Source organism: Hibiscus syriacus, unplaced genomic scaffold (assembly GCF_006381635.1).
Source record: "Hibiscus syriacus cultivar Baekdansim isolate YM2019G1 unplaced genomic scaffold, ASM638163v2 tig00110896_pilon, whole genome shotgun sequence".
Taxonomy (NCBI): domain Eukaryota; kingdom Viridiplantae; phylum Streptophyta; class Magnoliopsida; order Malvales; family Malvaceae; genus Hibiscus; species Hibiscus syriacus.
The window spans coordinates 304,238-376,326 of record NW_024062904.1 but is presented as its reverse complement, the minus strand read 5'-3'; the positions used below and the strand labels follow the sequence as shown (position 1 = coordinate 376,326).

The 72,089-nt window shown below is 32.7% G+C and overlaps 2 protein-coding genes, 2 long non-coding RNA genes, 1 other non-coding gene and 2 pseudogenes across 5 annotated transcripts in view; 4 read left to right on the top strand and 3 right to left on the bottom strand.

The window, feature by feature from the left end:
- Positions 1–22,315: 22,315 nt before the first annotated feature.
- LOC120146163 lies at positions 22,316–33,719 on the bottom strand. Its single transcript, XR_005518189.1, has 4 exons — positions 33,469–33,719; positions 33,339–33,348; positions 23,999–24,013; positions 22,316–22,325 (listed from the first exon to the last, which is right to left on the bottom strand). It is a non-coding gene; the product is annotated as an uncharacterized LOC120146163 (long non-coding RNA).
- On the top strand, positions 23,819–33,567 carry LOC120146164. The gene is made up of 3 exons (XR_005518190.1): positions 23,819–23,829; positions 24,220–24,227; positions 33,458–33,567. It is a non-coding gene; the product is annotated as an uncharacterized LOC120146164 (long non-coding RNA).
- LOC120146181 lies at positions 33,479–33,672 on the bottom strand. The gene has a single exon (XR_005518191.1). It is a non-coding gene; the product is annotated as a U2 spliceosomal RNA (small nuclear RNA).
- Positions 33,720–38,716: 4,997 nt separating the features above from the next.
- LOC120146177 (NAC domain-containing protein 90-like) lies at positions 38,717–69,633 on the top strand. Its single transcript, XM_039159819.1, has 6 exons — positions 38,717–38,727; positions 39,312–39,318; positions 40,860–40,871; positions 67,578–67,770; positions 67,955–68,250; positions 69,334–69,633. The coding sequence occupies exons 4-6, from the start codon at positions 67,605–67,607 to the stop codon at positions 69,553–69,555; spliced, it is 684 nt and encodes a 227-aa protein (XP_039015750.1). The 5' UTR covers positions 38,717–38,727; positions 39,312–39,318; positions 40,860–40,871; positions 67,578–67,604; the 3' UTR covers positions 69,556–69,633.
- Positions 40,296–43,705, top strand: LOC120146176 (annotated as a pseudogene).
- On the top strand, positions 45,272–46,619 carry LOC120146178 (annotated as a pseudogene).
- Positions 69,634–71,588: 1,955 nt separating the features above from the next.
- Positions 71,589–72,089, bottom strand: part of LOC120146165 (protein trichome birefringence-like 8) — a 6,594-nt gene continuing 6,093 nt past the window's right edge. The window contains exons 4-5 of the mRNA XM_039159810.1: positions 71,964–72,089; positions 71,589–71,892 (exon numbers count right to left, since the gene is read on the bottom strand). The exon at positions 71,964–72,089 is cut by the window's right edge and continues 33 nt beyond it. Of these exons, the coding sequence (XP_039015741.1) occupies positions 71,589–71,892; positions 71,964–72,089 (430 nt within the window). The remainder of the gene's footprint in view (positions 71,893–71,963) is intronic.

Here is a 72,089-nt window from a genome sequence, read left to right as displayed (position 1 = left end):
CAACAACATCTTCCTTGGCAACGGCTGTTTCATCATCAAAATTCGGGTATTGACCAATATCAAAATCATTACACGCAGGGTCTGTTTCTTCTTCTGGAAAATCATCAAAATCAGAGTATTGACCAAGATCAAAGTCCGGGTATTGACCAAGATCAAATTTCGAATACTGACTAGTACTCACAATTTTTTCTGTTGGCTCATCATCGTCTAACTGGTAATACGAAAACCGAAATTTGGTGCTGAAAGTTGATTGGGATTTGGATTAGGGAAAGGTTGTGGGTTTTGAGATTGTGTTTGGTATTGGAAATGTGGTGAAACAATATTTGCTTGGTGATGAAATTGTGGTAGAACCATTAAATTTTGAGCACCATAAACTGGGGTTGAAAAACTTAGTTGATTACAACCCGCTACTGACCCAACTTCACTACTTCTAGGTTCAACAACATACAATGTAACATCATCACTTGAAACACTAATGTAAGCAATGAATCGTTCAACATCTTCATTGTCGGTTAACAAATAAACTTTACCATTTCTCTGATAAGATAGCCTAAATCCACTTAGGGGCTCTAAATTCAATTTATTTGCAACACGTAACATTAGAGTTTCATAAGTTAACTTTTTTAATGACAGTTTTAGTTGAAGATTCATGGGTAAAGGCATATATTTTAAAACACCATGAACATTCTCCCATGACCCTCCAAAACACAAATCTATCCAAACATGATCAACATTAGATGATTTCATTATTGTAAATTAATTTACTAAACAAACGAGCTGCGAAACTAAAACCTGTTGCCGGATGGGGAATGATGTCGTTGGATATAGGAACGGATGTCGCCGGAGAGAGTGATAGATGGAGATGGAATGAGTTACGATTTAGGGATTTAGGTTATGAGTTGCTGCTGCTGCGTAGTTATATACCCAAAACATTTGTGATGCAAAACTAAAACCTGTTGCGAATTCAGAAATCGAGTTGCGAATTTGAAATTCAGTATTGCGATAGTCAGAATCGCGTTGCGATAGTTAGAATCTCGTTGCGATAGTCATAATCTCGTTGCGATAGTCATAATCGCGTTGCGATAGTCAGATTCGCGTTGCGATTTACATATTCGCATTGCGATTTACGTATTCGCATTGCGATTTACGTATTCGCATTGCGAATTAGGAAAATTGCAATGCGATAGTCAGAATCGCGTTGCGAATCTGGAAACTGATTTGCGATACCGGAGATCGCGTTACGAATTATCAATCGTATTGCGATTTAGTTGGTCATTTTGGCAAATCCAAAAAAAGTTGGTTAAAATCGTATATTATAAGGTATTTTTGGTCACTGAGGTTATTTTCTCTAAAAAATATTAAATGTGATAAAATCTTAAACTATAATATGGTATAATTATTGAATGGTTCATATCAATTATTATTAAGTTATTCATTTAGGAGTTTACCTTATTCAAATATTGTATAAAAATATTACTACTTTTTATTGGTCACACATGATTATTGAGATTTGAATTATCAATTTTAGAATTTATTATTATTATTATTATTATTATTTTTATTATTTTTACTTATTGAAAATACTATTGTATTGAGTGTTATTTATACTGTCAATTGAGTCTTAGTTTGGTTGATCATTCAAGAGGTCAACATGATTACAAAATAATATTTATCTAGAAATGTTTTAGTCAATTGATAATAAACGCACACATACATTTTAAAAATAATTGTTCAAACTCGAAACCTTTAAGGAAAACAACACATCTTTTAAATTCACATGGTGGGTTTAAGAACTTGTTGAAAATATTTTCATATTTCAATATAACAAATAAATGTGTTAATGAATTTTAAGATTTTATATTCGATTTCAAATATAATATTCGATTTAGTTATTCAAATATTACAAATATTACTCCAAGTTTTAAGATGTCATATTTTAGTCCTTACTTAAATGAAAAATTGAGTTTAACTCTAAAGTATTTTTGAAATAATTTTTACAAAGTATTTCGAACCATAATCGAGTTAAAATTGAGATTTCAATAGGGTAGTATCGATACTGCCTTAACAGTATCGATACCCCTAAACATCGAATGCAAAATGCGTACCGATACCCTTACATATAGTAGTACCGATACCATGATTATGGGTACCGATATTACTCCTTTGGTTTTAACTCCGAGACAAACATCGAATGCAAAACGGGTATCGATACCATGACCGGTATCAATACTACTTTACATATTAGTATCGATACTCCTTGAGAGGTATCGATACTGTGGAGTTGCAACGGTCGAAATATTTGAATTTTATACATGTATTATCAATACCCCTTAGTGGAGTACCGATACCTAGACGCTCCCAACAATATTTTGAAGTGGAAAACATACAACAACGGCTCTATTTGACTCAATGATCATCCCCAACATTCAGAATTCATTCAAGGGGTATTTAAACAAGTCTTGAAGACATTGATGAATAACAAGAAACAATTATTGAGAAAGATTTCAAATAAAGAAAGCCTTAAACTTATTGTTTGAGCAAATCAAGCCAACATCCATTCAATGTTCATTTTGCTTTCAAGAACACCATTTGTGCTCAATTGTTTTTATTCTTGAGTGTTCTTACTTTGTTCTAGAATTGTGCAAACAATCTTACCTTGTGAGGTCTTTCTTCTAAGTTTGTGAAATTTGTAATTTTCTCTTTGAGAGAGAGTGTCTCAAGAATTTGGGGTATAATTCTTGAGGGAGTTGTAAGGTTACTCTTTGTCCTTAAAAGAAAGATAAATTAGTGAATTTGTGGAAAATCCTTAGTGTGGATAGCTAAGATAGTGGACGTAGACTTTGGTTGAGAAAGTCGAACCACTCTAAATCGTTGTGCAAATATTTTTATTTTCTGTCAAGCTTGCACCAAAATTTTAATTGTCAATTCACCCCCTCTTGGCTATTTCATCCGATCGATTGACTCAACATAATTGATAAATGTAATAACCCACTTTTAAATAAAATAAAACAATTTAAAAGTTTAAATTAATTTAAGTAAATTTAAGGGACTAAATTGCAAGTTTTAGAAACTTACAGCTTGGTTTTGAAACTCTGGGAAGTTTAGGGATTTAACCCTAAATTTTCCCATTTTTCCTTAAAAGTGAAAAATAAATAAATCTACAAGTTGTGGCTGAAGGGTCTCAAGCCCCTGACCACTCGAGTAACTACCTATACCCTAGCCATTTAGGCTACGGTACTGTTGATAATATTTATATAAATATAAATATAAATATATATAATTGGTTAAAAATCGATAAACCCAAAAAATCCAATAACCCCAAATCCCTAACTTACTCATTGACCCCTCACCGGCCTCCCCAAATCGACGTCGTCCGTCCACCTTTGAAGCGCGCCGCCACCCCACCGTTATTGCCATCTCGTCCTAATCAAAACCCCTCAAACTTCTCGCTGTGAAACGATGCCTAACGCCGTAAATTTCGACACAAAGTTTCATCGGTTCCAACCCCACCGCCACAAATTTTCTTTATTTCCAACTGATCCAGCGACCAACGTACCTCACTGCTCTTACCATTGCGTTCATAGGTGTCGTGCGACCAAAACCCGATTAGATTAGTCCCTCTTCATTACGCCGTCGTCAACCACCGTTGGGGGTGTAAATTTTGAATATTTTCGATTGATTTGAGATGTTTTGGGTTGGTTAAATGGATGATTTTAAATGTGTAGTTGCTCAAGGGAGAATCGGTCATTCAAAACGAGCCTCGTCGCCGTCGCACACGCAAAAAGTGCACATGGGGCTCCTCTGTCGGTCTAGGAGGTTTATGGAACCGGTCTAGTCAAACCGGTCTGAACCGAGTCAACTCGCCTGAGTCAAACTGGACCAAGCCAACTCGTCTGAATCAAATCGTTCGAGTCAACCCATTGACTTTGACCCGTTGACTTTGATTAAGAAGTCAATTTTTTCGAAAAGTCATATTTTATGTTTTTCGACATCCTGAGTTTGAATCCGAAATTCACACTTGGTAAGCTGTTTTTTAGTGTTTTATCTTCAGGTTCAATTTGGTTTTTCGATTAAGTTCAGTTTTTGACGTAAATTCGTTTGCTATGTATCCGAGACATTATAGGATGTGAAATTAAAGTTTGAGGGAGATTGAATGGAGTTTAAGGGTCCTTTTGTTTCACGTAAAATATTTTCCGGAAAACATTTTCCTCACTTTTCAGTGTTTGGTTGGAGGAAAATATATTGGTCAATGTAAAACATTTTCTTGATCAACAGAATTTCCTTTGCATTTTCGAAAATGACTTACAGTTTAATTTTCTGTAAGTTATTTTCCAAACTTTTAACTTCAAAACATAAATACTCAAAATAATATTATTTTATAAATTTAATATTAATATAATATTTTAGTATCATTTTAATAAAAATATATTAATTATTAAAATATTTATTAATATTTTTAATAATATAATATAATAATATTATTATTACAATAATATACTCAATTATATGATAATAATATATGATACTATTATATTTTTATTTTAATAATATATAATAAATTATTAATAAAAGTTATATTATTTATTAATTTCTTAAAAATATTATTATTGAATTATTAATAGTAAATACTTTTATTTATATATTTAATATTAATATAATAATCTAATAATATTATAAAAATTCCTTAAACTATATTTATTAATAATTTTAAAATATAATATATTATTTTTATTTTTATAGATATTCAATATAATCTATCATTTTTTTATTTTAATAGAATATACTAGAGTTAATATTAAAATAATAATATTAAGTTTTTATAATAAATAATATTATTTATTATATTTTATATTTGCAATAAATAATTTTCAAAAAATTTATCAACTAATGAAAAATGGTTTACACATCTTCCAAATAGCATAAAACATTTTCCAAAAGATATAATTCATTTTACGGAAAAAATTTTATCGAAAATGTTTTCAGTGAAACAAACAGACCCTAAATAGTCGACCGATATGGCTCATAAATTGAGGTAATACATTACTTCCTTGTGTATGCTTTATGGAGCACGTTGGCAATAGTTAATGCATAGACAAATATGTTTGAATACTTGTGTGTAATTAATATATTTCTAAACTCGATCCAAATGCGATGAAAAGTAATCAAACTGAATATGACTTAGATTTCACGTAGAAGACACTAAAAGACTGATAAGAAATAATTTTAGGTTCAATGATTACCCAATAAAGCAATCAACCTCAGAATCTTTAAATTCTAATTATTTTTATTAAAAGTTTTAATACCAGAATCACCTAGTTAAGAAATTACAAAATCACCCCTATGAGGTAAAAATGGTCCAGACTGAACCTGCCAGTGGAAGTACCCTAAGAATTCGTATTTAATCCAACAAACTAATGTTTCATCTGTTAAATTCCCGATATACTCGGATAGTCACTGATAATCGGATCCTAACATTCGAGAAGGTACAAAACCATAATTGTTGATTATCACCAAGCACCTAAAGACTAAAATATTGGAAATACTATGCATGTTTGAATTATTTAGAAAATTTTAATTAAATGGAAAGACTGGGCAGAAGAAAAGGATATAATTGACCAATTATCAGAAAAAATGCATATGTTTGGATTTAAAGGAATTACTAAAATGTCATTGAACTGCGGAATAACTAAAATAACCTCTTATATTCAAATGACTGAAATACCCCTGAACCTAAAAGGATTAAAATACCTTAAACATCTAGATGACTGAAGTAACCTCGAGTGTTGAAGTGACCTAAATATCCTAACTACTTGGAATAAGTGAGTGTCTTTGGATAAATTCTAGAAACACCATTAAACTTATATTGTATCATCCCTAAAGATTATGGAGCATAACTCAAGTGACCGCCTCCTTTAGTTTCGCTCAGCGGTGATTCTGGAAGTGACCAGTTAAACCAGTGTAATCAATATTAAAAAGTGATCATTTGTGAATAATACCAGTCCAGTTTATTGACAAATTTTACATGGAGGAGATTGATTAGTACGATTTGACTCGAAGTCATGATAATGCGATATAAATTCAGAATAATGCAAACTATTATTTTACCCTTATTAGGTTAAGTTATTAAGAAGCTGTCATAAATTAAAATGTTCAAAATACCCTTAATTGTCTGAATAATGGAAACACTTATGTTATCTCTAGGTCTTCAAAAAAATTCTGATGTAAAGGTTCCTGAGTAACTTTTTAATACACTCGAATCTTAAATGATTTTTGAAACATCAATTTTAGAAGGTTGATTAGATCTGTTAATGAATGAAATTTTTTTATAGGGACATCGATTCTGATTTCCGCCCAATCTACAGAAGTTATGCGTTTTTCCTTCTTGATAACGATCAATTACCTTCGAAAAATATCTGAATAATATATGATCTTGATAAATCACTTCCCGAATGATTGATGAATCCATCAACTATCAAACCCATTTTTATAGTGATCTTGTTTCTGAATTTAATCAGTTTGTAGAAGTTTCGTATTTCCCCCACTTGATAATTGCTAAGTAGCTCCGGAAAATAATTGGATCCTCTAGTGTGTTCCCTATGTACAACATGACAGTTATATCTATTTTGAATTGTGATTTACTGAGATTTATGATTTACTGGCTTATTATCCATAGCTACATGGTATGCGATCTATGATTATCGTTTTCATTGGAAAATAATTTTGTTTCTGATTTATGGATCAAAAAATCTGCTGATTACTACTTGAATTGTTTTATTGGGACATTATCTGGGTAGGATACTGGAGTATGGAGGTTCAGCTCGGTCAAACTGGTAATTCCTTATATAGGTTCAGACCGATCGATCTGGTAACTCCTTACGGACCTAAGGTGACCCTTGGGTAGGATCCGAGGCCCCGATAAACTTTATTAGGTAGGCTCTCAAGCCCCAAGGTACTCCCTTGTGTAAATCATAGGACTGCATATGGTGTTAGGTGGAGGGCATTCAAGTGATTTAAATAACTACATGATCATTTTTACAATATACTATTGGATCATGATTTTAATATGATTTATACTTGGTACTGTATGGGTAGGCTGGAGTATGCAGGTTCAACTAGGTCAAACTTGTACTTCCTTATATAGGTTCAGACCGATTGAGCTGGTAATTCCTTACGGACTTAAGAAGACCCTTGGGTAGACCCATAGGCCCCAAGGTACTCCTTTAAGTGGTTCCTTTGCTGTGTGCTTAGGGTAAGTCCTTATGGATGTAGTTCTGGGGAAATGCATAATGGTGGTTCGGTTGGAGGGCATTACTGTATTTTTAAAATATGTTTTAAACTACAAATGTTTTTAAAGAATTTATATATGTTACACTGTTTTGTTGGAACACACTAGATATCTTATTCTAATCTCCTAAACTTGGTCCTTTATATGTTTCTTCTGAACTCAAATCTTCATGTCATTTACTCGAAGAAATCATTTAGAGTACGATACAAGAATAATTAGGGGGCATGTAGGTCACATTTGATTTTTATACTGAGTCTGGAACTTGTATTTATTTATAAATTGTTTTATGATTTTACGCGTTTTAATAAAAATTTTAATTTTTCCCAAATTTTTATTGTGGATCGCTCTGAAGACCCTAATATGACACCTTGGATCGGATCGGGGCACCCGAATCGGTCTAAGGGTGTTACAATAAATTTGGCGCTTAATATAAAAAAATTGCCCAAACTATATCTCTTTTATCCATTTAGGTGCTTAAACGTTTTTTTTCAATTTAGGTGCCTTGACCGTAACAAACGCTAAAACAAAATTCGTTAATTACTCAAAATGTGACACATGACGCCTTTATAATTTTTTTTAAAATTTAAAATTATTATTACTTTTAAAAAATTCCCATTCTTCTAAAATCTTAAAAAAAAACTCTCAAAATCCATAATCCCAAAACATCCACCCCACCCACTCGTTGGTCGCCCCCACCGGTAGCCTACCCACCGGTCGCTTCCTATCTACCCACCGACTATCGTCATTCATGACTTTAAACCCCCAAAAACCCTAAACCCAAATTGTTAAATCTAAACCCTAAATTCCAACACCTATCATCCCAATCGATAGATGGGTGGTCGACATGTTGGTGGTCGATGGGTGAATCGATGGTCATCGACAGTGGTGGTGGTCGACACCAGAATTGAAAGTTTTGGGGGTATTTTATGAAAAAATAGGAAAAGTTTGGGTTATTTTGAAAATTTATGAATTTTTTGGAAAAAATTAAAGAAAATAAAAAATAAGCCACATGTCAAATACGGATTGATTGACTTATTTTTAACAATTTTTTTACAGTTGTTATGTGTAGGCACATAAATGATAACGTTAGAAACGTCATAAGACTATTATTTGAGTGGGAATTAAATGTTTGGGATGAGTTTATGAGCACAATCAATAGGATTGTCCTTGGTATAGGGGAGGGGGGATACCAGGGTTTCATATAGCGTACCGAAAACGCGATAGCGACCATGATTTTGTTGTAGCGCCGCTGTCCGAAATCGGTATTGATGATTTTTGTGGTGGGTAACTGATTCACACTGATAGCGGTATGTCACATCCGTAATTTAACGTTTAACGGTAAATATCGTTAATAACGGGACTTTATTCTCGTTATTCAACCGTGACTTCAAAAAAAAGAACGACATAAACAAGGGTGGAGACAGGGAGTCAACAACCGGAGAAAAATGAAACCCCTGTTTGAGAAGAGTAAAAATGGAAATGAGACAAGAATTGGGAGTTGAGAACGAAGAATATGAACTTGAGAAAGCGAAAAGAACCAGAAGCGAGGTAAAGAGAAAAGAAGTAGAGATAACCATAAATGATTTAATTTTTTTCTCTTTCTCGTTATAAATGAAGAGCTCTTACTCTTCTCAAGGGTTTCTTTTTAGAGAAAATAACCTCAGTGACCAAAAATGCCTTATAATATACGATTTTAACCAACTAAATCGCAATGTGATCGATAATTTGCAACGCGATCTCCGGTATCGCAAATCAGTTTCCAGATTCGCAACGCGATTCTGACTATCACATTGCGATTTTCCAAATTCACATTGCGATTTTCCTAATTTGCAATGCGAATACGTAAATCGCAATGCGAATACGTAAATCACAATGCGAATACGTAAATCGCAATGCGAATACGTAAATCGCAATACGAATACGTAAATCGCAATGCGAATATGTAAATCGCAACGCGAATCTGACTATCGCAACGAGATTCTGACTATCGCAACGCGATTCTGACTATCACAATACTGAATTTCAAATTCGCAACTCGATTTCTGAATTCGCAACAGGTTTTTGTTTCGCAACACAAATGTTTTGGGTATATAACTACGCAGCAGCAGCAACTCATAACCTAAATCCCTAAATCGCAACTCATTCCATCTCCATCTATCACTCTTTCCGGTGACATCCGTTCCTATATCCAACGACATCCTTCCCCATCCGACAACAGGTTTTAGTTTCGCAGCTCGTTTGTTTAGTAAATTAATTTACAATAATGAAATCATCTAATGTTGATCATGTTTGGATAGGTTTGTGTTTTGGAGGGTCATGGGAGAATGTTCATGGTGTTTTACAATATATGCCTTTACCCATGAATCTTCAACTAAAACTGTCATTAAAAAAGTTAACTTATGAAACTCTAATGTTATGTGTTGCAAATAAATTGAATTTAAAGCCTCTAAGTGGATTTAGGCTATCTTATCAGAGAAATGGTAAAGTTTATTTGTTAACCGACAATGAAGATGTTGAACGATTCATTGCTTACATTAGTGTTTCAAGTGATGATGTTACATTGTATGTTGTTGAACCTAGAAGTAGTGAAGTTGGGTCAGTAGCGGGTAGTAATCAACTAAGCTTTTCAACCCCAGTTTATGGTGCTCAAAATTTAATGGTTCTGCCACAATTTCATCACCAAGAAAATATTGTTTCACCACATTTCCAATACCAAACACAATCTCAAAACCCACAACCTTTCCCTAATCCAAATCCTAATAAACTTTCAGCACCAAATTTCGGTTTTCGTATTGACCAGTTAGACGATGATGAGCCAACAGAAAAAATTGTAAGTACTAGTCAGTATTCGAAATTTGATCTTAGTCAATACCCGGACTTTGATCTTGGTCAATACTTAGATTTTGATGATTTTTCAGAAAAAGAAACAGACCCTGCGTGTAATGATTTTGATATTGGTCAATACCCGAATTTTGATGATGAAACAGCCGTTGCCGAGGAAGATGTTGTTGATGATAATGAGGAGGAAGTTACGACTGTAAATGAACATGTTGAAACATCCATTCTGTAATTCATGCCGTTGCCGAGGAAGATGTTGTTGATGATAATGAGGAGGAAGTTACGACTGTAAATGAACATGTTGAACATCCATTCTGTAATTCATATAACCCTGAAGAAGAAAAAAAAATGAAAAAATCCCCAAAGAAAAGTCCCCGAAGAAAATGCCACGGGAGTATAACTGGAATATGCCAGAATTACTTCAGATACCGGAAGAAGAGTTGGTAAAGATAGCAGTTGATTGTTACACAAAAATTATTCGTATCAAGAAAGATGATTGTTTTGATAAAAAGGAAGACTTGAAGATAGCTTTGTATACAAAATGTGTGGAATATGGCTATCAACTAAAAGTTAACAAATCAAGCAAAGATTATTTCGAAACAAGGTGTATGATTGACAAAAACTGTATGTGGCGTATGATTGCAAAGAGGATAAAAGATTGTGAAATGTTTCAAGTTAGGACTTTTTTTTGATAAACATACATGTTCAAGAACCCAAATTTTTCCTCACCATAGACATGTAAACAAAAAGGTGTTGGGTGGTTTTCTGGCTGAGTTAATGTTTTTGAATGACAGGGTATATCGGGGACATGAAATTATGACTGACATGAATGCTCGGTTCAAGATTAGTATCTCATATTCTCAAGCTTGGAGAGCCAAATGTTATGCCTTGGAATTGTTGAGGGGGTCACCAGAAGCATCGTTTACCCAACTGTCAGCTTATTGTCACAATTTAAAGCTGAAAAATCCTGGGTCAGTAACTTATATCAAAACAGATAGAGATGGACGCTTTGAGTTGCTGTTTATCTCCATTGGTGCTGCGGTTAGTAAATCAATATAATTTTGTTGACTCATTTTTGTTAGTTACATGCATTTCACATTTAAATGATTATATTTCTTGTGTATTTTGTAGATTCGTTTCGTTTATTACTTGCATGTGCCCAATTATTATAGTTGACGGAGCACATTTAAAAGGTCGATACCTTGGAGTAAACTTATTAGCAGTAGCCATGGATGCTAACAATGTGATACTGCCAATAGCTTACGGGGTTGGCAAATCTGAAACCTCTGATTCATGGACATGGTTTATGGGGCATCTTAGGGATTACATAGCTCCTATTAGCAATCTGACAATCATATCCGATAGGGCAAACTCAATTGACAACGCTGTTAGAAGGTGTTTCCCAGATGCTTTTCATGGACTTTGTTGGTGTTCATTTGTATAGAAATCTAAAATCAAGGTCTGCTGGTATAAAAAATCACAAATGGACATACTGAAAGGCTGTAAAAGCTTATCGGGAAGTGGATTTTAATAAGCATATAAACTGTTTAAGACGTGTTTTGCCTCAGTGTGCTCAAATACTAGAAGATGTTGGGTTTGAAAGATGGTCAAGAGTACATCAACTTGGAGCAAGATATGGTTTCATGACGTCTAATAGTGCAGAATCAATCAACGCTCTAAGTCGTCATTCTCGGAAATTACCCATTACTATGTTAATGGAGTTTTTTCGAGCCTCTATTCAACAGTGGTATTACAAGAAAAGAAACCATGCAGGTATTATTTCTTTAAATTCGTAACTTATATTATTTATTTAAATTTACAGGAACATTGGAACATCATGTTACACCATGGACTGAAAAAAAGATAACGAAATGTGTTGTGAAGTCAACGTCATAGAGAGTTAAACCATGTTCAAACACTTTTTTTGAAGTACTGGATAATAACTTAAATGGGCTTGTCGATCTAAATGCAAAGACGTGTAGTTGTATGAAATGGCAAACATCTGGTTATCCGTGTGGTCATGTTATAAAAGTTACTCTTCATCTAAACCAAGATGATTCAAGCGCATACGCTATGGATTGCTACACTACAGAAGTATATCGACAGACTTATGTCGAGATTGTCTACCCTATTCCATATCCTTCTGAGTGGGACATATCAGATGACTTACAAACAGTTTTGCCACCATCCATGGACAGAAGGCTACCTGGCCGACCAAAAAGTCACGATCGTATACCGTCTAAGGGTGAAGAGAAGAAGAGATCGACATGTAGTCGGTGCAAGGAAAGTGGTCATACAAGGTTGATATGTGGATCACCAGTGCCATCACAATCATCTTTTCCTCTACCAAAATATGGATCCTCATCAAAATCCCAATCACAACCGGCTTCACCTTTTGGGACTGTTAACTTAGGTGATTTTTAAATGCAAACGTTGTATTATGTGTATATTATGTGTGAACTTTTAACATTTTCAGTTAGGCATGTATTAGTAACTTGAGTTTGAACATTGCTATGATATGTTCAGTTGTTATCACTTATTAGACATTCATTTGACTATCGCAACGCGAATATGACTATCGCAACACAGAAATGACTATCGCAACGCGGAAATGACTATCGCAACGCGGAAATGACTATCCCAATGAGAGAATCGCAATGCGAAATGAAAATCGCAACGAGCATTGCGATTCTCTCATTGCGATAGTCATTTCCGCGTTGCGATAGTCTGTTTTGCATTCAATATAATGCAGATTGAAATCAACAAATCAACTATTACATTTCAATCAATTAAACAAGCACAAATAATAATTATGTACACATCAATTAAACAAATCAACATTTACAAATCATCTTTTACAAATCAATTAAACAATCAAAAAATAATAATAAGAATTATTTCCTCATCAATTATTGAATCAACTTTTGCACCCATACATCCATTTCACTCAGCTCACTTCAGGATTAACCTGCAGAAACCAAACATTGAATCAACAACACTTTCTACACATCTAAACCTACAAACACAATTATTGAATTCTAGCTACTTAACCAAACATTTTCAAACCAAAAAGAGTATATATGTTTAACAACACTTGCATTTGACTTACAAATTGTTTATGGACACTTTCATAACGCGGTTACAGGTAGGCAGCGTCTTGCATATATCGCTCTAGCCATAAAATGCCGAAACCACAAGCCTACTGCACCTCTATCTCTATCGGTGGGAGGTAGAAACTATGTACTTCCTGTCGTCAAACGCTCCAAGCACATGCATACGAGAGGACCACAATCCCCTCTGGCTTCCTTCGTTTGTTGTGGCGCGGTCTCGTCTCTGATAACTGTAACATTGAACTTCTTTGGCTTCTTGTTTCCAGAATTAGTCCAATAATTAATTGCATCCAAGAATTTAGCCAAATGAGAGCTTTATCCCTTAATAATATCTCTCAAATCAGACAATGATATGTAATTTATCATGTTGTCATATACTATTATCTTTAGGGATGGGAGCTGAAGCTCGAAGAGAAGCCAATGAGTACGTTCCAAAACAGGGATAAACACCTGCATCAAAATGTAATAATTCAAATTGCGCACTTATTTATGAACACCTTTAAAATATTTAAACAAATAAATACTAACCTTATCGACCTCCCACCATGCAGGATAAAGTTTAACTTGTCCATTAGCCAACACATATGATTCATGTCGTTGATTCTTCAAGTGAACTACGTGAAAAGACGTCGGCATAATTGTATATCGCGTTTTTTTAATATTTTTCTTCAATTTCCTTACAATTAGAAGACGTGTCACCCATGCATCAATATGTTGTTTTACAAAAAAAAAGACATATATTAGTGAATTACATAAATTTTAAAAAAATTAATCAAACTGAAATATAAAAAGAAATATAAGTCTTACCTCCCATCGAAATAGTCGTTGTCTTCAACCCCTAATAATACACCCCACCAAGATCGTTCAATCAACAAATGCATATCATCGTTGAGTTTGTATAGGTCAGCGTAACACCCTTGGCTCCGCTCATGTAGATAAAAATCAACTGCGGTCTTAGCCCAAAGGGTATTATCCAGAATTGTTTCCGGTAGTTGTTTCCTCTCCACTTCATCTGCCGGAATGGTACTGGCCGGTAACTTATACGAAAGCCAACAGTTATCCATCATGTCTGGCACGTAAGGGGGCTTCTCAATAATTCGATATATTACGTCGTGTGAATCGGGCTCTAGAATGTTGGGATGGACCTCTTCAACGATGATAGTGGGCCTCTTGAACGGTGGGAGGGGACTCTTGAGGGATGATAGGAGCCTCTTGAACGATAGGGGAGGCCTCTTGAACGATGACAGGTGAGTCGGGCTTTTTCTTACGGATTCTTTGCACTATTGGGGTGAACGGAGACGTAATGACACGTGCACACCATCTGATGCGTGAACTCCATCTTGCAAGAAAAACCCAACGTAGAGCATCCACCTTAGCGGGCCGCTAAAAATAAATTAATACATAAATCAGTAAATAAACAGACATGATATTAAACAGTGAAAATAAAGACAAATATATTTCAAACTTGCACGGTATTCTCCCAAGTTATTATTATATCATTGTTCACAAAATGCATCAGATAACATTCCAGAAGTAAGCACTTATATAAACATTTAAAATGATAACATATATGTTTAGTGCATGTTTAATGACAACATAAAGAGTAGTAGTTTATTCTTGAAACTTAAATTTTCAACACTGTGAAGTTAGTATTTGTCTTTTGGTTGAAGTAATGCAATTCATTCAAGTTTTAATTTGCAGAAGAATAATAGAATCTGAAACTTAAAATCGCAACGCGAAAATGACTATCGCAACACGAAAATGGCTATCGCAACGCGAAAATGACTATCGCAACGCGGAAATGACTATCGCAATGCGAATTTGACTATCGCAACGCGAAAATGACTATCGCAACGCGAAAATGACTATCGTAACGAGAGAATCGCAATGCGATTTTCATTTTGCATTGCAATTCTTTCATTGCGATAGTCAAATTCGCATTGCGATAGTCATTTTCGCATTGCGATAGTTATTTTCGCGTTGTGATTTTGTTGTTGCGATTTTCTCGTTGCGATAGTCATTTTCGCATTGCGATAGTAAACTATTCTTCTTCTGCAAATTGAAACTTGAATAGATTGCATTACTTAACCAAAAGACAACCAAAAACAAATACTAACTTCACAGGGTTAAAGAATAAACAGTTAAACAGTATTGGCAGCAACCGAATGAATTTACTAAGCAATCTAAGTGAAATTATGAGTAAATTTATCATCAAGTTAAATATGAAAAATATTAAACTTACCTCGTTGCGTAGAGTATAAACCTCGTTCTGCAACGATACTACAATCTCACGTAGAGCTGCTACCTCACCACGTAAAGTAGACACCTCAACACGCCATGCACCATTGTCATCGCATAAAGTACCGACCTCCTCACGCAAGGCATTGACCTCATTACGTAACTCCCCTAACTCATCCCGTGGAGGTGGAGAACAGGGAGATAAACGTCGTGGCATCTTTGTCGGTCGCCTATCATGAGGTGATGGTGGAGAAGAGGCTAGATGATGTGACAGAATAGGTGATGACTCTCGTTGTAGGTGTATATCGGTCAATCAGGTGATGGCTCTGGGTGAGGTGATGGCTCTTGTGGTGGCTGCTCATCATCCGTGCCATAAAAAAATGCTTACTAGCTTGCCACCAATCAGTGGCAAGCTCAGCTTCCGTGGGTGTCAGCCTCTGTAATAGAGTGTTGGCCTTCTAACAATATAAAAGCTCAAACAAAGTTAAACGTGTACTAGTAATAACTTGTTTATAAACATATGGTAGTATTTGTGTTAACTTACATTTTTTATTGTAGTATACGGTAGTAAATCTTCCCATTGCTGCAAGGACCATTTCCTCTTCCAGGAAATAGCCCTAGGAATATCATTAGAAGTTTTTAATGCATATGTATGTATGGCGGGAAAGGCCTCAAATATCCAAATCTACAAACAATATAATAACAAACATTAGTAATTGTTAAAGAATTAATTATAATTTTGAAAACATTATATAAAAATTATTACCTTAAAGGCCCAAATAAAGCCTGACAAAGTGTATTTGGAACCATCGCCACTCAAACTTTTCCGATCATCAAAGGCAGACGACAACTTATTCCATGTAGCTTTCCATAGATAAGAACCCCACGGAAACAGGTTCCATGTATTTAGGTCCTCTACCAATTTAATTAGATCATTAGGAATAGGTTGTCGGGCCTCTCTGCCTAAAAAGTCGGCTTGCAAAAGTATTAGAATGCATACTCGGACAACATCGACATCATCCATCCGAGTAAAACAATCTGATTCAAGTCGTGGTACCAGTGTACCGATCTACATCATCGTGTCCGAAGCGTAGACCGGTGATTAAGCAAAACTCCTCCCGCCCAAAACACGTATACGCCGGTGGAAAATCAAACCATATCTCTTCATCACGACGTTGTATAGTCTCTGGTAGATCGCTAGTCATGGTTTGAAGAAACAGATGGGTCAACATAGCATCTCCACCCGGATGTTGTACTTTCAGCCATGGCCCGAAGCAAGTATCCTCAAATATTTTTCTTTGTGCAGGTGAAAGCTTCGATGCAATTGTTTTGGCCAGATTTACTTTATTTCTTAAGGTCAATTGAGCCGAATAAAAGTTCTGCAAAAACAATAAACATAAAGAGTAGTAGTTTATTCTTCAAACTTAAATTTGCAACACTGTGAATTTAGTATTTGTCTTTGTTTTTTGGTTGAAGTAATGTAATTCATTCAAGTTTCAATTTGCAGAAGAAGAATAGTTTCTGAAACTTAAAATCGCAACACGAAAATGAAAATCGCAACACGAAAATGACTATCGCAACGCGAATTTGACTATCACAACGCAAGAATCGCAACGCGAAATGAAAATCGCAACACGAAAATGATTATCGCAACGCGAATTTAACTATCGCAACGCAAGAATCGCAACGACAGAATCGCATTGCGATAGTCATTCTCGGTTTCAAATACTAAAATTGAAAGAAACTTGAATGGATTGCATTACTTCAACCAAAAGACAAAACAAAGACAAATACTAACTTCACAGGGTTAAAGACTAAACAGTTTAGCAGTATTGGCAGCAATCGAATGAATTTAATAAGCAATCTAAGTGAAATGGTTAATCTATTATTGAAAACACCAGTAAACTTATCATCAATTTCAATATGAAAAACCTAATAATAATGCAAAAATTTTAAAATAAAAATAATTAAAAAAAACTAACCCTCGGTGGTTGATTTGGTTGATTTTCCATTTCTGACCGTGAATGATTTCGCCGGAGATGGAGACTGTTATCGTCGGAGATGGGGGCTGATTTCGTCAGAGATGGGGACGGATGTCGCCTTAGAGAGTGAGAGATAGAGATGAGACTGAGTTGTGATTTAGGGTTTTAGGTTATGAGTTGCGATTATGGGATATACTGTGGACGGTTCAGTGTTCCGATATATTAATATATTCGTGTTTGGAATTTGAAAAAAAAAATACGCTTTGGATACGAATGGATATGTAAATCGCATTGCGATAGTCAGATTCGCATTGCGATTTACGTATTCGCATTGCGATTTAGGAAAATCGCAACGCGAATTTGAAAAATCGTAATGCGATAGTCAGAATCGCGTTGCGAATCTGGAAACTGATTTGCGATACCGGAGATCGCGTTGCGAATTATCGATCGCATTGCGATTTAGTTGGTCATTTTGGTAAATCCAAAAAAAGTTGGTTAAAATCGTATATTATAAGACATTTTTTGTCACTGAGGTTATTCTCTCTTCTTTTTAATTAGGGTAAACTACATAAATCATCACTTAACTTTTTATTATCTCCTATTTTACTCACTGAACTTTTAAATTTTTCAATTTACTCGTTAAACTTTCATATTGCTACTATTTTGGTCACTCCTTAACATTATAATTATAATTATTATGTTTTAGGGTAAATTATGCAAAATTTAAAAAAATTAACGACCGCGACACTCGTAATGACCGCGATAAACGCGACGTAACCGAGAACGCGACCGCGTACGCTATTTAAATCCCTGGGATACTGTGAGATGGACTGGCTGCACTAGTGGTATTTATTCCCCCAGCAGGTACTGCTTCAATGTTGCAAGCTCGGGGTTCGAAAAGGACAGATTTTGGAGCTTAGTTTGAGAGGTTTCAGCCCCGCTAAAGGTACAGGCGTTTGTTTGGAGGGCACTCACCAAAGGATTCCAGTCCTCGTCGAGTTAGCTAGGAGGGGTGTTTCGGGAATTGAGTCATGCCTCCGTGTTCTGTGTCAAGAAGAGTTGGAGACGACTTATCATCTCTTTTGCCATTGCAAGGAGACTTGGAGAATTTGGGCAAGGTGGTGCGCTTGCTGGAACCTTAACTTGGTAAGTCCAGGTAATGTTAGATCCTTTTTATTATCTTGAGATGCACAACCTGTTGTCTCTGCTTACAAACCTGCCTGGAATTTGGCTTTTTTCGGTATTTTATGGTCTTTATGGTTGTGCTGAAACGAATGTTGTTCAAAAGAAAAGTGTGGGGTGAGGACCAAATTTTCGACTCGACAGTGTTAAGAGTCGGATTCTGGTCGTTATGGTCTGCGTAATGCCCAGTAGTTAATGGATTTTTTCAATTCTCCAAGTAATTTTTTGTCCTTTCGTTCGCGTTTTGGTTAAGGTCTGAAGGTATTGGTTTTTCCTATGGTATATGAGTGTATGATGGAGGATGCTTTGATCAGTTGTGATGAGTTTGGGTGTTGGGTTTCTTGGTAAAGTTGAAGGGCTCTCGTTCTTGTTTTTCTTGTGAGTTTTGGCTCGTCTTTTGCTCAGGCAGATTGCCTTCTTTTTTTGCTGGTGTGATATGTTTGTTGCAGAATTTGGGCTGGCGTGCCTACTGCAGAATTTTGGTTGTGACGTGTGGTGAGAATTGAAGTGTGGATTGGCACTCGAAGGAGGGAAGGTTGAAGGTCATGCTTACTTGGCGGTTTTGAGATTGGAGATGATGTTTGGATTGTACTGATTCCTGGCCTCGTTTGTCCCTAAATGTTTCAGTAGTCTTGTTTGATTCGTTACGTTGGGGGTGACCTTGCCTGGTGCATTTTGGCTTTAGTGCTACAAGAGTGGGGGCTCCAATTGTTGGTGTGATTGGTCCCTGGTGGCTGCTGTCTTGTTGCTTCTCTGCTTGGAGCGTTGCAGAGTTTTGTTTTGGTGTTGCGTCTTATCTTGCTGCTGCCATGTGCGCATCAAAGGGGTTATCTGTGTCGATTTTTTGTTTTAGTAGTAAAGATACATGGATTTGTGTTTTGTTATAGCTGCGAGCTGTGCAGAGGATGGGTAGAATACTTGGGGCTGGCTGTGTGTATATGTAAGTGTTAGTTCCGATGATGCACTCTTTTTCTTTTATTTAGGATTTAGGGAAATTTTTTAGTGATTTTTGTCTAAATTGTCCGGTTTTGTATGTTTTTCATTAGGAATGCATATGAAACCACCTCTTTCAAAAAAAAAAAAAAAGAATAGAATCATTAAACACCTAAATAGAAAAAGAGATATATAATTTGAACATTTATTTTAATATTAAGCTTAAATTTAAATGGGCTTAAACCTAATTGTATCCTGATTAAAGGTTTGAGAGACAACTATAAATTGTTCATGTATTGTATTAAAATGCATAGTTCTATGCGTATGCTTATTTATTTTATTCTTGTAAATATCTTGTCGTAACCGTTATTCGGGTGAACTCGGGATTGGATTTCGACTTAAATAAACGTGTTAGAGCCGCCACCGATCATTTATTTTTAACAATAAAAATTAGGTTGATCGGGCACCTCGGTTTATTCTCTTACCTGATCTGCGTCTTACCAAAAATTATGTCGGGTTCGGGAGTCGGTTACAGTCAAGGAAGAATTAGCACCCTTATACTTCCCTTTCGGTACCAATTTAATTTTTCGGTTGTCTTAATTGCAAAAATTAAAAATTAAATTGAAATTTAAAGATTTGATTCAAATCACTTACCTCTGATAGATGCAAATTGCCTCTTTTAAAAAAAGTATCAAAAATAAAGTTAACAAAAAAGGGTAACATTAGAGTTAGAATAAAAAAAGTAAAAATTAAATTAAATTAAATTAAATAAGAAAAAGAAATAAAAGAAAAGAAAATTCGAATTAAAAGGATTGAACCATAAAGAATTTAAAATTAAGGACCAAATGGATATTATTTGAAAGTTGCAAGAAATAATATGAAGTTAGGATGGGCTAATTTGTAAAATATTAAAATATTAAACATATATTAAATTGAAACAATTCGAAAAATGCAAGGGCAAAATTGCAATAGGTGACCAAAATGAATTACACTTCAAAATATCAAGGACTGCAGAAATAATTTAACTATTCCCTTTTTACAACTTGGTCCCTCAGTTATAAATACTCAAAACCAAAAATAATTTCATTTTAAAACAAAACTTAGAAAAAAAAAACAAAAAATCTCTCATAAACATTCTTCCCTCATCATCCTCTCCGACCGAACACCGGCCTTCCCTTCACCATAACCCACCGCCCGGACCACCGCTTCGGCCGCCCGTAAAATGATCATCTCGACCCCGTGAACCCAAAACCTAAGTCCAAACGCCCTAAAAACAAACCCACCGGCGTAGATCTAAAATACAAAGTCTTGGGTTTACCTTTTCCAACGAGCCTCATCACCTTCCGATGACCGCTCCTCTCCTAGGCCACAATCGAAACTTCTCCTTTGTTATTTTGTGATTTTTTCGTTGTTTTGCGATATGCTTTTGCTCAATTTTTTCTATCTTGATGCTTATTTTTTATTTTATTGTCTTGCTGCCTCTTGTTCTTTTTGTGTTGGTTGACATGTTTTTTCTTTCGTAATTTGTAGGGGCTTTTATAGCCATGCTCGAAATGATTTTCTGGGGTTAATCTCGTTCGCTTCGGGGGTTGTTGACCCCCGTTTCTCGATTTATTCGGGCTGAGGGTTTCGATTTCCTCGTATTGGTTTGTTGGATGAAAATTTTGGGGATGGTTCAGTTCCGGGGTGTTATGATTTTTCGGATTCTTGTGTCGAAAATACCAGCCTTGATGGTGCTTGGTTCTCACGTGCTACCCGTTAGCTTCATGATATGGTCTGGGTCGTTAGATCACGGGGCCTAGATCTAACGATTGACGTGTTGCGGCGCCCTTTCCTAAACATCCTAACCCTAACTTTTTTGGGCTCACCAGGTTGGCTTGCTGGGTCAGGCTTGCCCGCCTAGTTGGGCTCCCTGTTGGCCTTTTGGACTGTTGGACGTGGTTGGACTTGAATCCTACTTTTGATTTGGACCTGAAATGGTTAAATAAATAAATAAATAAAATAAAATAAATAATAAATAGCAATATAAATAATATAATAATAATACTAAACCATATAACATATATTATATTTTCAAAAAATCAATTTTAAAAGCTATATACTATAAGTTTTCAAATATTAAAAAAATTATATATTATATGTTTTCAAAAATACGTTTTCAAAAACTATATTATATATACATTTTTTAAAATGTTTTCAAAACCATATATTATACGTTTTCAAAAATATTTTCAAAACTATATATTATATACGTTTTTAAAATGTTTTCAAAACTACATATTGTATACGTTTTAAAAATATTTTCCAGAACTATATATTATATATATTTTCAAAAAATGTTTTCAAAACTATATATTATATATATTTCAAAAATTTCAAATTATATATTATATATGTTATCGAAAAAATATTTTCCAAAACTATATATATTATATAATAATATATATATATATATATATACTAAATAAAACCCCGGACGAAAATGAGTGACTACAACTTCCCCTCTTTGCCCATTATCGTGTAACAAAAATAGGGCAAAGACAAAAAGACACAAATTTTCATTCGGCGTATGGGCTTGGAAATAAGCATGTTCCTGTGGGAGTTGTCGACTTCTGAGTTTGAAATCCAACTCCATGTTACTGTTGAATCTTTATCAGCTATTATCTGCTATGGAGTTGAGACTTGAAGAAAAATGGAAACTCCCTGTTGTTGAGTTGTATTGCGAGTGACTCTTAAGATGTCTTTGAACATGATATTCTTCGTTTTGAAGTTGAAATCGTAGCTCAAAATTTGAATCGGAAGGTGGCTCCTTGTTACCAAATTGTAGTCAACATTAGTCCTTTTCTTGGCTTAAAGACCTCGGTTTAAAATTCCTCTAGAAAGTACACCATGCGATTGATATGCCCTCGAGCTGAATGGAATCAAACTCGAAAATTTTCGTTGACGGAAAATTTTTCTCGACTTAAGTTATGCTGTAAATTTGGCTGGGAGATAGTTTCTTGTTGCTAAATCACATCCAATCTAGGTCTTCTTCTTGATTTAAAGATCTCAGTTTAAACTTCAACTGAAAAGTAGTTTCTTGATGCTACCATGTAGTTGATATGTCCTCGAGCTGAATGGAATCGAACTCGAAAGTTTTCATTAATAGATAACTTTTCTCGACTTAAGCTATGTTGTAAATTCGGTTGGGAGATAGTTCCTTGTTGCTAAATCGCAGCCAACCCTGGTCTTCTTATTGACTTAAAGACCTTAGTTTAAACTTCAAACGAAAAGTAGTTCCTCGCTGCTACCATGTGGTTGATACGCCCTCGAGCTGAATGAAATTGAACTCAAAAGTTTTCATTGACATATAGCCCTTCTCGCCTTGAGCTATGATGTAAATGGTTCCTCTAAATGAAGGATGGCTTTGCTTTACGAGTCTAAGTCGGTAATAATTCTTTAGATGACTCCCCTTCAGGGAAAGCCAAGTGGTATATTATTCATGTGGTTCCTCTTCGTGGGTCTGAACCAAGTGAGATGATCTTTGGACGACTCTCTTTCACAGGAAAGTCATGTGAGATGTTCTTCGAGTGGCATTGAAATATGGCTTGAGTTAAGCTAAACTGGATCTATTCTGAATTGACTCTCGAACTTTTCATATGTCAAGTTGGTTGAGGTGTAGCTCCTCATCATTGAGTTAAGCAACCACCATTGAATTTTTCAAGACGCTTTTGAATCGAGTATCTTTCGTCTTGAAGTTGAAAATTGACTCTAAAGCTGCAAAAATTATGTATGCGAAAAGTGATAAATGTGATTCTCTTGAGTATGTCTAAGGTATGCAAAATGAATTAGTTCTTGTTTTATTTCTTAGATGGAGTCTCATTCTTTGTCTATTAGTCTTGTCCTTGGAATTAATCATGCCTCAGCACTGATATCTTCATGGTAAATTTCTGACATTTGCTCATTTGATGGCTTAATCCAGTGATCTTGCACTCCTGATTGTATGGATTAGAGATTCTTAAGCTTTCTCTTTGTTTACTCAAGGGAATAAGACTCTTTTGCATTTCAGTTGATGATCAACTACTGGAACTGGTTGAATAATCTTCATAGTTGACACATCAATATTCAGTGAAAGGCTTCCTTACGTGGATTGAAAGCTCAAATGGCCACTGCTTCAGCCAAGGCTACCTCTTTCAGTGTTCGTAAAATTGTTATGATTATCATGGGAAAAGACTGGCGAATAATAAGGTATACCGCCTTGAAATTATATCAAGCAACCTCAGTGCTTCTTGTGAGTTCTCTACTTCTTGTTCTCGTAGAGTACTTTAAATTTCTTGCACGAGAATCTTGGCAACAAACTTGTCTTTACTCTAAATCACGTTTATTGGGTTGTCGTTATCATCAGAGCTTGCATTCATGTTGTTTCTCTTTGATACGACATCTTCAAGTACAAAAATAAACTCATACTTCAGGAGGGACCCGATAGTAAATGAATTTATCGCATCACAGGCTAACTCTTTCTAGCCAATGCATAGCTATAAGTCTTGCACCTTACTGGACAACCATCTTCATAGTAAAGAGAGATCGTACTGGATAAAGCAACCATCTTTACTGCTTATATGCACTTCTTCTTCGTAATGTCAAACTCTGTTTTGATAATAACCACCTCAAGAGGCACAGGTGTAGAAAGAGAAGAGATTGGAAACCTGGAGATGCCTCACATCGTTTCAGTTCTTCACCGATTTTTGAGAAACTATGTCTTGTTTGATATATATCTCCCCTTTTTAAAAAGGTTTGGTTGGTATATAAAAATGATGTCAGAGAAATTGAATCAAAGTGCCAGTTTACTAAATATCAATTAACGAAACACACAAGTTTTTTTTCAAAAGTTATAACCATTGACAAGTGTCAGATCCATGAATGATATGAGAAGGCAATGCGATTTGGTTTTGATTTCATTATTTTCAAATAGGAAGTAAACAAAATAGCGTAGCAGATGCATTCCACTGTACAACCCTTTAGAGAGCATTTATATTTAGTTCCATGAATCTTCTATTTGTTCAATTTTTGCAGACTCCTTAAATAAAGATAGTGTCGAAATATCGATCTAAAGATAAAACCTCTGAGTGTTTTTGTGTAGTCAACTATAACAGACGTTTCCTGACTTTCTTAGTCCATCTTTCAAAATTTAATTTCAAATCCACTTTATTTCAGGCCTTATCGCCTTTCTTTAAATTATACTTTGTTAAACTTGGTGTCATCGCTTGGATTTGCTGGAGATTCATCTTGACACATAGAGACTAGTATCATGATCTGAATGTACTCGTATTCCTAAAGTTAGGGAACTTAACATTGCCAATTACTTAGCGGAATTTCGACATTACCACCATAGCTGTTTCAAACATTACCTCCGAAGATTAATAGCCTACTACTTTTAGTGGAGTGCCCCCAGTATTGTTAGAATTATCGTTCATTAATATCACATTAATTCTTTGATTTCGAAATTTTCTTAGTTTGTCGGGAAGAATCTGTTATAGTCTGAGTGTCAGTGGAAACCAAAAAAATTCATTTTTAGAGTTCAATTTCTAAGCCAGATTTGTTATCCATCATTATGTTGTGAAAATTGTATAGTAGTGAACAGACATGCAAACTAACTGGTCTTGCAATGTCATGCATCAGAGATACCCTATTTTGTCTACTTTTATACGTGTTCAAGTGAAATAACATTCTTCTTTTTCGGGTAAAAGATATGGATCTTGTTTTTCTTAAAGGAATTTGATCACGACATATATCAAAAGGTTATAACATCATTTCTCAAAATGTGAGTTTCATTATACTTGATATTCATTGAATTTCAAACAATTCTCTATTACTCAAAGAAATGTCATTTTTTTTATTAAAAGGGAAAAAGTTCAAGCATATAAAAGATAATTCAAACAAGACATAATTTCATAGGTAACACACTCTGTGGTAATATTGATGACCTCCTCTTGTCTCATCTCAAAATACCTCTTTTCGATTGTGACATTCATTTTCAGAACCATCTCCAGTGCACAAACAACTGCTTCGGGAGTATCCTTACTTTCATTTTAAAATTCCAACTATTTCCTATCCACCATAAACTGGATCAAAACTTTAAACTCTGAGCAATCTTGCACATCATGCCCTTCTTCATTATGGTAACAACATTTGTTACCATCTTCACGTTCCGATGTATCGTACTGGGGTACCAGAAATCCTACTTTCACCATCATTTCCATACCCATGCTAGGGGAGACGTTATTTTAGCAACACCTATTTTGACTCTCTTGTTCCTTTCCTCAACAATTGCATTAACCCCGCTTTCTTGGTGATTAGGCAAAGGGTTCTATGCAATATTCGGTGCTTCTAGTTGTTGAAGTGGATCCATTCTTGTTGCACATTTTTGTACGATTCTCTTAAATGCGAAGCAGTTCTCAATAGTGTGCCCTGGGACAATGCCATGATATTCACAATGAGTGTTCTTATCATACCACCTGGGGTATGGGGGCTTCATGGGTTCCACCGGGTATGGTGACATTACATGAGTGTCAAAAAGTTGTTGATACAATTCTTTGTAATTTATGGGAATAAGATCGAATGTTCCCTTTCTTTCTTTCCTGGTTCCCTTGAATCTTGTCTAGAAGTACCTGACGGTATAGTTACAGTTGATTTTAGGTTGGAGATTGTAACCCCTTTATTGTCGTTGTAGGTGTTGTGTTATTAATCTCTCTATCTCTCTTCTTAATATAGGTTTCTTGCTTGATTCCTCTCCCTCGATTTGCCTTGTTTTATGGCCATTTCTATCATCTCTCCGGCCATAACTAGGTCATATAATTTTCCAGATGTGATTGCAACCAGGTGCCTGAAGTAAGGAGCCTTCAGGTTTGCACGAAGAGCTTCCTGGTTTCCTTCTCATCCAAGGGTGATGAACTTGGACAGCCAAATCCCTCCATCTTTGTGCATATTGTCTAAAACTTTTGTTATGCTTCTTCTCCATACTTTGTAGCATAACTCGATCTGGTCTCATATCGTTTATATGTTTGTATTGTTCCAGGAATGACTTGGCCAAATCCTTTCAGGTCTTGATATGAGATCGGTTCAGTTGGTTGTACCACCAGATGACTGAGCCAGACAGACTCCTGGAAGTAATGAATCTGGAGTTGGTTGTTTCCTACGTATCCTATCATCTTTGACAGAATATGGTAATGTGGGACGGGCAACTGATCCATCAAACTTCTCAAACTCCGGGGATTTGAATTTCGGAGGAAGAACCAAATCTGGGACTAACTTAGTTCTGCGACATCGACTCTATAATAGTCATGGTCTCCTTTAACCATCTTCATTTGGTCTTCTAACTTCTTGATTTTCTCTTTCATTTCTTTGCTTTCTCTTCTTCAAAATCTGATATATGATAATCGTCTGGATTATTCTCAGGGTTGGAGACAAAAGTATGTACTTTTACGACAGATGAGTCCCCTTGAAGTCCTGGTAAGATTCCGGTGATATATTTACCTGCGGGGTAGGTGGCATAAATACCCTTTCAGATATCCCTGCCCTAGGTGCACTTACTGGATTCAAGCTAGCTAATTTGAAACGATTTTAACCAAAGACTCTTGGCTTTTGGTGATTGACTCCAGAGTATTTTGATTATTCTGACTTATTTTCTCCTCCAACTCTTTTTGTAATCTTAGTATGTTCTCTTCGAGTTGAGCTATCTTCGCTTCCATTTTCTCTTCTTGAATGGATGTTATGAGGATGAGGTGTGTCCAATGCTTAGGTGGTATGTCCAATGTTTATTCCTTTTGATTAGACTTTTCTGTTAGTTAATGTGAATGTAAAGAAATGAAGAAAAAATATCAAATGCAAAATATGTATAAATGCATGATGCATGAAATGTTCGAGGCATTGATCCAAAAACATGACTTTTATTAGAATCTTTATTGGGAAAAAAGTGTTATTTCTTAAGAGACAAAAACATCTTAAATCTGACTAAGTCCTCTAGACCCCGAATAACTTCTAATAGGCTGACAAGTCTTCTTGTTTCATCTTTCACTGGTTGAATACCCTGTCGAACCACTCCAGCTTCTCTCGCAAAATCGTTCAAGTGACGAGCTGCTTTTTGTACTTGTTCCAAGAAATCTCGAATGATTGCATCTCGGCTTTCATTCTCTGATGAGCTTGTTCCCAACGAAAACACCATTGGAAACCTCCATCAAAGGGAACCATCTAAAGCTCACTGTTTGTTTCTTGAACCCATCCACAATGGCCTCTAACTCACATATGGTTTTACCACCATGTTCTTGCTATTTTTTAGGATACCTCTCCAAGTCAACTACCTTAGTCTTTAGTCGTTTTTTCTGATGTTAGCCATCTAACAAATGTCTTTGGGAGGTCTTTAGTTGTTCTAAATGCTTCGTAGTTCCTTAACATCGTTATGCTTAAGGCTGATAGAAGCATAACCAATTATATCTGACACATAATGTCTTACAGACTATCTCCCTTTTCTTTCTGGGTCTTTTCTGACCATAGCTGGACCTCTTCATTTTCACCTCTAGTATTACAACTCCTTTGTCCATTAATTCAAACTATTTACATTTAACGAACACGTTTTTGGATCAACAACTCTTTTGGATGATATAAATGATAAAAAAAAGGAAAAAAGTTAGTGAGATAAAGATAATATCAAAATAATAATGAAAAAAATCCTACCCTACCTGATATCTACCCCACACACTTATTATTCCTACCCAGACATAATCTCCATCCCGCATGTTGGGTTTGAACAAGTCCTAACCACATAAACTTCTAGTTCATGCTCTGAACAGAAAAGAAAGCATGAAATAATCTCAAAACAGCCTAGGTTTTAAAAGAAGTTTTGGGGTGGGCTCTAATTCCTTGTCTCCCGGTTTAGGTTTCTAAAAAAGGTACTCGAGTTCTCCTTACTGGTGCTCCCTTGGGCTTGTCATACCCTCAGTCCTAAGCCCATTACAAGCTTATGTGAACCAAGTTAAACTCGAGAGGATACATTCCCTTATGTCTATACGGAGAATAAATTCACACATACACGAAGTAAGGTACATGAATCCCAAAGGTTACTTGTTAGGCCTATACGGAATAAATTCCCACGAAGGCGTCGCTTTCACCTCCACTTATAGAAGGGTTTGGAGCTCAGGTATAGAGCCTGAAATGAAAATTTTAAAATCTAAAATCATTGAAAAAAACGTCAATACAACTATTTATTTGAGAAAAAATAATCAAGGATAAGTAATAAGGATTGAATAATTATATTAAAATTTAACCTTATAAGCAGAGTCGCCAAGCTGTCGTAACCATCCTTCGGGTGGGCCGAGATTGGATTTCTACTTAAATAAATGTGTTAGAGCTGCCACCAATCATTTATTTTTAACAATAAAAATTAGGTTGGTCGGACACCTCGGTTTATCTCTTACCTGATCTGCGTCTTACAAAAATATGTCGAGTTCAAGAGTCGGTTACAGTCAATGAAGGATTATCACTCTTGTACGCCCATTCGGTACAAATTTAATTTTTCGTTTGCCTTAATTACGAAAATTAAAAATTAATTGAAATTTAAAGATTCGATTCGAATCACTTACCTCTGATCGATGCAAATTGCCTCTTTTAATAAAAGGTATAAAAAATAAAGTTAACTAAAAAGGGTAACATTAGAGTTAGAATAAACAAGTAAAAATTAAATTAAATTAAATTAAAAGAAAAGAAATAAAAGAAATAAATTCGAATTAAAAGGGTTGAATCGTAAAGAATTTAAAAATTAAGGACCAAGTAAATATTATTTGAAAGCTGCAAGAAATAATGAAGTTAGGATGGACTAATTTGTAAAATATAAGAATATTAAACAGAGATTAAATTGAAACAATTCAAAAATGCAAGGGCAAAATAAAAACAGGTGACCAAAATGAATTACACTTTAAATATTAGGGATGTGAAAAATAATTTAACTATTCCCTGTTTACAACTTGGTCCTCAGTTAAATACCCCAAACCCAAAATAATTTCATTTTAAAACCAAACTTAGAAAAAAAAACAAAAACTCTTTCATAAACACTCTTTCCTCATCATCCTCTAAGGCCGACTAAGGCCGAACATCGGCCTTCCCTTTGCCGTAGCCCACCGCCCGGACCACTGCTCCGGACGCAGCCTTCGACGGCCGGAATCCTACAACTACCCGTAAAATGATCTTCTCGACCCCGTGAACCCAAAACCTAAGTCCAAACGTCCTAAAACAAACACACCGCGTAGATCAAAATGCAAAGTCTCGGGTTTACCTTTTCCGACGAGCCTCTTCACCTTCTGACGACTGCTCCTCTCCTAGGCCATAATCAAACTTCTCCTTTGTTATTTTGTGATTTTTCGTGGTTTTACGAGATGCTTTTGCTCGATTTTTGCTATCTTGATGCTTGTTCTTTTTTTTTTTTTGTCTGGTTGCCTCTTGTTCTTTTAGTGTTGGTTGGCATGTTCTTTCTTTCGTGCTTTGTAGGGGCTTTTATAGCCATGCTCAGAATGATTTTTTGGGGTTAATCCCGTTCGCTTCGAGGGTCGTTTACCCCTGTTTCCCAATTTATTCTGGGTTGAGGGTTTTAATTTTCTCACGTTGGTTTGTTGGCCAAAAATTTTGGGGATGGTTCAGTCCTGGGTGTTGTGATTTTCGGATTCCGGTACAAGAAATCCGACCTGGTGTGCTTGGTTCTAAGGTGCTGCTCGTTGCCCTCCTGATGTAGTCTGGGCAGCTAGATCACAAGGCCTAGATCTAACTGGTGATGTGTTGTGGCGCCCTTTTCTAAACATCATAACCCTAGCTTTGTTGGGCTCACCGGGTTGGCTTGCTGGGTCAAGCTTGCACGCCCGATTGGGCTCCCTGTTGGGCCTCTTGGACTGTTGGACATAGATCTTGCTTTTGATTTGGACCTGAAATGGTTAAATAAATAAAATAATACTAATATAAATATAATAATAATAATATAATAATAACGAAAAACCATATAACATATTATATTTTCAAAAAACCATTTTAAAAACTATATATATGTTTTCAAATATATAAAAAACTATATATTAAATGTTTTCAAAAACTATTATATATACGTTTTTAAAATGTTTTCAAAACCATATATACATTTTCAAAAATATTTTCAAAACTATATATTATATACATTTTTAAAATGTTTTCCAAAACTATATATTAAATATATTTCAAAAATGTTTTCAAAATTAAATATTATATGTTATCAAAAAATATTTTCCAAAACTATATTGAATATATATACTAAATAAACCCCGGACGAAAATGAGTGACTACACATCCAAATATGTATCAAGTAAAAATATTATGAGATAAATTTTTTTGAATAATAATAAATATTTTTTAATTAAAAATTTATTTTTAAAGTGTAAATTTATTTTGAAGAAAGGACTAACTTGAATTTTTAAATTAAATTCAAGTTTAGTGACTAAATTGCAATAGTATCAAAAATGTTAAATTTACATAGGTATTTCCCCAAGATCAATTTTCCCTTCATTTTCAACTATTTTACCGTGAACTATTGGTGTAAATTCCTTTGATTTTATCGATTTTAATAACTACCTTCTAAATATCACTGATGGTGTAAGATATTAATTTTATTGACTAAACCTATGTTTAAAATATGTTCTGCCAAAATTATGAATTTTAAAAGTAGAAATTAAATCGCATCAATTGATCAAGTTGCGATTTCTGTACTAAACTGTAAAAAATAAAAATTAAGGGCAGAGTTTTGAAAATATTTGGTCTATAATTTTTAGAGGTATTGAAAATATTTTTCATCCCAAATATGTTCGAATCTCATCCAAAATTCGTGGTAAGTCAGTTGATGTTCTCGCCTTTAATTTTTTTTAAAATTTCTTAACTAAAATAATTGTTTCATCCTCCTATGTGATATCATTTAGACCTATAACTTAAATCAACTAAGTATCGGTACTGTCATTTAGTACCCACCATCGTACCATATATCATAAATTCAATAAACTAAGCAATTCTAAAATGATGTCGTATAACTTCATTCAAACACCATAAATCAAACAACTACACTTTTAACATAACAACGCATACAAAATCATAACATAACTCTTATATATCAATTTTACACAATTGTTTACATACTCAAGTATATCGAAACATCGAACTTACATATAAAAACTTGAAACATCTTGGGTTTTGGCTTGGTACTTATCGATACTTAAAGATAGTTATCGAATAAACCAACTACACTTTTAAACATAACAACGCCTACAAAATCATAACATAACTCTTATATATCATTTTACACAATTTGTTTACATACTCAAGTATATCGAAACATCGAACTTACATATAAAAACTTGAAACATCTTGGGTTTTGGCTTGGTACTTATCGATACTTAAAGATAGTTATCGAATAGCATATCGATTTCTGGGGGAAAAACGTGTTTCAATATTAATTCAGAAATATTATAGAAAGGAAAATTCAAGAGGATTAAAATATTTGAATTTCGAATTTAAAGTTAAGGAATATTTTGAAACGATGACCAAAATTGACGCTCCAAAAGCATTATTCCTTTTTATGAATTTGTAGTTAAATTCTTTTTTTTAAAATTTTTTTTAATTACAAAATATATCTGTTTTATATGCCTTATTTTAATAATTAAGAATAATGTATTGGATTTAATTTAGTTCAACGAAATCATAACTAACTTGAATTTTAACTACATTGTTTCGTTTAAGTGTAAAATATGTGGGCTACAGGTATAAAGGATCTCATACCGATTTTTGTATCATATTGCGGTTTTGTTCTTGAAATTTTTGAAAATTAGTTCTCGTAGAATTAAGAAACTTTATATGTTTAATATGGTGATTTAGGGTTGAGATTAGAAATTCTTGATGATATTAATAGCGCTTTAGGTGTTGGCCTTGATGGTATAAAATGTGTCAGTTAAGTTAAGAAATCGTCGGTACGAAATGGATTCGTCGTGTTTTGTAGTGAAATTTGGAGTCTTTTTTTTATGCATGATTTAAGTTGAACTTCCAGCCAATTTTGTTGTTATTTATGCATTCTGATGTGTTCTTGAAGCTCAAGATTCGTTGGTGGCTTCCTCTAGCAATGGGAAGGAAAGGCGCCGTGCATTGAAGCGGTTGTTGTTAGTTGCTCATTGTTTCCGTAAGTGTACGGTTCGGGTGCGGGTTTGCACAAACCTTATTTTATTTAGAAACATAGGAGTAGGTTAATCCCCTATTATGGGTTCTCGTGTAATTATTGTCGATGTTCTCTGTGTTAATTAAAAGTTTGTACGTTTTAGAGATGTATGATCGGTCATTTCTGAACATTAGCATCGCGAACTTTTGTCGATAAATTTCCAACATTTGCTTGAATTGTGTCCACTATTTTTGATGCACCTATATGTGGTATGATATGGTACATGGAAGGTTTAAATACATGTGCAACACTAGTTGTTATAGTGGCACGAAAAGTGTCTATATGAGTTGTCGATAAAATTTATTGGTTGTAGTGATGATCGAATGAGATTTTAGCAAAGGTCACTCCAGTGACTAATGTAACAGTCGGTAACACTGCCCGGATCCGATCGAATATTGGGTGTTATAAACTTAATTTGTAATGGAACCCTCACATAAATTTGATAATTCAACCCCCAATTTAAGGTACCATGGTGGAAATGATTCTAAAACAAAGGGGACAATCATATTGAGCGTAGAAAGTTACACGGTTTAAAAACTACAATAACTAAAAGGAAATAACTTAGAAGTTAAATTACCAGAACATAGTTTAAACAATAAATTAGTAAAACAAAGAGCATGGTTTTCATAATCAAAAAACGGAATAGAAACATTAAACTTTGGATTGGGTGGGGTGCGCCAGGCCCCAGCAATAGTGCAACGCTAGGGCGACGCTCGAGAGTCCCAGTAGCAAGCTACTGTGGTGGACCCTCCCCCTCAAAAAATAAATTAATATCGTGTGACCATTGGCCCACGTATCAGATATTAAACTGATAAGAACAGATACTACACTTGATCTTAGCCAAAAGGCCGAGAAAGGTATGCTCTTCAATGTTCAAGGCCGTTGTTTTATAAGCACCTTCTCCCTGCATTCCTTCGTACCCCAACCATGTGGACGTTACATACAGCATCTCATTTGTAAGCTGCTTCTGGAAATAAACAGCTTTGGTTTTAAAGGCGATTCTCGCATAAAGCAGTTTCATTGGAGATAATCACTCTGCCAATGTCATTCTCTTCCTGGTTACACGATCACAACTTCAACCACATGTTATTTCATATTTGCATTCATCACATTAATATCAGTTACAAACCCACTTGTTACATCATCAAAATATTATTAGTTTTAATACTCATATGTGTATTTCAAGTTACTAATAGTTAAACTCTATTAGAAGCTCTTTTACTCCATCAAAAATTTATTTTAGTCTCTCTATTATTCAAAGGGACATTTTAGTCCCTGAATATTTTAGTCCAAAATGTTAATCTACAGTTACTTTAACCAAAATTTGTATTTAATATCTTTTTGTCCCCCATCAATTAACTGATTTTATCATTCTAAAAAAATAACAATCTACTTCGTATATTTCAGAAGCGAGCAAATAAGAACGACCCCTTACTATTGTAGAAATTGCAAATTTGCTACGAAATTTTTGCAAAAATTATTTAAATCATTTTTTGTAAAGAAGAATTATGTCAAAAATATTTTTAAAGAGCCAAAACACCCTAAAATGTGAAAACTTGAGCCTTAGATTTCAAAACTAAGTGTGAAGTTTTAAAACTTCTCCTAAGTGTTTCGAAACTCTTATACTTTTTAGAACTTCCATTCCGTAGTGCTTAAGAGTTTCGAAAACCAATGTTGGATTTTGTTACCCGTATGTGAGATTCCAAAGCTCATGTTCTAGCATATATATTCTAGGCCTCCAACAAATGATATTTTCAAACATGTTTTAGGAGTTTCGATTCTCCAAGAAGAGTTTCAAAACTATGGTTGCAATTGAGTATTTAAAATCACGAATTTCATGCTTAAAATGGTTAGAAGCTACCTCCAACTTCTCCAAACGACTAGAAATCACTTAGAGTATATAAAGAGGACCGCATAGTAGCTCAAGAACATCAAGAGAGGCTTTCCCAACATTCAAGAGTTTCGATGCCCGTGTGTGAGTTTCCAAACACATGTGCCAAATTCGATACTTTGTGCCTCCAACGATTTATATTTTCAAACATGTTTTAGGAGTTTCAATATACAAGAAGATTTCGAAACAATGGTTGCAAGGGTCCGTTTGTTTCACGTAAAACGTTTTCCGGAAATGTTTTCCTCATTATCCAGTGTTGGTTGGAGGAAAATTGGTTGGCCAACTTAGAACATTTCTGGTCAACAGAATTTCCTTTGTGTTTTATGGAAAATGACTTACGGTCTGATTTTCCGTAAGTCATTTTCCGAACTTTAGACTTGAAAGAATAAATACTCAAAATAATTTTATTTTATGAATTTAATATTAATAAAATATTCTAATATCATTTTAATCAAATATTAATTATAAAACATTTATAATATATTTATTAATATTTCTAATAATATAATATTATTTTAATATTATAATAAAATAATCACTTATATTATAATATTATAAGATATATATTTTCATTTTAATAATTTATAATAAATTATTAATAAATTTATTATTTATTAATTTCATAGAAATAATATTATTAAATTATTAATAATAATATTATTTATATATTTAATATTAATATAATAATATTTTAATGAAGATATTTTAAAATAAATATTTTTTTAAATATAATATAACACTATTCCTTTAATTTATAATTAATATAATTTATAATATTTTTAGTTCAATAAAATATACCAATATTTTTATTTTTATTAATAAAATTATAAAAATAATATTTTAATAATAAATAAATTATTTAATATTTTAAAAAGAATAATATTAAGTTTCATGATCAATAAATTATTTTTGTATTAATATTTGTAATAAATAATTTTTTAAAATTCATCAACTAGTGAAAAAAATGGTTTAATCTTCCAAACAACGTAAAATGTTTTCCAGAAAATTTTTCAGAAAATGTAATTCCGAAAACGTTTTTTGGGAAACAAACGGTCCCTTAATGCAAAATTTAATGGTTGGAATGTAACTTCTCAAAATCCGAGTCGGGAGAATCATGTCTAATTTCACAATTTGTGTAAAATGAAAATTTTCGAAATATTATGAGATAATTTTTTTTCGAATAATAATAAATATTTTTAAATTAAAAATATTATTTTAAAAGTGTAAATTGATTTTGAAGAAAGGACTAACTTGAATTTTTAAATTAAAATTCAAGTTTTGACTAAATTGCAAAAGTATCAAAATTGTTAAATTTACATGGGTATTTTCCCAAGATCAATTTCCCTAAATTTTAAACTATTTTGCCGTGAACTCTTATTGCAAATTCCTTTGATTTTTATCGATTTTAATAACTACCATCTAAATTGTTTTAACTGCCTTACTTCTTCATATCCGTTTTGCTTACAAACACATTTTGAGCATCGTAATTGATGCTCTTAAGTGTTTATGATTTGGCGCTATAGGTAAGAATTCCGATCTTTGTTGTGATTCTCGTGTTTAGTTTTTTAGTAAATGTCACTGATGTGTAAGATATTAATTTTTATTGACTAAACCTATGTTTAAAATATGTTCTGCCAAAATTATGAATTTTAAAGTAGAAACTAAATCGAACATCATTGATCAAGTTGCGATTTCTGTACTAAACTGTAAAAAATAAAAATTAAGGGCAGAGTTTTGAAAATATTTGGTCCATAATTTTAGAGGTATTGAAAATATTTTTCATCCCAAAAATGTTCGAATCTAATCCAAAAATTCATGGTAAGTCAGTTGATGTTCTCGCCTTTAATTTTTTTTTAATTTCTTTACTAAAATAAATTGTTTCATCCCTCCTATGCTGGTATCATTTAGACCTATAACTTAAATCAACTAAGTATCGGTACTGTCATTTAGTACCCACCATCATACCATATATTATCATAAATTCAATAAACTAAGCAATTCTAAATGATGTCGTATAACTCAATTCATTCAAACAACATAAATCAAACCAACTACACTTTTAACATAACAACGCATACAAAATCATAACATAACTCTTATATATCAATTTTACACAATTTTTTTACATACTCAAGTATATCGAAACATCGAACTTACATATAAAAACTTGAAACATCTTGTGTTTTGGCTTGGTACTTATCGATACTTAAAGATAGTTATCGAATAGCATATCGATTTCTAGGGAAAAACGTGTTTTCATATGAATTCAAAAAAATATATAGAAAGGAAAATTCAAGAGGATTAAAATATTTTGAATTTCCAATTAATTACAAATATATCTGTTTTATATGCCTATTTTAAAAATTAAGAATTTATTAAAACATTTATATATATTATTAATATATTTAATAATATATATTATATTTTTTATATATTATAAAATATCACTTATATTATTATAATATATTATATTTTCATTTTATAATATTTAATAAATTATTATAAAATTTATATATTTATTAATTCATAGAAATATATAAATTTATTAATAATTAATAATATTATTTATATATTTAATAAATATAATAATATTTGAATGAAGATATTTTAAACCTAATTAATATTTTTTTAAATATAATATAATACTATTCTTTATTTATTTAATAATTATATATTTTTAGTTCATAAAATATACCAATATTAATATTTTTATTAATAAAATATAAAAATAATATTGTAATAATAATAAATTATTTTAATTTTTCCAAAAGAATAATATTAAGTTTTATGATAACTAATATATTTATTGTATTTATTTTGTAATAAATTTTTTTAAAAAATTCATCAACTAGTGAAAAAAAAAATGGTTTAAACCACCTCTTCCAAACATCGTAAACGTTTTACAGAATTATTTTTCAGAAAATGTAATTTATTTTACGGAAAATTTTCCGAAAGCGTTTTCTGTGAACAAACGTCCCTAAATGAAAGTTTTTTCAATAAAATATTAAACTTTTTTAAAAATACGTTTGAACATAACTTTTAAGATATTAGATTGATAAGTGTACCAACAAAATGAGACAAGTCAAAAGAGAAAATGAAAGGTTAAATACTATAACTATACCTTTTTCATGCCTATCATTTTCTCGCTAATCTAAAAACACAATTGAAATGTCTAATTTTGCTTACATATTTGAAAATGATACAAAACAATGTAAAAAAGTCTTTGCATGTATATTGAAAAGTATATATACCAACTACCCCATAAGGAATTAGATATTCAACGGATAAAGAAAAATATCAGATAAGGAATTGGATAAGAATGCACAAAGTAATTGAACAACTGAATTTTTAATTACTTTTTCATACAGCTAAATTTAAATACATATGTATGTATTTGTTATTTATTTCCCAATAATATATTTTTCATTTTCAACAAACATTTTTGAATTTATTGTCCTTTATCTGTTTTTCATTTTAATGTCATTCTGGACAAAGAAAAGTAGGTCCTAATTTGTGGTAAAATTGAGGATCCAATTTTCACACGGTTTGTGCGAGAGAGCACAGGTTCCAAATATATATATATATATATATACACATATATAATAGTCTGAAGTAAGGTGATTATAAGGTATACTTGTTTATAATTATTTTAATTATTGGGAACACCACACACCTTTATAGATACGATTGCTCAAGTTTAAAATCTCAAAGAATAACATTTTTTAACTACTAAAACTACTTAATGAATTCTCTAAATCTGTGCATATGTATGCACTACAATTCATTGAGTGCATATCTTTTGCTGAGTATGAGATGTCAAATATCATCACAGTAATTCAAGAGAATGATTTTAATATATTATTATATGTAGGGATGAAGTTATGATTTTAGTTCGAAGAGATAAAATATATTTTTTCATAAAGTAGAATAATTTATAATTATCCCATAAATATTTAAATTTATATAGAAATTAATGTAAATTCTTTTCTACCTGATTGGGGGCCATAGCCCCTCCCATGTATATAGTAGTTTCCGTCCTTGATTATACGAGTTTCATCGTTTATATATAATGATAGATTATTATTTACACATACTGATCTATAGTTTTTTTTTTTTCTTTTCGTTTTTTATGAAGATTTATGTTATTTTGATATCTCATTTTTTTTTATTAATTACATACTTTACTGATGATATCTGTCTCTTATACCTACCTCATTTAAAAATCTTGTGTTGTTAACATATGTGTACCTATTCTAAAAAATATTTTGAATCTGTCACTAGTTATTTAATCCACTTTTAATAAAGTATTAAGTAGTTAGTATAATCAGTGTTTTTTAGATATATTTTAAAATTTTAAAAAATAAATAATAAAATATTTATCATCAAGTGACCTCAAGGGTAAAAAATAATTGTTATTCTTTATAGAGATATCGAGTTCGAATAATTATATTTGTATAGTGTGAGTACGTTCATTATCGATTGACTAAGAAAATTCTAGACAATACTACATTATAATCGTCGTATAAAATATTAATATAATTTTTCATCGAACTAATTCATAATTTCATGATGTTTTAAGGGACTGAAGGGCATTTTTTTCCATTTTAAGGGAGCAAGTTCTTTTAATGTGATTGGTAAATTTCAATTTCAAATTTTTGTTTACATTTATATGTGAGGAGTGAATTTTAAAAGTACGTATGAAATTTGAATTTTTTACCCAACATGGTTTATCATTAAAACAGTTAAAGAATTTCAAAATATCACCTAGGGTTGTTCATTCGTTAAAATCGAACCGAATCGAACTGAATTAACCATAATCGAATTAATTAAACTTTTTTTAACCGTTAATTGAACCGAACTTTTTTTCAAACATATTAACCGAACCGAATAAATTTCGATTAATTTGGTTAATTTTTGAATTAACCGATTTTTTTTAAAATTTTCTAATTTATATAAAAATTAAATATTTTTTAAATTAAAAAAAAGTTTATAATAATTTAAATATATAATATAAAATAAAATTTCAGATATATTTTTAATTAATTAATATTGATTTAGGTTTAAAAGTTATTGGATCTTAAATTATTAATTGAGTTTTAAATAGTTTGGGCTTAGCCCATATGTTATAATATATTAATATTTTTTAATTAAAAAAAGTTTACAATTAATTTAAATAATATATAATTATAAAATAAAATTTTATATAATTTTTAATTAATTATATTGAGGTTTAAAAGTTATTAGATATTAAATTATTAATTGAGTTTTAAATGGTTTGGGCTGAATCCATATGTTATATAAATATTTAATATTTAAAATTTAATTTCGGTTAATTCGATTAATTAACCGAATTTAAATCGAATTAACCGAACTAATTCGATTCGATCGATTAACCGAATTAATTCGATTATTTAAACACCCTAATATCACCCACTTTTTCATCCTCACATGAAAAAGTAAACGTCAACGAGACAGTAAAAGATAAAGAGTAAAAGAAGTTAAAAAAATCGAATTTTGAAATGTTGATTGCGCCAGGCATCGGTCCACTTACCTGCAAAGAAAGAGCCAAAATTCTCAACATATTGTGTATTAGTTATATACTGATATAATGAATCGACGCGTTTTGACGTTGCGTTTGTTTTTCAAAGGAAATCATGGTCACCATTTGATGGAAAACAGTACTCCGATTTTTTCTCCTTCGTTTTCCATGTATTTGGTTTAAAACCCGTGAGTTTCGCGCTCCTTTGGCACTTTGTCTTTTTTGTTTTCTTTTTTCCCCCTTTGTTTTATTTTTTATTTTATTTATTTCGTTGTTTTGAGCACAACCCAGATTTTATTGTGGCTTTTTAATGATGTGTTAAGATGCTAAGCTTGGAAATCTCAACTGGGTATTCTTTTCCCTCCTCTTTGGGTTTGTTCTTTTTTGGTTTTGTATTTTCTTTCGATTTGTAATGTTTGAAAATTGAAAAAAAAATGTGTTTTTCTTTTGTTCTATTGTTGATTATGTTTTGATTAATCCAAATGGGAAAGTTGGTTTTGGTTAAACTTAGTTTGACATTGCATCGAAAAAGAGGAAAACTTTGTTGGATTTTGACATTGGGTTTGGGAGAGTTGTTTTCTTTCACTTTTCCTGCTCATTTTCTGGTTGCATTAGAAGATATAAATTTGAAGATTTTGATTTTTCCTTGGTGGGTAAATCCAATTCAACTTGGTCTATTTGATTGTAATTGGAGGAAGTTTTGTTCTGTATGTTATTCTTGTCTCGTATATTGGTTGCTTTTGATGTTCATTTTGCATAAAAAAAAGGTTAAAGATAGTTCTTTCCTGCATTATTCAGCTTTATATTTAATTAAAATAGATAGTATTTTCATTAAAAATCTGGGAATGTTTCTTGCTTTCTTAGATGATTGTGTTGTGAGGTAAGGTCGTTTTTTGCAAACCTGGGTTCTATTGCTTTGTTTGCTTAAAGATAACAAATACTGTCATAATAGCACTCCTCAAAAGAATTAGCAAATTGTGTTATATGTTCATTCATTGAAGGAATTCGATATAAATGCATGTATGTTCTCATGGTGTCTGAATTGTTTATTTTGTGTGTTTGGTGGAAGAATGGTCCATCTTATTATGCATTTGTTTTCTTCTTGCTTTTCTGCTGGGAGATCATGGAAAACATTTAATCTTATTTTCTTAGAACATACTTCCCCGTGTTGGAATTCAGAGCCGGAAAGAAAGAAAACAGTTATTTTGTATTAGGATGTTGCTTTTCATCTGTTCTGGCTGTTTATATATTAGTTTCACTGATCACAGTTTTGGAAGAACTCAAACTTTGTTTCATCTTTAGGAAATTTGAAGATCAAGAGATAATAAATAGGAAGAAGCCTTCTTACACGAACATTGAGGTGTTCTAGGTGGAACGTTCATATACAGTCATTTCAATGGATATTGAGTTGCCCCGGTGGGATGTATATGATTGTAATTATATCGTTAGTTTTGCTGTAACTAGATTTTTCCATCAAAAAAGGTCTAGTACAGTTGAAAATGGTACCTGATAAATTTTTGGTTTTTATTTCAATATGATGAACTATACTAGGAACTCTTCATGAAGTTTAGCCACCAATAAAAGAATCTGTTTAGATCTGGTTATCAAAATGCTTCTTGTTTTTCGCCTTGCTTGACTTATTTTCTCCTGGATGTTCTACTGCATATGATTCAGGAATATGCTTTCAGTGTGGTATGTTTAAAATATGTTGTTCTTCCTGCGACATCTAACTTTTATCCTGTATTACAGGGAAATAGAGAGAGAAGCCTTTTAAAAGTAGATAAATATAAAATAATTGCAGTAGTTGACATTTCGAGTAGCAATGGCTTCTAGAGGCAGTGCTTGCAAAGAAGTTGAATCGCATTCCCCTGTTGCAGATTATGGCATTGCTTCTACAAAATCTGAGAACAATACTACAACGATGAAAAATGATTTTAGTTATGTTGGAAAAAACGGAATTCATTCAAACAACGATGTTTACGAGCTCCTTGAGTGTCCTGTATGTACAAATTTGATGTATCCTCCAATTCACCAGGTTTGATCTGCATGCATAACACTTATTTTGGCTCTTCTGTAAAATATAGTTTTGTAGTAGCATTTTGTTTTTCCCCCCTTTTCATTGTTTTTCGTATTACCCAGTTTTCTTAGTTCATTGCATGAAGGCTACATGTGTGCCTTCATATGCATGTATGGAACTAAGTGATGATATCTGTATGCTGGGGGTGGAAATGGTGATGAAGAACTGGTTACGATACCTTATCTAGCTAGGTTTTTTTATGTACCATGTGAATGACTATGGACATAGGGTTGTAGCCTGTAGGGAGGAAGGTTATCTATGTCTATCTAAGACGATAGCTTATCATCTTGGAGTTGGTTTGTTGCAGTGGAGAGTTAACCCCGTGAGGCCGCAACGGTAGATTGAAATAACCATTGTAATTGGAAAATGATTTGAAAGGTTTTGGCTACTTTATAGACTTCGCCCTTTTGGTGTTTAGTTTTATTACAGTTACTTCTTCCTTTACTACACAAGTTCTATGGGGATTTTGACTGTGGAATTGAAAATTCGTTCTTCGATTCATTCCATTTCTTTTTTTCTTCTGTGAAAGTTACTCAGTTACTCAAAATTTTGATATGTTGCATTCAATCTTCTATTTCAGTGCCCAAATGGACCACTTTATGTTCCAACTGCAAGATTAGAGTGCACAACTGTTGCCCAACATGCCGGTATGATCTTGGAAACATAAGGTGTTTAGCTCTGGAGAAAGTTGCAGAAACCTTGGAACTCCCATGTAAATACCAGAATCTAGGTTGCCACGATATCTTCCCCTATTACAGCAAGCTTAAGCATGAGCAACACTGTCTGTTCCGCCCCTACAATTGCCCTTACGCTGGGTCTGAGTGCTCCGTCACTGGTGACATATCTACCCTCGTTGCTCATCTCAAGGATGATCACAAGGTTGACATGCATGATGGATGTACCTTCAACCATCGATATGTCAAATCAAATCCACACGAAGTTGAAAATGCCACATGGATGCTTACTGTAAGTTCATTTTATGCCACAGCACATATAAATCAAGTGTTCTACTTCTATGATTCGCTTATGAAAGGATTTCTTTGACATTTTGTACAGGTTTTTAATTGTTTCGGAAGACAGTTCTGCTTGCATTTCGAAGCTTTCCAGCTTGGGATGGCACCTGTCTATATGGCCTTTTTACATTTTATGGGTGACGATAATGAAGCAAAAAAGTTCAGTTATAGTCTGGAAGTTGGTGCCAACGGCCGTAAGCTAATATGGCAGGGTATTCCCGGAGCATCCGCGATAGTCATAGGAAAGTTCGTGACAGTCAGGATGGACTGGTGATACAGAGGAACCTAGCTCTATACTTTTCAGGTGGCGATAGGCAAGAGCTGAAGTTGAGGGTAACTGGCCGTATATGGAAAGAAAACGACTGAATGAGGTTGAAGAACATGGCGAATCGAGGTGATTTTTTTGTACAGTTTCAGAAAACTTGAGTCTTTGGCTAACGAATGAAAGGTTTTGTTTTGTAAATTAGTGATGTATTTGTTACTGGGATATGTCCAGTCTAATCCCTCTGCTGACCGCCTGGCCGCCACCTTCTGCAGAATGTTAGTGTAGGAAATGATATACTTGGAATTTGAATCCCTAGAACTATTTCTTTTTGTTTTGCATCTTTTGAATGCAATCGCCGTTGGCTTCCTGTATGAAACCATCTTCATTATCAACCTCTATTTTTCTCATTTTCTCTCAACGTTTTAAAACATTGACAGTGGAGAAGACATTAATGAAATGAGATATAATCAAAGGTAAAGACAGAGAGAGGATCAAATGTTGAGGAAGACAAAGTTATTTATATCAAAGATTAAGATTCTATAGAAACAGGAGTGTGTATGTTTAAGCAACAACTAAACCATATTGACCACATTACTTTCCAGATTATAACAAACGACACCAACAGCTTGTGATGAATTGCAAAGTAATTAGAGAAATGAATATATAATAAATAGTCTGGCTAATAAAAATTGCAAACCATATTGACCCCAGTCAAAATGCATCAGTCAAATATGCAGCAGTAACCAAATCCAACAAATACATGAAACAACAATACTGAAGCTGAATTCCAGAATATTAACAGTGGCTGCAACACATACCAGTAAACATTTACATTATGAATCTCCTTGAAGATAGACTTCAGCATGCAAATGGGGTTATCTTAGCCGCTGCCAAAGTCATTTTACAGTTAATCTTGGGGTTGTTGTCTTAGCCGCTGTCAGTCATTTTACAGTTAACCTTGTCCATGATTGATGTTCGCCAACATGGTTTGTTTACAGGAGGAGTTTGGTAATGAAATCCTTTTAGATGAAGGTGTATGAAACGTATCAAAGCACCGTTTTTGACCCTTCTTAATTTAGGAAGCCCAGAACAATTTATGCAGTTTTAAGTCATCTGCACCTCTTGGTTATGCGACCGCCTTATGTATTTTCCTCAGACTACAAACACTTCTACTGCCAGTATAATGAACCATCTTATGTCAAATGATTGAAGCTTGAAATGTTGACAGAAGAAGCAAATGAGAGCAATACTGATGAGATTGTCACTGAATTATGCGAGTATGTTGCTAATATTAATGGCTGATGACTCACAGCACAATTGAAACTATTATTGTATAAAATAAAGAAGAAAATAACAAAAATAGGCATTATATTGCTGTTAAACTCGAAAATGAATTTTAGCCTTCAAACAAAAAATATAAAATATTTGTTTGAACCAACCAGCGTACTTTTCGTCCTTGGATTTTCATTAAACAAAATTTAAACCGGTCGGCAAACTGGATTAGACCGGCTTAGAAGTTGGATCCCCTGAAGAAGGAAACCCAAACAAGAACCAAAGCCCAACCCAAAAATGAATCGGCAAAAGAAAAGGAAACCCTAAGATGCGGCTATAAAACAATCACAATTAGGGTTTTGAAGGTACTTTAAGCTCATCGCCACATTCTTTCTTCAACCTGAGAGGGGAAAGATGCCAGCCGGTCACGGTGTCCGCTCTAGAACAAGGGATTCCTTCTCCAGGCCTTTAGAAAGAAGGGTTACATTCCCTTGACCACTTACCTCAGGACCTACAAGATCGGCGACTATGTCGACGTCAAGGTAAACGGCGCCGTTCACAAGGGTATGCCCACAAGTTCTATCACGGCCGCACTGGTCGTGTTTGGAATGTCACAAAACGCGCCATCGGTGTTGAAGTTAACAAGCAGGTATATCAATGGATTTGTTTTTTAAACTGCCTATTTTTTTCTTTATATTGACTAATGAAGTTCTTTTATTTCTGGGTTTCTGTTTACGGGTTGTAGTGTATTCTATTTTTGGGTTTTCTATATCACTTTGCTTGTTTTGTTATTTGAATTATTCTGTCTTGTTGTGAAGCTCTGTTTAATCATGATTTAAGTTGTTGATTACTAATGCTTAGTGTTTCGTTAGAAAATGGATATCTTTAATTAAGAATTAGGATCTAAGTGATGCTTCTTAGAATCCGATTATAGTTGTTTATTAACATGTATTATACTGTTATGCTATATGTAATCCAGTGTCGATATTAAGTTCTTTTTGTATAAGATTATATTAGATTTGCTTGTTTATGCTAATCATTATAAATGCATTGGGCTGTCTTATTGCTCTAGTATAGCATTTGTTTAATTTCAGGAGATATTGGACTGCTCTCAGATTAAGTTAATCAAAATTGACTCTTTTGGATGAGCTCAAATTATATATTTAATTTGAATTAGATTATTTATATTTAATCATTGTTTAATGATCTGGCTCCATTGTGCCAGCACAATTTAGTGGTATAATTTGTTTGATATTATTGCCTGGCTGATATTTAAGCTTGTGGGTGACACTCTGCATGATTCATCCATCGAATATGAAAATTTGTATGATTTGTATTATTATTCTTGTGAATATTAGGTGGGAAACAGGATTATCAGGAAGAGGATTCACGTGCGGGTTGAGCATGTTCAGCCTTCAAGGTGTGCTGAAGAATTCAATCTTAGGAAGGTGAAGAATGATCAACTCAAGGCAGAGGCCAAGGCAAAGGGTGAGATCATTAGCACAAAGAGGCAGCCAGAGGGCCCTAAACCTGGTTTCATGGTGGAGGGTGCTACGCTTGAAACTGTAACACCCATACCATATGATGTTGTTAATGATCTCAAGGGTGGCTACTAGATCTACTCTGTTATTTTTTTGCCCTTGCTGTTTTGGTTTTCTCTTTGGTAAAACATAAGTGAACTGAATTTTAATTAGTATATTTTGAAGATGTACTGCTTCTCCAGAGATTTTAATTTTATCAATTATTTTAGAGGTAATGCTGTTCTGTATGTTTATGCATTGTGTGAGAATTTTGTTTTGATAAATAGTGGGTGAAGAGAAATTGTTAGATTTTTTTATAATTATTTGGGGTACAAAGATGGATATTTTATTTGTTTTAGTTAATTGTGCATTGAAAATATATGTTAAACGGTACTATTGGTAATTGCTATTGGTAAATATGGAGTTCGTTTATTGTGAAGGCATTAGCACGAAGTTCCTGGACGAAAATGCAATTGTTGGACCTATCCAATGAATTTTGTAATCTATCCTATTATTGTTAGGATAATTTTGTTATGGATCTATTAGGAAGGATAATGTAGAAAGATATTGTCCCTACTTTTTCAGATTCAGTGGACATTGAACTCAATAAAAGAAAATAATTTTCAGGCTTCAAATTTGTCGATAAAATATTTTGCACTGTCCCCAATGTTGGAATGCCCCAATTAGAGTGTTGGACAAGAATTAGTGAAGACATTACCATGAAATGAAGTGCAAAATGGGGTCCTTAAAGGACAAATAGGCCAACCTGAGAGTGTAGTTTGATTAGTTAATTTAACTCATCCGTAAGTGTGACACCTAGCGAAATGAAAATTAATGAAAAGAGAAAGATGGCAACACTCCAATTCTTTCAACCATTTCGTTCATCCAAAGGAAGAAAAAAAAAAGGAGAGAGAAATTAAGCTTTTGAACTGTTATTTCAAATTAAAAGTGTAGTTTTGAAATCAAGAGGGAAATTACAAGACTTTGGGTTAGGATTCTAAGTTTAAAACAAAGAGTAAGATCAATTATAACATCTATATGTTCAAAATTTGTTTATTAAGAAACTTGAATATGTACATAGTATTTCTTCTGTTTATGTTGACATTGAAACTTCCAAGAGTGAGATACAAAGTGGAACCTCCAAAAGGAAATAAAAGTTGAAATCTTGGAAAGCATACTTTAGTGTTTTGAATAGTTTGAGCTTCTAAAATTATTACAGACGATCATACCAAGTGTATTAAGTTTGGAAGTGGTTCGATTCAAAAGGTTATAATAATAGTAACAAGTCAGGGGATCAGAGTATTCTTTGAGATGATTGAACGAGCTCTAAATCCAACCAATCAAACTGAATTAAAGAGAGACGTCCAAAATTATGGGCTATAGTGAATCATGTAGGTCTTGTGATACCTAGACAACAAAACACTTCAGTGTCCAGTACAAGAAGTTTAGGGACAGTTTCTAAAGCTTCATTGTGTGATCAATGTGACCATTACCACTTTGGGAAATGCACAAGGGATATATATGCTTGTTATGGTTGTGGTTTGAAAGGTCATTAAGGAATGAAAAGGTGAGAGAGACGACTTTGGGAAGATCTACCCCAGCATCCAAAGGTAATAGGCCCGCTGCCGCCAGGGGAATATTTCTCGTAATTATGCTCACAGGACCTCGCCATGTGTTGTTGTCGAGGAACCTCTTACTTGAGAAAGGTTAGCAAGAGATATATTCTATTTCATTTCGAAATAAAACCTATGTGTTGGGGTTTCAGAATTGAGTGTTGGATGAGAGCTGAAAATGAGTAGCCACAAATTCAAAAACAATACCTCTTGAAACTTAGGCAGCTAAAAAAGATAGTAAAGTTTGGTATATGCCAAATGGAAGTGATCTTTGGAAGTACTAACAAAGTAAAGAGTACGGGCTGAAAGCCAGAAGCTTGTCACAAATACTACAGAAAGTGAAGGACACACAATATTTATTCGAATCAACACTTTCACTAATGATTGGTATGCTATTTTTCTTATTCCCAAATCTCTCTTACAAAGCATAAAACTGGAGTCTCCCTGGAAGATTAAAGATGAGGATATCCTGCATCTTCTTCTCTCTTTTGCTCCTTCTTGCCTCAGGTTTTACTATTTCCCTCTTAAATAACTGTTGCAATGTTATGTTATAGTTTTTGTTTTATGGTTTTACTTTTTTTTGTGTGTTTAAATCTACAGCAACTGAATTTGGTCCTGAGTTGGGAGCGTATGCGGTAAGGATCCCTGAACATACATGTCACGAGGTTATTGAGACAAACTCTTGCAAATTTCACAGATGCATGGAAGAATGTTCCAGGGAACCTGCTGGTTTGGGATGTTGCAGACTCAACGTTTGTTATTGCACTTGCTATTGTAAGGATCCCACAATGTGATTTCATTCATTTTTCTTTCGGCTTTCTGCCCCCCCCTTTTTTTTTGAGTTTGTGCTTAGAGAATATAGAATTTGAAATATACTGTTATTCATTGGATTTTAATTATTTTCTTTTATGAATATATTTTAGAATGGTTGATTTTATATGTGAAGTCGTTGGAATTCAGGAAGTATATATTTGGATATTGTTAGAATCTTACAATGTTTGATTTTTTGGACAAAATTTAACATAGAAAACGTTACTTATAGTTTATTATTAGTGTATAAATTTATAAATTAATAATATATCAGATATAAATTTTATTTATTTATAATATATATATATATATATATATATATATATATATATATATATATATATATATATATATATATATATTGAAGCAATTTATTTGGGTTGGGATCTACTTATACAATGTAAAACTCTTTAGTTTTACACAGATTTAGGATTATTGGATGAGTGAAAATAAATGGCTGAGATTGACTCTATGATTTTTTTCCAAGTGAATATTTTTTCATTTCATATTGTTAATCTTAGCCATCTATTTGCACTAATTTAACGGTCTTAAATCTGTATAAAATTAAAAATATTTTACATTGTGTATCAAGATCTTATCATAATATATATATATATATATATATATATATTTGATATATTATTAGTAAATTATGTGACGTCATCTGTTAATATATTATAGAGTTAATTGCATCACATGTCCTCAAAGTATAATCCTTATTTTGAATTGGTCCTTAAACTTTTAAATGTTTTAATTTCACCCCTAAACTATGACTATCATTCTAAATTAGTCCTTAAACTTTTGAAAATTTCAATTTCATCCCCAAACTATGACCTTCATTCTAAATTGATCACCAACCTTGTTGAACATTTCAACTTCATCCCAAATTATACACATATACTAATCACATCTCTTGTTAGTAAAACCGTTATATTATTATATGTTTTGAAAAAAAAATTAGGTAAAGTTATGATTGAAAATGATTATACATTTGGATGAATTTAAGGATGAAATTGAAATATTCAAAAGTTTAGGGACTAATTTAGAAAGAGACTCATAGTTTAGGGATGAAATTAGAATGTCCAAATGTTTAAGGATTAATTTAGAATGAAATTCAATTTAGAGATGAAATTACAATATTCAAAAGTTTAAGGACTAATTTAAAATGAGGATTATAGTTTGAAGACATATGATGCAGTTAACTCTATATTAAATTAATTAAAAAATCAAATATTTGTACTTACTTTTAGGGTAAAGTACACAAGTGATCCCCTAACTATAAGATATTACTTTATTAAGTCTCTCAACTATTAAAAATTATAAAATGGTCCCCCAACTATAGGGAGTTTCTTTGTTGAGTTCTTCAACTATTAAAAGTTACAAAATAGTCACCCGACTATTCATTATGTTCCAAACTCGTCCTTTTCTGTTTAATGGTTAACGGTCGTCTGAGTTAAACGTTAACATGCAGACTAAGATATGATATCTCTATAGTCGATGATTGTTTTATAACTTTTAATAGTCAACGGACTCAATAAAATAATATCTTATAGTCAGGGATCATTTGTATATTTTTACTTTTAATGGTTTTTAATATAATCTCAATGTTTGATTTATTAGTTATTTACAGATGTATTTGCTAATAATTTATCAAATACAAACGATGGGTAGGAAAAATTGACAGCTGTGGGATTTTGAACCCACGCCATTTCGAACCAGAGCCTAAATCTGAAGCCTTAGACCACTATGCCAATCTGTCTTGACAATAATATTTCTAAGTATTTGTATATTGTACTTTAGCTTTTTCAGTAGTTCAATCATGGAAAATTTAAGCTGCCATTTTACGTTCAATCCCACATAATTCCCAGCAATGTTTCCAGAAACCCTTTTGAATGTCTTCTCCTTTTCAACAATGTAGTGCAAATAGCTTTGAGAAGACAACATAACCCCTAACTTTATCTTTCAAAGATGCATGAGATTTTCGCCATATCGACTTCCAGCCATCGAAATTGTATCGATCCTGCAAGTTTATCTTCATTCTGAGAGAAGTAGTGCATGTAACCTCTTAAGGTTTCTTTGATAGACACATATGATGTCTCGCAGCTCTTCAAATATATGGTTTTTGATCAACCACTTTAGCAGCATAATCGGTACAATTTTTACATAGAGTTCAGTTTTCAAAGGTCCTTACATACATGCTCAGCTGCTGCTGCTTCTTGGGGATCTTTTGATGGCCTCTACTTTTCGGGGAATTCCTCAATTGAGGTTATAAAATATGTTTGTATATTATTTAAGATTAAGGATTGAATATAATTAAAATATTTGATAAACATAAATTTTAAAGTATAATATAGTATTAGAAGAAATTTTTATAGAAAAATAGTGTTAAAAGAATAAGATAAAATTTATGAAAAGTTCTCCTAGATTAGTAGGTTCATATGGTTTTATCATTTTTTTTTTACATTTTCTCATAAAAAATGGTATCATATGATTGTCACTATAGATTATAAAACACATTAAAATAAATATTAAAAACATTAATTTGTAATAAGTTAAACAATGCTCCATGCTTTTGATTTTAGGAATTAAAAGGTTATTACTCGAAATGGTATCATATGATTTTAATAGGTTTTTAAATTGAAATAGGTGACATTTTAATATTTAAATATCTCATTTAAAAATTAAAATCCACTTGATAACATATATTTAAATTTAACATAAATAGTTTTTTTGTCAAAAAAATTAACATAAATAAATTGAGAGATGGAGTTAAAATATTTTTCATTAAACTTTTAGGGAGTAAATGGATATTTTTCAAATTATAGGGAACAAATGATATTTTTATCCAAACCTCATGTGTTTGTGTACTTTTTTTCCTTTTATTTATGAAAAGGTTTCAAATTTGAGTGGTAATTAAAACCATAGCTCAATTTAGCGATTTTGACAAGTACGTTTACAGTTAAAAATTCAAAATATGACATAATATTGTTATATTATTATTTTGGATAAAGTACACAAATGATCGTCATATTATATAATATTATTTTATTGAGTTATCGATTATTAAAAGTTATAAAATAGACCTCTGACTATGGGGAGTTGTTTTGTTGAGTCCCTCGACTATTATAAGTTACAAAATGATCACATCACTATTTATTATGTTCCAAACTCGTAATTTTCCGTTAAAAGTTAACAATCATATGAGCTGGACTTTAACATGCTGACTGAGATATAATAGTCTTTTGAGATTATGAGATCAAATTTTATCATATCTCAGTCAACAGGTTAACATACAACTCAAATTGCCATTAATTTTTTGATGGAAAAGGACGAGTGTGAAACATATTGAATAATTGAGTGATCATTTTATAACTTTTAATAGTCTAAGGACTCAACAAAGCAATATTCTATAGTCATGGAGCATTTATAACTTTTAATTATCATCCATAAAAGCATAAACCAAACTACTTCAGTGGTTAAAATGATGGTTGTTATTCCTAGAGGTTTTAAGTTTGAGCATTAAAGACTACAAGAATATTTGAACTTTCATTATCAAATAATTGAAAATCTTTATAATATATATTATCTTGTAATCACCTTATATTAATAAAAAAAATATCATCCATGAAAGATTTAGAGAGATGGTAGATTTAGTTCTCATATATCTATTATTTAAATATATATATTTTTACAAATAACAAGAATAATACATCTATTGTTTAAATTTATTTTTTTATACTTTTAATTTCTTAATATTAAATTTAAATTTTTAATTCAAATATATAACGGATAGAATTCATATTCAAATAATAATACATATTTATTAAAAGTAATATGCTTGAATTTAATATAAATAAAAAATAAATTAACTAACAATATTGGTTTAAGTGGTAAATAATTTGATATTGCTTAAGCAAGATCTCGAGTTTGAGTCATTGTGTATGCAAAAAATCTCTGTTAGGAGACTCACTCATCAAAGCCAGGTGTGCGACACGGATCAGTCTGAATTAGTCAAGACGAAATTTTGGAAGCGGAAGAGAAAAAAATTAATTAATTAATTAATTAAAACTTTAATACATGTTTAGGAATGATATCTGAGCAAAATGGGAATTGCACGTATCAAAAGGTATGAAAAGAAGTAAATAATGGGACGTTTAAAAAGAAGTCAATATGAGACTCCAATATGAAAAAGAGAACTTTTTATCATAACGTATAGAACCCGCGTCCGGTGCGGTGTGCCTCTGCTTTACGCCCAAACGACCTTCAGTCTTTAGACCTATACAAGTTCGGATCTATTACCCAAATTTTATTTTTTATGTTTATATTCTAAATCAATTTCATCCAATAAATAATTCCATCACGGCATAGATTTTTTATTTTCAAATGTAAACATTTAATAGTATTTATAATTAAGCGAAAATCAAATTGTTAGTTAAGGATTTTATGTTTGATACATGGTAATGTGAATAAAATATTCGATAGGATTATAGACAGTTCATTCTTTTTTATTTAGATGAAGAGTCACAGCTGATGATTTAATAATCATTGATTGATAGTTTTAATAACGGAAATATAAAAAAGGAGAAACCTTTTAGGGGTAGATCTATTTTATCAAATTAATTGATCTATCAAGTTATTTGAAGATGCGAAGTAAATTAAAATGTATTAATTTATTTGTGTTATTTATAATATTTGATATTATTGTTTTTGTGATATTATTATTAATGATACTTTTATTAGTATTATATGCTATTCTATTAATGATATTATTATATATTGCACCCATGCAGTTTGGGATAAAATTTGGACTGTATGGCTTTGTAGAAATGAGGTTATGTTTAATAGCAAATCTTGTGATGATGGAGATAGAATTTTTGAGCTGGCTTTACCTAGGATTGAATTTTGGTGTAAAAGCAAATGGCCTTCTTCATTTCTTTCGTTGCTTGATTTTGTTAGGTGTCCTAACAGTTCTGCTATCAGGGTTAATTAGTGGGTGTTGTAGACACCTATTTTCGTCTGGGGCTTATTTCGTATATATTAATATAGTATAGTTTTTGAAAATATTTTCGAAAAATATAATATATAGTTTTTAGAAAACAGTTTTTGAAAACATATAATATATACTTTTTTTAAAAAAAAAAAAATCAGTTTTTGAATATATATATATATATATATATATATATAGTTTTGAAAATAATTTTTGAAAAATATATTATATAGTTTTGAAAACGATTTTTAAAATATATATTATATAGTTTTGAAAAATAATTTGTGATATATATTATAGTTTCGAAAATAATTTTGAAAATATATAATATAGTTTTTAAAAGAGGTTTTGAAAATGTATAATTTTTTTTAAGTTAGTTATTTATATTATTTATTTATTTATTTTATTTATTTTATTTTCATTTTTAGGTCTAAATTAGAGTCCAGTCTAGTAAGGGAGTTAAACCGGACCTGATCCAACCCAATCAAACTAGGGTTTCCACACAATGTGACAGCAGCGCCGCCGGCTACAACAGAAATCGGTCGGAACTGCACCATCCCGGGGTTTCCGGTCAACCCACAAACAACCACAAACACCAAGCTAAGAGAGTCGACCACACCCAAATCTCGATAAAATCAGGGTTGCAACTGGTTTCTAGAGGCTATAAAAAGCCACAGATGAACGACAGTAAAGGACACGACAAAAAACACAAAAATACCCATCACAACATCAAGCAAAAACGGAGGAAGTAATCGAAACTACATAATCAACCAAAAACCACATTCGAAAGCAACAAAGAAAGTAAAAAAATCAACGCGTGCGTCGGTGTTGGCTCGAGAGAAGAGGAGTCGCCAGAAAGTGAAGGCACATCGGTTTCAAGGTAAAAAATCGAAACTTTGGGCGTATATTTACGCTTTTCGAGGGGTTTTTTTGCGAGATTTTGGTCGCAGATTCGATCTCATTGGGTTGAGGAGAGTGTTTTAGGTGAGTTTCGTTTTTTCGACCACCGGAGAAGGTGCCCGAGCGTTGGCCAGGCGGCAGAGTGTGGCCGGAGAAGGTGATCGGCCTTCGGTCGGATGGTTTTTCGGGGAAGAGGGTTGAGAGTTTTTTTTAGAGATGAGATTTTTTTTGGGTTTTGGTTTAAAATGATATTTTTTCGGGGTTTTTGGGTATTTATAAGCGAGGGACTAAAGTTCAAATATCAAATTCTTAAATTATTTCTACAACCCCTTTAACTTTGATGTGTAATTCGTTTGGTTCACCTATTTCAATTTTGCCTTAATTCAATTTAATCCTTTATTATATTTATTATATTTCATGATTTAGCCCCTTAACCTTTTATTTTTCTCTTGCAACTCATTTTTAGTATTAATTTGATCCATAAATTTCAATTTGTTTTAATTTGATCCTTTAAATTTTTTAGTTATTCATTTTTCCTTTTAATTTTAGCATATTTTTTTTCATTTTTTATTATTATTTTAAACATTGTTTTATATTTTTTATTTCTTAATATTTTTTATATTTTATTACTTTTAATATTTAACATTTTTTATTTATTTTTTAAATTTAATCTTTTTTTTATTTTCTCTTTGATTTATTTAATGTTTATTATTATTATTATTATTATTATTATTATTTCTAACATTTTTGACTTTTTAGGGGAATTTTTTCTATCAAAGGTAAGTAATTCGAATCGAATCTTTAAATTTTAATTTTCGCAATTAAGACAATCGAGAAATTAAAATAGTACTGAAATGGCAGTTCAAGGGTGCTAATCCTTCCTTGATTGTAACCGACTCCCGATTTCGACATACTTCTGGTAAAAAGTAGACCCGGTAAGATGGTGTCCAATCAACCCAAATATTTTTTAAAATGATCTGTAGCGACTCTAACGTGTTTTATTTAAGTCGAAGCCCAATTCCGAGCTCACCAGAAAGACAGTTGCGACAACTTGGCGACTCTACTGGGGACTAGTAAGTGAGTCAGGCCAGAATTAATTTCCGATTGTCTTTTTAAGAGAAAATAACAAGTAAATTTTAATTTATTTATTTGATTCTAATTATTTATCTTTGATTTTTTTTTCAAATAAATAGTTGTTATGACGTTTTTTCAATGATTTCAGCTTTTTAAAATTTTCATCTCCAAGCTCCAAACCTTTTTTATAAGTGGAGGTGAAAGTGACACATTCGTGAGAATTTATTCTCCGTATAGGCCTAGCAAGTAACCTTCGGGAATTATACACATTATGTCTTCGTGTGAATTTATTCTCCGTATAGACATAAGGGAATGTATCCCCTCAAGTTTAACTTGGTCCACATAAGTTTGTAATGGGCTTAGGACTGAGGGTCTGGCAAGCCCAAGGGGGCACCAACAAGGAAAACTCGGGTACCTTTCTTTAGAACCTAAACTGGGAGACAAGGAATTAAAGCCCACTCCAAAACTTCATTTCAAAACCTATGTTGTTTTTGAGATTATTTCCTGCTTTATTTTTGTTCAGAGCATGTGAACTAGAGGTTTATATGGTTAGGACTTGTTCAAAATCAACATGCGGGATAAAGATCATGTCCGGGTAAGAATAATAAGTATGTGGGGTATGACTTTTTTCACTATTATTTTAATTATTATCTTTATCTCACTAACTTTTTTCCTTTCATTTTTTTCTTTTATTTTATTTATTTTATCATTTTACATCATTCAAAAGAGGTGTTGATCCACAAAAACGTGTTCATTAAATGTAAATAGTTCGCATTAATGAACAAAGGGGTTGTAATACAAGAGGTGAAAAACGCAAAGGTCCGGCTATGGTCAGACGGAAAAGGAGTCAGTCTATAAAGCAACTAGGTGTCACATTCAATCAAGAATACGTGGTGCCCACAATCGAAGTTATACCACTCTGCTGCATTGTGAAGGATTAGAATGGACTAGGTTTACACCAAGCACATCAAAATTCAACTTTTCAAAAATGGGTTGGAAAAGGTTGTATGGGCAGATGAAAAAAAGGTTATTGACCTAGAGAGTCACTTCAAAGACAACAAGAACAAGATCACAAAACGGTAGCTAAAATTGGAGGTCATTGTTGACAAATTCAAGAAACAAGCAAATGAATTTCATATAGTTCCTATCGATGGAGGGCTCCAATGGCGTTTTCGTCATTTGAAAAGCTCAACACTTGCACGGTTTAGCCAGAGAAGATGGAGCGATTTGACAGGGTATTCAACCGGTGATAGATGAAGACAGAAGACTAGTCAACCTGTTAGAAGTTGTTCGGGGTCTAGAAGACTTAGTCAAAATTGACCTTTATGAGGTTTTTTTTATCTTTTAAGAAATAATACTTTTGTGCCAATGAAGATTATTTATAATAAAATACGTGTTATTGGATCAATGCCTTGAATATTTCATGCATCATGCATTTAGACATATTTTGCATTTTGTTATTTTCGTTACTTTACATTCGCATTAACTAATAGAAAATGTCTCATAAAAAAAGGAACAAACAATGGACGTACCAGCCCAAGAATTCAACACAACTCATCCACATAACACTCGTTCAAAAAGGAAAAAGATGGATGCGAAGATAGCCCAGCTCAAGGAGAACATGTTAAGGTTGCAAATGGAGTTGGAAGAGAAAATAAGTCTGAATAACCAAAGCACTCTGGAGTCAATCACCAAAAGCCATGAGTCTTTGGTTGACCAAATAGTTGCAAAATTATCTGGCCTGAATCAGGAAAGTGCACCTGAGGCAAGGACATCTGAAGGGGTAATCATGCCACCTACCCCGTAAGTGGTTGTTTCACTTGGAATCTTACCAGGACTTCAAGGGGACTCATCCGTTGCAAAAGCGAAGGCCTTGTCTGCTATAAAAATACAGACTTCTATATCTAACCCTGAGAATAATACGGGTAATTACCATATACCAGATTTTGTTGAGGATGACAAGATAAAGAAAATAGAAGAGAAAATCAAATAATTGGAGGATCAAATGAAGGTGGTTAAAGGAGACCATGACTACTATAGAGTCGATGTCGCAGAACTCAGTTTAGTCCCATATTTGATTCTTCATCCGAAATTCAAGTCCTTGGAATTTGAGAAGTTCAATGGGAACAGTTTCTCATCCGCCCACATCACCATGTTCTGTCGGAAGATGACAGAATATGTAGGAAATGATCAGCTCCTGATTCATTGCTTCCAAGAGAGTCTGTCTAGTTCAGCCATCCGGTGGTACAACCAGCTAAACCGATCCCATATCAAGACTTGGAAGGATTTAACCAAGTCATTTCTGGAACAATACAAACATGTCAATGATATGAGGCTAGATCGAGTTATGTTGCAAAGCATGGAGAAGAAGCATAATGAAAGTTTCTGACAATATGCACAGAGATGGAGGGATTTAGCTGTGCAAGTTCATCCACCCTTGGATGAGAAGGAAACCATGAAGCTATTTATGCAAACTCTGAAGGCTCCTTACTTCGAGCACCTGGTTGTAATCACATCAGAAAGTTTTTCTAACTTAGTAATGGCAGGGGATATGATAGAAATGGTCATAAAGCAAGGTAAGATCGAGGGAGAGGAGGCCGGTAAAAAACCTCATATGAAGAAGAGAGATAGAAGATTAATAACATCAACACCTACAACGCCAATAAATGTGTTATAATCTCCAACCCAAAATCAAATGTAGTTGTACCGTTAGGTACTTCTAGACAAGATTCAAGGGAACCCAGGAAAGAAAGAGAAAGAGAACATTTCGATCCTATTCCCATGACTTACAAAGAACTATATCAATAACTTTTTGACACTTACGTAGTGTCACCATACCCGGTGGAACCCATGAAGCCCCCATAACCTAGGTGGTATGATGAGAACGCTCACTGCGAATATCATGGCGGTGTTCTAGGGAACACTATTGAGAACTGCTTCGCATTCAAGAGAATCGTGCAAAAAATGTGTAACAAGAATTGGATCCACTTCAACAACTCAGGAGCACCGAATGTTGCATATAACCCTTTGCCTAATCACCAAGAAAGCAGGGTTAATGTAATTACTGAGGAAAGGAACAAGAGAGTCAAAATAAGTGTTGCTGAAATAACGTCTCCCCTAGCCTGGGTATGGAAACAGATGGTGAAAGCATGATTTCTTGTACCCCATTCCGATACATAGAAACATGAAGACGATAACAACTGTTGTTACCACAATGAAGAAGGGCATGATGTGCAAGATTGCTCAGAGTTTAAAGATTTGATCCAGCTCATGATAGATTGAAAAGAGATGGAATTTTACAATGAAAGCAATGATACTCCCGAAGCGGTAGTTTGTGCAACTAGAGAGAGGTCTGAAAAATGAATGTCACAATCGAGGAATGAGGTATTTAGAGATGAGACAAGAGGAGGTCATCACTATTACCACAGAGTAGTGTTACCTATGAAATGATGTCTTGTTTGAATTATCTTTTGAATGCTTGAACTTTTATCTTTTAATAAAAAATGACATTTCTTTGAGTAATAGAGAATTGATTGAAATTCAGTGAATATCAAGTATAATGAAATGCACATTTTGAGAAATGAAGTTATAGCCTTTTGACATATACCGTGATCAAATTCCTTTAAGAAAAAAAATAAGATCCATATCTTTTACCCGAAAAAGAAGAATGTTATCTCACTTGAACAAGTATGGAAGTTGACAAGATGGGGCATCTCCGATGTAAGATATTGTAAGACCAATTAGTTTGCATGTCTGTTTCATGACGATATACAAATTTCACAAATGGAATAATGGAATAAACAAATTTGGCTTAGAAATTGAACTCTAAAAATGAAATATTCTGATTTCCACTGACACTCAGACTATAACAGATTATTCCTGACAAACTTAAAAAATCTCGAAATCGAAGAATTAATGTGATATTAATAAACGATAATTTTAACAATGTTGGGGCACTCCGCTGAAAGTAATAGGTTGTTAATCTTTGGTGGTAATGTCTGAAGTAGCTATGGTGGTAACGTCCGAGCTTTATGAAGTGAGTTTCGTTTGAGTTTGTCAAGTCGAAGACTTTCTGACACTTGAATACTTTAATTAAGGGTATTCCGCTAAAGTAATGGGAAAAGTTAAGTTCCCTAACTTTATGAATACGAGTACATTCAGATCATGACACTGTCTTTATATGTCGAGATGAACTTCCAGCAAAATCTAAAGCAAGGACATCAAGTTTAACAAAGTATAATTTAAAGAAATGCAATAAGGCCTGAAATAAACGTGAATTTGAAATTAAATTTCGATGAAATATGAACTAAGATAGTTAAGAAACATATGTTATAGTTGACCACACAAAAGCACACAGAGTTTTTGTTTTTAGATCGATATTTCGACGCTATATTTGCTTAAGGAGACTGGAAAAATTGAATAAATGGAAGATTCCTGATAACTAAAATATAAATGATCTCTAAAGGCCCGTACAGTGGAATGCATTAGTTGCGCTATTTTTACATCCTATTTGAAAATTATGAAAATCAAATCCAAATCGCATTGCCTTCTTATATCACTCATGGATCTTGACACTTGTCAAAGGGCTATAACTTTTGAAAATAACTTGTGTGATTCGTTTATTTGATATTCAGTGAACTGATACTTTACTCCAATTGCTCAGACATCATTTTTATACCAACCAAACCTTTTAGAAATGGGCAGATATATCTAATACAAGACATAGTTTCTCGAAATTCGGTTGAAGGACTGAAACGATGTGAGTCATCTCCAGGTTTCCAATCTCTTCTCTTTCTACCACCTGTGCCTCCAGAGGTTGTTTTTATCAAAACAGAGTTTGACGTGAGAAGAAGAAGTGCATATAAGAAATACATATGGTTGTTTTACCCAGCACAATCTCTCTTTACTATGAAGATTGTCATCCAATAAGGTGCAAGATACCTACAACAATGCGTTGGCTGAAAAGAGTTTAACCTGTGATGACGATAAATTCATTCACTATCAGGTTCCTCCTAAAGCGGGAGTTTATTGTTGTACTTGAGAAACAACAAAAATGCAAGCTCTGATGATAATGACAACCCAAATGAGCGTGAAAGGAAGAAAATGAGACGCTTAACGACATTTAGAGTAAAGACGTGATTTGTTGCCAAGATTCCCATGCAAGAAATTCAAAATACTCTACGAGTACAAGAAGCAGAGAACTCGCAAGAAGCACTGAGGTTGCTTGATACCTTCTTGTTCTCCAGTCTTTTTCCAAGACAATCAGAATAATTTTACGGACACTGAAAGACGTAGTCTTGGCTGAAGCAATGACTATTTAATCTTCCAAGCCACGTAAGGAAGTATTTCATTGTGTCAACTACGAAGATGATTCAACCAGTTTCAGTAGTTGATCATCAACTGAAATACAAAATAGTTTTATTCCCTTGAGTAAACAAATAGAAAGTTTAAGAATCTCTGATTCATACAATCAGGAGTGCAAGATCACTGGATTAAGCCAACAAATGAGCAAATGTCAGAAATTTACCATGAAGTTGTCAGTGCTGGGGCATGATCAATTCTAAGGACAAGGCCAGCAAACAAAGAATGAGACTCCACCCAAGAGATAAAACAAGAACTAATTCATGTTGCATACATCTTAGACATACTTAAGAGCATCACATTTATCATTTTTTGCATACATAATTTTTGCAGCTTTAAGAGTCAAGTTTCAACTTCAAGATGAAAGATACTCGATTAAAAAAAGCGCCTTCAAAATTGATGGTGGTTGCTTAACTTAGCGGCAAGGAGCTACACCTCAACCAACTTGACCTATTGAAAGATCAGCAGATCTTAGAATCAACTTCAAGCGGGTTTGAGAGCCAATTCAGAACGGATCCAGTTCAGCTTAGCTCAACGACGAGTGGCTAGTTTCTAGTTAAAATTTTCAAGCCATATTTCAACTCCACGACGGATGTTATCCGACTGACAGAATATACCACTTTGTTTTTCCGTGAAGGGGGTAATCTAAAGAATTATGACCGGCTTAGACCCGCGAAGGGGAGTCATCCTTCACTTAGAGGAATTGTTCACAACATAGCTCAAGGCGAGAAGGGATAGATATCAACAAAAACTTTCGAGTTTGATTCCTTTCAGCTCAATGACGTATCATCCACATGGTAGTAGCAAGGAACTACTTTTCGGTTGAAATTTAAATTGAGGTCTTTAAGTCAAGAAGAAGATCTGGTTTGGCTTCGATTTAGTGACAATGAACTATCTCCCAGCCGAATTTACAGCACAACTCAAGGCGAGAAGGGCTAGCTGTCAACATAAACTTTCAAGTTCGATTCCATTCAACTCGAGGGCACATCAATCGCATGGTAGTATCGAGGAACTACTTTTTGGTTGAATTTTCAAATTGGGGTCTTTAAACCGAGAAGAAGACTAAGGTTGACTACAATTTGGCAACAAGAAGTCACCTTCCGATTCAAATTCCAAACTACAATTTCAATTTCATGAAGAAGGATGTCATTTCAAGATTGACTCAACTTCGCAACGGATGAGTCATCCGCAACTCAATTTAACAGGGAGTTATTCCTAATTGCAATATCAGAGTAAATTTTCAACTCTACAAGGGAGGATATTAGACTCAGGGACCCATTCATACTGAACAAAAATTTGTGTCATTTTATCTTTGTCTTATTTTTCGTTACACGAAAAAGGACAAAGAGGGGCAGCTGTAGACACCCATTTTTGTCTGGGGGATTATTTCGTATATATTAATATAGTATAGTTTTTGAAAATATTTTCGAAAAAATATAATATATAATTTTTAGAAAACGGTTTTTGAAAACATATAATATATACATTTAAAAAAAATCGGTTTCTGAATATATATATAGTTTTGAAAACAATTTTTTGAAAACTATATTATATAGTTTTGAAAATGATTTTTGAAAATATATATTATATAGTTTTGAAAACGATTTTTGAAAATATATTATATAGTTTTGAAAAACAATTTGTGAAAACATATATATATTATAGTTTCGAAAATAATTTTGAAAATATATAATATAGTTTTTAAAAGAGGTTTTGAAAATGTATAATTTTTTAGTTAGTTATTTATATTATTTATTTATTTCACTTATTTATTTTATTTTATTTTTTATTTTCGTTTTTAGGTCCAAATTAGAGTCCAGTCCAACAAGGGATCAAACCGGGCCTGACCTAGCCCAATCAAACTAGGGTTTTCACACAATGTGACAGCAGCGCCGCCGGCCACAATAGAAATCGACCGAGACGTCCGACCGAAGAACTTGAGACTGCACTATCCCAAGGTTTTCGGTCAACCCACAAACAACCACGAACACCATATTAAGGGAGTCGGCCACACCTAAATCCTAACAAAATTGGGGTTGCAACCGATTTCCAGGGGTTATAAAAAGCCACCGATGAATCACAGTAAAGGACACGACAAAAAACAATGAAAATACCCATCACAACATCAAGCAAAACGGAGGAAGAAATCGAAACTACACAGCAACACAATCAACCAAAAACCACATTCGAAAGAAAAAAAGAAAGTAAAAAAAAAAACAGTGCGTGCGTCGGTGTTGGCTGGAGAGAAGAGGAGTCGTCGGAAAGTGAACGCACATCGGTTTCAAGGTAAAAAATCGAAACTTTGGGCGTAGATCTACGCTTTTCGAGGGGTTTTTGCAAGATTTTGGTCATGGATTCGATCTTATTGGGCTAAGGAAAGTGTTTTAAGTGAGTTTGGTTTTTCGGCCACCGAAAGCGATGGTCGAGCGGCGGAGTGTGGCCGAGGAAGGTGACCGACCTTCGGTTGGATGGTTTTCGGGGAAGAGGGTTGAGAGTTTTTTTTAGAGGTAAAATATTTGTTTTGGGTTTTGGTTTAAAATGATATTTTTGGGGTTTTTAGGTATTTATAAGTGAGGGACTAAAGTTTAAATATCAAATTCTTAAATTATTTCCGCAGTCCCTCTAACTTTGATGTGTAATTCGTTTTGGTCACATATTTTAATTTTGCCTTTGAATTTTCAATTAATTCAATTTAATCTTTCATTATATTTATTATATTTCGCGATTTAGCCCCCTAACCTTTTATTTTTCTCTTGCAACTCATTTTTAGTATCAATTTGATCCATAAATTCCAAATTGTTTTAATTTGATCCTTTAAATTTTTTAGTTATTCATTTTCCCCCTTTTAATTTTATCATATTTTTTCATTTTTTATTATTATTTTAAACATTGTTTTATATTTTTTTACTTCTTACTATTTTTTATATTTTATTACTTTTAAAATTTAACATTTTTATTTATTTTTTAATTTAATCTTTTTTTTTATTTTCTCTTTGATTTATTTAATGATTATTATTATTATTATTATTATTATTATTATTATTATTATTATTATTATTTCTAACATTTTTGACTTTTTAGGGGAATATTTTCAATCAAAGGTAAGTAATTTGAATCGAATCTTTAAATTTTAATTTTAATTTTTGCAATTAAGACAACCGAGAAATTAAAATGGTACCGAAAGGGCAGTTCAAGGGTGCTAATCATTCCTTGACTGTAACCTACTCCCGAATCCGACATATTTATGGTAAAATGCAGATCAGGTAAGATGATGTCCGATCAACCCAAATATTTTTTAAAACGATCGGTGGCGACTCTAACGTGTTTTATTTAAGTTGAAGTCCAATTCCGGACCCACCCGAAAGACTGTTGTGACAGGTGTAATTGGTGCGAGTGCCTAAACCTGCATATTAAGTCTTATCGTTGGTAGCATTCTATGAGTGGTTGTTATATATTGGTGGTTACCTCGAATGTTTGTTGTTTTTGTTAGTCTTTGCTAGGGTCATTGGCAGTTGCGATGATTATTGTTAGAATCTGCTAGGACCCTTACACTGTTATTGGCTTTGTTTTCCCTGTTAGGAGCCTCGTGTTTTTGCAGATTGGTCTCCAGTTGTTTGTTTGTGATGTTGAGATTCTGGTTGACAGTTGCTGCTTTGATGTTGTTGAGGTTTCAAAGCCATTGGGGAGAGATATTGTTGTTCTCTTCATTGTTCCAGTAGGTGTGTCCGGGGTTAGATTTTGCTGAATCGTAAATTGTAGCTTCATGAGTTATCGTTTCTTGTTGTTTGGGGAAGTGGAGTCCTCGTCCTGTCAATGTTTGGGTGATGCAGTCTGATGTTTTGTTTATATTGGATTCCTCATCTGTATCTGTGTGGGTTGGTTATGTTGCTGGGTTTTACTCGTGTACGAGTCTATTGTTGTTTTAACATCGATATGGTGCACTCTTTTTTTTTCCATCTAAGATTAGAAAGATTTTTTAACGAGGCTCATATCGATTGTCTTATTTTGTATGTGTTGGTTCAATAAAATCATACAAAACATCATTTAAAAAAAATCGAATGTATCATGTTAAGAAGTTGAATGGTAAAGAAAATTGTTTTATGATGTAGCTTTATGGCCTAAACCAATTCCACTAATTTTCTATTCGTTGTAAAGATATTAGCTAAATGTATAACGAAAAATCTAGATATATTAGATTAAGAAATAGTTATATCCGATGGGGTGATTGCTATTGATTTTGTAAGGTTAAGTGAAAACTTGATGGATCTTTTGAACAAATTTCTTACCGGAGATATATAATTAGTGGAATAGTTGGTTCAAAGCTTAGTTTACCATGGATTCTTTTATTAACTTTAAAACGTATTTTCGTTAAGTGAAGGTTGAATCGTAAGACACCATTGATTTTCAAGATTATAAAAAAAGGTGTATAATATTTTGAAAATATGGGAAGATTGTTGGAATATTTTTAAAATGTATACAATATTTCAATAGTTACATATGAAAGGTTGCCAATAATACATAAATTATGTTTAATAGATTAAAAGTGGTGGCTCTTACTTCAAAAATTATTTAATTTCCTTTAGGCGCAGGAGAAATAAAAAGCTGTACTGGAAAAAGTGGTAGTGTAAAAGGTAGGACAACAGTGTGGGAACTTAAATGCTGTTATAAAATCTAATATCGAATTTATTGAATGATTTTATTGATAAATGAGAGTGTATAGATTTTAAATTCGAATGGTTATATATATGTTGTTAATATATTAAGAAAACATCTAATCAGATATTATCTTATAATCATATCAAATTATTTAATAAGCCTAAGATTAATAAAAAAATTAATACATTAATGATATAAAAGAAGATAACATGCTTTAACTAGGCATTTCATGTACCTTTGTTTCGGAGAAGAATTCAAAAGCACTTGAAGGTTCAACGAAACAATCAAAAGATCTGGTCCTTTTTACTAAAATGTATTGCGCGTCGGCGTTCTCACCTCTTTTTAACACATGTCATAAATATGTAAAACTCACGTAACATATTTTATATGGTCAATATTTAAGGATAATTTGTTTTCGTAAATAATATTTAAATACAACCACATGCCTTTTATTTACATTTTTTTCTATTTTTATTACATAATATTTCACTCATGCAATTATGTTTGTGAAGCTTTTTATCTTCCCTAGAAGTTTTGGAAATGATTTTAATTTTTTGTAATAATATAATAACTTCATACATCCTGGAAACTAATCAAGTAGCAGACTATATGGTCAAATGCATTTCCAAGGAAGATGGATCTTTAATTATTTATACAATTGAATCAAAATTATGTGTATAATAGAAAAAAAACGAAAATTAAAATTTTAAATGTATGATTATATCAAATAAAAATTTATGTATATTACATATTAAATCAAAATTTATATAAATTTAATATATATATATATATATATATATATATATATATATATATATATATATATATATATAACTTAAAAAATATGCTATAATATATATTAAAAAATAATAATTTTCACTTTGAATAAAATTTTGTATTAATACAAAATTTTAAAAATATGCTATAATATATATTAAAAAATAATAATTTTCACTTTGAATAATACAAAATTTTAAAAATATGCTATAATATATATTAAAAATTAAAATATATCAAATCAAATTAAATTCGAATCTAAATATAACTTAAAAAACTGAACTGCCAACATATCATTAACAAGTCTAATAAAATTTACGTACAAAATAGAAATCTATTGTTTATTCACTCCTACAGCATCAAAGACAGAGACAAATGTCGATTTGTTCACGCGAATATATTGACCGCTTCCAAGCAACATTGTTGACAAATTAATAATACGTCTAATTTCAATTTCATCTCTCTACTTCACAAAAATTGAACAATTAGTCCGTTAATTGAACAAATTAATAATGTCAGAATCCATTTTTTTTTACAAAGCTTGAAAAATAAATTAGTTTTTGATAAACACATAAACTGAAATGGCTGGTTTTTGTTAGTTTATTGCGTATAAAATGTTAATATTTTATTAATTTCTTGCATATAAATTAATGAATTATTAATTTTCAAGATAGCAATTAAGTTAGAAGGTTTAAACTATTAAACTGAATTTTTTAAAATATAAAAATTAAATTAATGGACTAAATTTCAATTTCTATAAAATAGAGTGATGAAATACAGAATTAGACCATAATAATAATTAGTGTGAATTGATAGAGGTTTTCATTTCCATGGTAAAGCGCGGGGAAGTTTCTGAGTAATGCCCATGTCTCCTCCTTTCTTATTCATTTCTTCTCCATTTCCCAACTCCCCCGTCCCCATTAGTCAATGCTCAAGAAACTACAACTGTAACTATATATATATATACATAATAGCATGGTCGCCATGAATGAACACCAGCAGCGAGCAAACATATCAGAGAGAGTAAGGAGAGTGAAAATGGAGGATATGCCACCAGGATTTCGGTTCTATCCAACTGAAGAAGAGTTGGTTTCGTTTTATCTCCATAACAAGTTAGAAGCTAACAGAGGCGATCTCAACGATGTTATGAACCGCGTTATACCAGTTGTCGACGTTTACGATTACAATCCATGGGATCTTCCTCGTAAATATTTCTTCTTCTCTTCTCAATTTAACTATCCCTTTTCTGTTTCTGAATATCCTCCCAAAGATTTCCCAGTATTTGCTTCATTGCTTGTGAATAAAAGTAGCAAGGGGATTAATATTTTATGTTTTTCTTTTATTTACATAAATAAATACTTTCTCATGAACTGATATTTAATTTGCAGAATTCTCAGTATACCTATGTCATAATGACCCAGAGCAATGGTTTTTCTTCATTCCAAGGCAAGAGAGTGAAGCTCGAGGAGGGAGACCAAAGCGGCTCACAACATGTGGGTATTGGAAAGCCACTGGCTCTCCTGGTTACGTTTACTCTTTCAACAGTCGCCCCATCGGCGTAAAGCGAACCATGGTCTTCTACAATGGAAGAGCCCCTAATGGGAAGAAAACTGACTGGAAAATGAACGAATATAAAGCTATTCAAGGCCAAGCATCCTCCGCTAATGGAACTGCACCTCCAACTGTAAGTTTTCCTTCAAATTCATTACTTCTTAATTAAGCTTCTCTATGTTGTATTTTTAAGGTGTATATATATATTTAATGTCGTTAATTTTGATATACTTCTGAAAATGATCTTCCGAAACTATTTACCCTTAGTTAACCCTAAACTTAAATTGATTCCTCCATTCATTGGAGCCTCAAAAAAACTTAGCTCCTTCTTACAGAAATCTTCGAGCCACCTGCAGCGCAAAGATAAAACCTTTAGACATGATCTCTGACATATACACGTGATCTGTCAAAGCGAAATCCAAGATATGGCTATCATATCTACTTAGTCTATCAACCTACAAATAGTCATAATAATCCTACCATTAACAAAAACACTAAATGTCACTATAAAAACCTCAATTAAGATCGAAAAAGATGATGCTAAATCATTCATTACCATGGACTCTTCTTCCCACGATGAACTATTGTCTTTATTTTCTTCCAAAATATCGATAAGTGATCGTTCTCTCGCCGACAACAACTCTCCATCTAAATTAGGAGTAAACCACTAACTACTGACAATATAAAATAATTATAATCAACAAATTTTAATCCTGGAAAGTTTTTCTCTTGAAATTTTGAAGAGTGTTAAGAAAACTTCTATTTTTGAATGATTAATTGGACTGAATAAGAACCGTGAAAGAGCTCAAGTGGTACCAACTTTCTATCCCATTAATGACCTGTAAGCTTAAGGTCATGAGATCATGTCTCCTCCCATGCAAATGTTGTCATTGGTGTGAACTCTTCACTATTCTCGTAATATTGAATCAACAATCCAAAAATAAAGCACTAATAACATAATATTGATAAATTATTTAGAGTTTAATGGACTATTGGACAGGCAACATTTTACAAACTTCCCTCGAAAGAGATGAAATATTCATTAATAAAATTGAATTAATCTCATAAATACCAATCGAAGAACTTCATTTGGTCTTAATTTTTTATTTAATACCTTCCCAAAGTGCCACTTTAAGATATTGATTTTTGTTCTTGCTAATAATCATAAATTAATGAATATATTTTATGTGATTTTCTTTTTTTTTTCTTCTAACAGTTAAGACAAGAATTCAGTTTATGCCGAATCTATAAGAAATCAAAATGTTTGAGGTCATTCGATAGGCGTCCACCACCAGGGATATTAAAGATCGGAGAGTCAATCCCTATTAATCAAACTTTTCAAACAGGAGAAAAGGATGACTCATCGACGATGATCGATGCCGGTGATCACCAATATTCATTTTGGGATGTGGATGGGTTTTGGAATCCGGTTGATTAGTGATGTGTGTATGTGGAGAGCTTCAAGAGTTAGAATCAAGTTTGCATGAATAATAATGGTGCGACATTTTGCATGAAACTATGTATGTGCTCCATTTGGTGTAAACTGAAAACCCCAAGCTTTGGTTTGTTTAGTACTGGCTTTTGCTTTGGTTTTTTAGTTGTCTTGAACTCTAGCCATTTCATCGTTTCTAAGCTAATTTTAATCACTAAATTTAATAGTCAATTATTATTCTCTTTTCACATGAAATTATATTTTAAACCTTTATTATTAATAAACTATATCATTTATGTTAATTTCATTAAGTAATTTTAATGTAAAAGTTGAATTACATGCATACATGACTTATTCTCTAAATAAAATTAATTGAATTTCTTTGATAAAAAATAGATTTCGTATAAAGTCGTGTATATGCATTTTAACAACCATTTAACAAGTTAGCATAAATAGTATATTTGATGGAATTAAAAAAGTATACCCTACATTAAATTAAGTGATTCAATGGATAAAATGTACTTTATTTTGATTTATGTATCAACTTTGTACCAGCTATCTGCATCTGTGGAGGAGAGTATTTTCGTTAGCTTATATTAAATGCGAAATTAATTATGGTGGAATTTTTGAAAATCTTAAAAAGAAATGGAGAATTTATTTTTATTTTTGGACTTTGTCGACGTTAATGGCAACAAAAATATGTCAAAATCAACCTCAAATCGTAACACGTTTTTTGTTTTCAAGTTATTTTGTTTTGTTCTCATCTTGGAAAGATGAAGTCTTCAAAGACTTTGAAACTTCGAAATTTAGAAGAAAAAAAATTAGTAATATGATGTGATCATAAAATAATATATATACAATTTTTTTAAATTATTGATAATTTACATACATATTATATATAACTGCTCGAACTTATAATATCTAAAAGGAACAACATTCTTTTTTTTTATTGAATTCGTTTGATGGGTTTTACAATACCAAATCTGAATGTATATAATATCCACACTAATTCTACAAAAAAATATTAAAAAATATTAATAATAGAGTTAATTGTACATGAAATCTTCGAATTATAACTTTTATCTTATATTAGTTTTAAACTTTAAAACATTTGATTTTAATCCTCAAAATTTTAAAATTATTCCGGTCGAATTCTTCTATATTCTTCCATTCTTGTTCTATTATATGTTGTTATGTAATCAAATGAAAATACGTATCACTGATTAGGTCACGTAAAGAGAAAATAGTCATTAACATTTAAACTGTAGGGTCACATGTTTTAATGAAGAGAAGGAAAAAATACCATTAACATTTCAACTATTGGGATTCAAACCTAATAGCTAAAAGTCAAATCTCAATGACTTACCACTTCAACATCCAACTATTTTTTTTGTATGAGTGAAGATTAATTAATTTCATCAGACATTTTATTTAATTTTTTATTTCGTATTTTCAGAAACTAGGTGTAATTTTAGTGTAAATTCATTTTTATTAGAAATAATAAAATAAAATTATATTTTAGTATGCATATATATTTATTGTTACATATGTAGTAGGAGTAATCAGGGGAGAATATTGAAGAAACAGACGGCAAAACCATATTAAACCATATTGAAAAAAAATGACAATGTAAATTAAAAGCTTGATTAGCCAAAAGAAAAGTAGACGATTATCCCATTAAATAAATGAGAAATAACATTCGTGGGCAGTTTCGAATTTGAAGTGTGAAAAGAGGGGATAAACATACCCATAAATGGATTCTCCATCTTTTCCACCCTGAACTATAAAATCCTACCTTATAACAACCAAATATAGGTTAAAAGAAATGACATACTAAATTAAATGAGGGAAAAAAGAAAATCTTTAAGTTATATTTTGACCTAATAAAGCGGTATCATGAGCTATGATTTAAGTTAGAAAGCTTAAATACATTCAAGAATAATCTTGCTGTAACGAGTTTTCAGTTGACGTTCACTTGAGTTTTAAATTTTGACTTTGTTTTTGGTAATATCACCGGTTAGTTTTGGGATCACTTGGCTCTAAATTCCATTGAAAGTAATTGAGCATAAAGAATCGGGTTCCATGTGTCTGGTATACCTGGCAGACACCAATGGCTGCAATCTTGAGGTCCCTGGTTCACGGTACTTTGAAGGGTGACCATCTTTCCTGAACCCGGTCAGATACGAAATGTTTAACAATCGGATCTTCGAATTGCCATTGCTCATTACTTTGGTTATATTAGCAATATATTGATTATTCAATGACTCGGGTTTAAGCTTCTTGTGCTCCTTTTCTGGTTCTGTTTCTGCATCACAAACTCCACCACCATCCCATGTGCCATTCCTGCAATTTTCGCTCGTAAAATACCAAAAAGACTGTTGGTTTTCTATGCAACTTTCACTAGTAAGACTTACACGTAATGAACTGGAGAATGGTTCCGGAAAAAAACATGGCTTTTTTGTGGATCAATGTTGTTGGTTATCCATGAAATCAATGTTTTGAGAAAACTTTTAAAACCTTCCATTACATCCATTGTCATA

Coding starts and splice junctions, on each gene's coding strand:
- LOC120146177 (XM_039159819.1), top strand. CDS start 67,605: ATGGAGGATATGCCACCAGGATTTCGGTTCTATCCAACTGAAGAAGAG. Junction 67,771..67,954: donor CAATCCATGGGATCTTCCTC/GTAAATATTTCT, acceptor TTTAATTTGCAG/AATTCTCAGTATACCTATGT. Junction 68,251..69,333: donor ATGGAACTGCACCTCCAACT/GTAAGTTTTCCT, acceptor TTCTTCTAACAG/TTAAGACAAGAATTCAGTTT.